Below are 72089 nucleotides of genomic sequence, written 5' to 3' on the forward strand. Positions count from 1 at the left end.
ACAAACTGCAGAACAAACTACATGAGGGGCTTGGGGGCCTTCTTTTTTCCATAGGAACAGTAACTTTACAAGAAATTATTAAAAACTCCACCATTCTCAGTGGTATATGTCTTAGGAGATATCTTCCAAACGCAACCTTTTTAGAAAACAGATGCTGAGAGATGAATACAGACTTGAAGTGGGGTTTATCTGTCTCATAATGTTTCCTGAGGACTGAGCTGCTCAAACCATGTTTCCCTTTAGGATCGTCACAGAGAAAGAGGCACTCCAGATTCAGTTCATCCTACAGCACCCATCTAGGCTGGGTCACATAAACCATTCCTATTGCTCCCCCATGCAGAGCCTCTGGAAAAAAGTTTCAGCTTAGACTTTCATGTACCCAAGGAATGCTACAAGAATAATTTTCTAAAGTGGCCATTTTATTCCTCCAGCAGTTGAGCTATGCTGAGAGTTTATACTGGAAAAATATAAAATAGGTCAGTGGGGGTGGTAGTCCTGAATTACCAGAAATGGACATCAGGAGCTCTGGCACTCCAGCCATGACTCCCAGATTTTGGCTCGCCAGTCATGGAGAGCATCCAGCACCTGGACCAGGGCACCACCACTACCACTCTGCCTTCAGTGGAAATTCTGTCTACCAGGACACATGGAGATTAAGAAAAAATGTTGAGGGTTGGCAGCAGGCCTGGGTCTAAAATCTGAGTGTGCTGAAGAAAAAGGCAGCTGTCTGTAACAGCCAGCTGTAGGGATCTCTTTGATGGGTCAGGTTGGCATCTCTGAATAAAACAAAAGATGGAAGAAAGCTGTTTGTGTCTCCTCCAAGGAAGCCTTTATAAAAGTGACTTCTTCATAAACACAGACCAAGCTGGTGGATAATATCAATTTTATGTTAAGGTTCAAAAATAAAAGCTGGGCCATCAGAAACATCCTGAAACTTCAGCCTACCACTGAATGACAACTGCATGAAACAGACTCAGAGCAGTGGAAAATTTTAAGCTGTAAATTAGCCTTGAAACTAGTAGGCCATGTTGTTTTTATTCTGGGGGAGGTTCTTTATTAACTCATCTGTCTAAACATATGGATCTTGACAAATGAAAGCTGCAGGGAGGATCTGCTCCTGTCCTGCAATTGAAAACACTTAAAATTAAATTACGGTAAATATTCCTGTTACCCTCTCTTAAATGGCAAAGTACCACAGGAGCTGTTGCTCTCTATCAGTTCAGCTCACAAGGGGCCTATTTCCTGAAGCTAAAATGGAAAGAATTTTTTAGTCTGAAACTTTTTCTTCAGTTAGTTACTGCCCACTTTTACTGAAAGGAGATAAATAAGTTCAGTTTTTGTTCTCTGTCATGTATCCTAACTCTCCCATGTGCTGGACACCTGCAAAAGCCAGCAAAGCCAGCTTGTTTACTTAGTGCAATTTATTTGACCTTTTAATATATTTGAGTAAGGATTTTATATCTAAGGCAACTTTGCAGAACAGATTTGAAAGGTGACCTTCAAAGGAAACATCAAAATCTTTCTGAAAAAGGAAACTTTGGAAATATATGTGAAAAAGGCTGCTTTTCAGCTAAGCTCCTGACTCAGGAGTCCCTGGCTTTTCGGCACAGGGACATACCAGAGCAGTGAGTTCACCTTGCCTACAGCAGACCTACAAGTGCTACCATACAATACCAAAGGGCCCAAGAAAGGCTTTGGATGGCCAGCTCCAGGGCTGCCATAACAAATGCCTTCTATCTGCTGGCTTGGGCAGTCACTCAGCACTGGTTTTGATGTTAAATTGCATTGTACTGCAAATTGCACTTAACTGCAAATCCTCTTTGCTTTTATGAACCTGGGATTGTCTAGGTCAAATGGAGCTCTTTTAGGGAGGGATGGGAGCAGACAGAGGCAAAAGGGAATGTTTTCCTTTAGTCATTGTACAAATGAGCACTGCCTTACAGTACTCACAAACCTATGGTGGCTGAGGTCAGTGGCGGGGAGAAGGCTGCCCGTGCCACAGGCAAGGTCCTACACCCAGCAGCACTACGCATCCTTAGGGAAAAACTGGCTCCACCTGGCTTTTATTTCTGAACACAGAGGTCAAGGGGTTCCATGAGCTTCAACATACAATGTTAGTTTGACTGCGTTAAGGAACACATTTATCCTATGCAGAGCACTTCCCCATGACAGGCAGCTTTTAGGGCAGTGCTTTCCATGCTTCAGGCCATGCCACCTCTGGGGGACTGGAAAACCTTCAGAATTAGTTCTGGTGTGCAATGGGCAGAGCTGTTGAGTTCCCCTGCCTCACTGGTGATCCCATTCACATCACAGATGAGGAACTCTACATGGAATTGATGCTTCAGCAAGAGCTGCTGTCATAAAGTCCCCTCAGGAACCATTGAGACACCTCTGGATATAACATTCCCCTGAGGTCCTACCTGATAGTGTAGAGGGAATTAAATTGCTTGAGGGCAGATGCAAAAGGTCTGTCTGGCAGAAATAATTTTTTTTAAAAAGTAATTGTTGAGGCCTGGAAAAGTAGGTGCCTATTGATACTGAGAAGGTGCAATTGCTATCTAGGACTTCTTGCCAAGACATCTTGCAGTGGTTATTTAATGGTTACATACATTTATCTCAAACCTGAAGATCTTTCACACTAAATTAGAAAACATGTATAATTAGGAAATTTCTGCTTAGAAAATCATGCCTAGAATGCTTGTGGAGCAGTATTTTCCCCTCATTTCTTTTTGCTAGTTCTTTTAGGATAGCATTGAGTTAAGAAACATCTGTAGTCATATGGCTTCACAAAGACAGGGACAACAATTTCAGAAAGACTTACTTGAAGCTCACCAATGTTTGAAGACCATCATTGAGAAACTCATTTGTTCATTGGCAGTTTTTCCCCCAGATTCTTATATTCCAGTCCGATCTGCTCTGAGACAAATCCTGCAAAATCCCCTGGCAATGTGAGGGAGCAGGCTGCTTGCCCAAGAAACAAGCAAAGCTTATGAGCTGTAACGCTCCTATAAAAATCACAGATACCTTGAAAGGTGAATCCTGGAGATTTCACTGTAGTGAGAGCTCCTGCTGACTTTACATCAGTGAAGATTTCCCAGAGGAAATGGTGTTCCTGCAAAGTAGTGAATAGCCTTCTCATATCAAACTCATACCAAAATCATGTTATTAGGAGCTGGGAATGTCTCCAGAAGTTGCTCTGGAGGAGCAAGAATTCATTCTTAAATAATAAGGTCTTGAAACGAATACAGAAATGTCGAGGCTGAGAAGACAACCATCAGAAATCTCTCTGTTTTCATCACAGCTCAGGAAAATGTGTTTTCAAGTAATTCTTTATTGAGTGAACACTTGAGAGAGACAGAGAAAACAGTGCTTAAGTATGGACTCTTTCATGAGAAGGTATACAGCCTGATTATGTTGCAAATAAGGACAGTCTGCTAGACTTTTACTGAATTTTACCGTAATAAGCCAACTAAGCAATGGAGAGGTGCAAGTACAGTATCTTCTGTTGAGAAAACTAAAAAAAAGACAAAGAAAAAGAAGAAGAAAAATATGTGGGCCCAGTGGGATCAATCACTTTAAAGCAATAAAAGGTTTTGGTAGATGATCCAGTGGTGGTGACTGGAAAGCAAAGCAGAAGAGGCATTAACACGGTGAAGCGAAGGTATTTATAAACTGAGGTGAAACATTTGTGAAGATTGCTTTGCAGAGCTTTCTCAGCCTCGTGACTGCACAGCAGACAGCATAAAACTCTGCTCTTCTACTGCCAAATCAGGATGGTTTATGAAGTCACTTACTTCTGTCAAACATCTGCAGCTGTAATGCTGAGAATGGACATTCTCCCCTCCTTTCCCTTTCTGCAATAAGATTTAATGTCTGTGTGATTGCTGAGCAGGAATAAGGGCTTGTAAAATTTTTTTTTTAAGGGATAAATTAGGCTCCTTTTAACTGTGATTTGGGTAGTAGGTGGGGAATTTTGTTGACTATGAGATAGAAAAGTATCTCTTTCCATTGGCTGGAGGAGTAAATTTCCACGTGAATTTTAATTTTTTTTTTAATTTGTTAACATGTCATCAGGAACATCATCAGCTGAATACTTTCCAAATGTGGTTCCATACTCTGATCGATTTGCCATATTTCATGTTCACACTTTAAATGTTACACTGGTTTCATTCTCTCAACTACAATTACGGCTACCTCAAAAAAAACTTACTCATTGGTTCTTGGTGTGAACGCAGACAGCTGCCCTGGGTTGAAATTTTGTATGGGATGTCTTAGCTTAGGAGTTATTTGGAAATAGTAAAAAAGTGCCATGAAGGTCCAGCCAGCACTAGATACCTGCTTTCTTTTTTCAAGTGTGACTCTGTCCCTGAAGGGAAGAGGGAAAAGGGCTCTGCTGGGAGCACAACACGGTGGTGTTTGCTGAAATGTTGTGATCTCCAGGGCAACGCTGAGCATAACAGCAGGCAGCGAATAAACAGAGGGAATGCACACAAAGGTGTTATACACGTTCCTACCCCGGTCTCTAGCGAGCGTGCACCCACTGTTGGTGGCACCACCCATCAAAGGGAAGGACAGAAAGCTGAAGAATTCCTCTGAAAGGAGAATTTTGGCTCTTTTTCTAATGGTATCCTCTTGGAGGGGAGACATGAAGGCAGCAGAGAGGCCGGGGGAGGAAACCTGTGAGGAGGCAGCTGCAGCTGCAGCCCTGAGATTGCCCCACTTTGCAGAGCACAAAGTGGTGCCACCAGACCTACACACTTTCGTGTGACAGCCACCCGCTGGAGCCCTGGCCCCTGCTGCCCCAGCTGCAAAAGACTGCTTTGTTATTTCCCGCCACTTAGACTTTTTACAGTTGTTTCTATTAGTTCACTCCATCTGCTCTCACACACAAAAAATACCCCATTATAAGGCCTGATTTCCAGTTCCTTCAGCAATGCATTAGCCTCAAGCACAAATGGTTTTATCTCCAGTTTAATTAAAAAGCCATTTAAAAGAAAAGCTTCCCCAAATAATCTCTATACCCTCACTTGTAGGCAGCTCAGTGTGTTGAAATCCTGGCCTGAAGATCAATAGGAAGATCCCATTGACATCACCAGGGCCAGAATCTCAGCTATGCTGTCCAGGTCAAAGCTCACTTCATCAGTGTTGCTAACAGGGTTGGCATCAGGAAAATTCTGAAAATAAACAAACAAACTAACCCCTGGCTGATTTGAACTCTGTCAGGTCACATTCATGTGTACAGAAAACTAATGAGGAAATTGCAGAGGAGTGAAAGTATTTGGCAGATAATTTTCTCCTCAAGCTTCCTAGAAACTAGCAAGTCCAGCCACAGTTCCACCACATTGGACAGGTTCCCTTCTGGATGGCTCAAGGCTTCCAGAGATTTCTAGCTGAAGAAACACAAGGCCCAGAGACTTGGGGGAAATTTAGGCCTTCTGAATATCACTCTTCACATCTTCGTACAAGAACTAGTGTTTATGCTGAAAATTTCCAGAACTCTTTCTTTCCCAAACATTCCCACTTAAAATGAATATTTTGATTCATGGTCATTTAAAAAGAAAACATTGTTAAATTCTTTGAAATTCTGGCTAGAAATCCAAGAATCCCTTGGGAATTCATCTTGCATCAGAATATACAGCACAGGTTTTCAATTCCTCTCCCTGTCCTCAAGATGACGGTGCAAGGGAATGGGAGGGCAATGGGTTCTGAGGCCCTGAGTCTGCAAACACTTTGGGTATGGTTTCATGCCTCAAAGTGCTCACATTACTGTGGTTTAATAAGTTACCACCCATCAGCTGAGCTGTGGCAACTGCCTGTGCACATACAATTAGCTCACCCTAATTGCAAAATGTGCAACTCACCCGCTTTCAGGAGATGTGTGCAGCTGCACATTTATCTCAAATTACCCCTTGGCACGTTTGCTGTGCAAGGTCCCGTTTCATTGTGCCTTAATTGAGATGAGGAGTGCTAGAAGAGAGGAGCATCCAACATGTCCCTGGGATGGGCATTCACAGCTCTCCTGGCCTTGGACATGCCCCTGGGGTGGGCATTCACAGCTCTCCTGGTCTGGGATGTGCCCCTGGGGTGGGCATTCACAGCTCTCCTGGCCTCGTGGCCTCGGCAGGCTGGCAGTGCCCTGCCAGGGTGAGCAGCCCTTGAGCCAGGGTGCAAGCTGCTCTCTGCAGTGCTTTGTGTTTGCTATGCAGCTGGTGAAATTTAGAGCATCAGAGAGAAGAGCCTACATTCTGCCTCCCTGCCCTCGACACATGCAAAGGGCCCTGCTGTCACCAGCTCAAGTGCCACACACACAGTGCTGCCTCACCTAAAAAAGCTCAGATTTTAATGCTAGGATATTCCACTTTGGGTTCAGAAGGAGAACAAACACTGCTTGCACTTCTGTTATTCCATATACCCACCCCAACATCCTACACCGAAGCACTTTTGATTCAGAGCTCTCTGTGACACCACCCAGTTCAGCACCCAGTTCAGCACAACTGCTTGTGCCTATGATCCACAAAATCAGCCTCTTTGCCTGGTTATGTATTTACATCTCCTGCTACCAGGTTTTTGATGAAACAGCTTCCTCCTCCTTATCAGTCCTTTTGGGCTTGGATGACTCAAATCCTTGCCCACGTGAGCAGCCCTTGCTCGAGCACACACACTGTTGTTTCAGCTGGATCTTCCTACAGCAGCATCTAAAGGATCAGGATGTTTCCCACCAGCACGCAAGGTTTCAAACATGAGATACCCCTGCAACAGCAGGGAACTAGCGAATAAGAAACTGAACCAGCAAGGAAACTCTGAGCATGAATGTATCAACAATTCCATCTGATAAAAGTATCCCTCTATTGTATTCTGCACATGAGGCTCAGCTTAATAAATGAGGCAAAGTAGTCCAGGAAAATAGAAAACTTAAATAGTAATGCAACAAAAATGTACATATACACCTTTTCATGGCATATGGAGAACTACTTGGATTTTGTTTCCAAAATCTAGGATGAAATTTGAAAACTGAAAAAAAGAAAGTAGAAAAAAATTTTTATGAGTTTTCACATGGATATTTTTTCTTAAATAAATCTCATGCCAACTGCCCTGCATTTTTTTTTAGCTGCTTGAAACAGTTTGAGATTTATACCAGAAAAGAAGACTGGAACCCTTTTTTCCAGAAGGTGTTGGTTTTACTCTTACCAGTCTTAACATTTAGGTAACCTTTCCATACCTCTGTAGCACGTTTCATCTGTCATTCACCTTTGAGCAGCACACCTGAGCTCATGAATCCCTGCTCTGAGATTGCTTTAGCCTTCCAAATTCCTGACCAGGTTCAAAGAAGCAGAGCTCCTTGTTTGTCAAACATTAAAGTATATTTCCTTCATCGTCAACTTCAAATACTCAGTGCCAGACTAAATGTGCAATATCTGACAGGTGCCCACAGCTAGAAATAGAAGGTTTTTTATAAATTTTAAGCTGAATATTGCATGCTTAAGGGTGACTGTCACTTTGAAGCTCTCCAGACAGTTCAGAGGTTGCTAAATCTGTGTTATGTGCAGACTTGCAGATGCTAAGAAAATGTCACATAAAGAATCTAAAACTTCCCTAGGAAAACTTCTTTAGGAAAACTGATTTTATAATTGCATCACACCACAGAATGTTCTGGTTTCTTCTTTAGCCAGGTTTGTGGTCATTAGAGAAGGTCAGTGTGCAACAAGCGCTGTAAAAGGCAGTGCCATCAAACCAGCAAAGGAAGGAAAGAGTTGTCAAAGTTTGGGTTTTTGCCAGTCCATCAATACCTCCCTTTTGGACAGGCATAATGTGAAAGTTTTTAATTCCGACCCTTTGTCTGGAGGCTCCTGCTGAGTGTCCACCCCAGACAGAGAGCATACCCAGGACAGAGAACGTTTCCCGAAGGAGCATCCCTGTGACCTTTAGTGCCTGCCGCACGGCGGCTCTGCGGAGGAGGAGCTGTGGCACACAGAGACAGCAGCTGAGAGATGCTGCCCTCGCTGGGCACAGCCGCAGGGCACCCCGGCTGCCACAGGCCTTTGCCATCCCTCCCACGGGCAGGACAAGGCCAGGCCTGGACTCAGCCTCCAGATGGGAATGGACAACCCAGGAAAGGTAGAGACAGCAATACTCGGGCTCTAACCAGCTTTGCACGTTGCTGCCCAGCTCTGCGTATGGTGCTACGTAACTTCAATGCCTGGTGCAACCTTGTTTGCCCAGGATAAAACCAGCAGGAACTGGTGTGGGATCCGGGCCAGTGCCCTCCGGGGTGCCTCTGGCACCGGGATGCGCAGGCGGGCGCGGCTCCCGGGGTGACAGATTAGGGCTGCATCGATGTCCATCAGCGATCGCCATGCCGGCCCTGCTCCGGCCGGGCCCCGCAGCGCCGCGTCCCGCCCGCCCTCAGCGCCCCCGAGTTGCCCTTCCTGCGGCCGCCAGCGGGTGGCGCTGCCGAGTCACCGACGGGGCGCGGCGGGGGCTGCGCGGGAGCGGAGCGGGAACGCACCGGGAGCGGGAACGGAGCCGGGAATGCACCGGGAGCGGAGCGGGAGCGGAGCGGGAGCCGGGTCTGGCTCGGCGGCCCCGTCGTGGGTGGCGGGAGGCGGCGGAGAAGGTGAGAAACTGGGCGCGGAGCGGGCGCGGGGAGGGAGGAAGGCGAAGGTGGGAGGAATTAAAAGCGGAAAAAGTGATGCTGCCGCGGGGGCTGCGGAGGGCTGAGCGAGTGGTGGGAGGCGGGGCTGGGCCGCGGAGGTATGGGATGGGATGGGGTGGGATGGGGTGGTGGAGGAGAGGAGGGGAAGGGAGAGTGGAGACAGGGAAAGGAGGGAAAGGAAGGAAAATAAATAAATAAACAAAAGGAAGAAACTTCTCCGTGCGTTTTCCCCTCAGTTTTTTCAGAAGGTCAAAGCAATTAAGCAAACTATCCCTATTTCTTATTACTATTAAATTTCCACCCACTTCCCCGCTATCTGCAGGGATTGAAAGTGCAGGAACTCAAACGCCGCAGGAAGGCTCTTTTCCAATGCAATGTTTGCTACACTCCCCAGAGCGCTGGAAATCTACACCAAGCGACAGGTTTCTTTTTTTTTTTTTTTAATCACACGGTTACTGTGGTGATACCTCAAGCACAACTCTGCCCTCGCTAGTGGCAGCATGTACCAATATAGTACCTACATCCTCTGAGGAGTCAAAAATGACACCAGTGAAGAGGAGCCTGAACTAGACTTACCCAGTAGGACTGTGCAGCTTGCACTGTGCCATGGCATCCAACAGGTACGTTCTGTCTTCAGAGTCACACTCAGGGGCTCAACCCTTGCCAGCAGCTTGAGACTACACAAAATGGAGTATCACTGGGCATTCCTCATTTTAGTGGTAGTTCTGGAAATGCTGAAAACTTTCTGCATACAACCAGGTGAGGGAAAGGTCCTTAGGGCTGCAATAATAGTCTTTAACCCAAAGACTTTACTTCCTTGGCTGATTTTTTTGTTTTGTTTTTTTTTTTTGGGGGGGGGGGGGGTTAGGTTTTTTTTTTTTAGGAAATCATATTATCCACCTTTTCTTCTGTTCCCTTGCACTGTCCCTTGGAAGGCTGTTAATATTGCAATGTCCAAGCCCTGAGTTATGTTTGGCCCCTGCCATTGCGCACATTGTGGAGATGGCCACAGTACTGCCAGGAGACACAGCAACACCCACGTGCAGCTGAAGGAAAATTACAATAACCACTTTCCAAAGGAATCTGCTAATCATTTTTGTTTCACCTTTTCAAATAACTGCTGGTGACTCAGGCTTGACATGGCCCCCATTATCTTCACACATAATTAAGCAATTTATACCTTGTATCTGTGGGTAGACGCTGCTGTCAACACTCAGGCCGGTTCTGGAAATGGCTGAATTGCTTTCCTGGGGAAAAAAGAACTAATAAACAACAACCACCTCTTGCTTTCTGCCACCTTTGATTAAATAATCTTAAATAAGAAGGCTGTACAGTAGGGAAATTTGCTTGTGTGGGCCATTGCTTTTGAAGCTGATGTGACAGCTTGCTGCACGACTCTGTACGCGTTCTTCCATTTCATGGTGATGAATGCAAGAGATGAGTGGAGCGAGAAGTTCTTCACTTTTGTTACTCTAAATTGATAAAATAAGCTTTTTTGGCTCTGATGTTACACTGATACCAGTGTTTCACACCTTGGCAGTCTGAAAGTGGCCATAGTGTCTACAGCATGGACTGAGGAGCCCCAGAGTGGACTCCTACAAACGCAGAGTCTTGCTGCCACCGCTCCCACTGCAGCATCAGTGTCAGAGGGAGCAGGGAGAAAGTCCTGCTGCCCTCATAGGTTACCATTTGTCTGTGTTAATAGGACATTCTGAGTAATACACGTGTTATCTTCAGTTTTCTGAACTTTTCTTGCATGGTCAAGGTTGTCCCAAATATATCTATTGTCAAGGAGCCCTGCAAGAGCCCAGGACATCTTGACTCTGAGAGGGAAACTTGTGCTGGGGGTTAAACAGGCTGCAGTGTCCAACCAGACATTTAGAAGAGATCCAGACTATGTAACACATGGACATAAATTAAACTGGGGAAAAAAAAAGAAGTCAGACTTGTGGAATTCTCAGTTAGAGGTGAAAAACAATCTTTGTTCTTCTCTTCCCCACAGTGAAATAGGATGGTTTCTTTCATAACTGCACCATCCAAACCACTTTTTAGACTCATGGCTTACTTCCATTATTTTAGTAAAGGTGTGTCTCCTTCTGCATGTAATATTTGAAATAGGGGAGACTAGGTAGCACTTTCCAGGCTAGCTAGTCCATAACCACACAGAATGCTGTAATGAAAGAGTGACTTCTCAGTCTCATGCAAAGGGAAAAATTTAACACAGTTAAGAAAATGCAGATGCAACCCACTTATTGGGGGGATTTTTCCAGTTGTTGGATGCTGCAGATGGTGGAAGGGTCCCTCCAGAAAATATTGGTTTGCTCTTCATCCTGGCACATGCTGAACTCATCTGCACAAAGCAAAAGGAGACACTAGAATTAAGTCAAGGAATCAAACAGTTTTTCATAGAAAAGCTCATAGACCATTTCTCCCCCATTTTTCCCACTTTTTTTTCTTTTTTTCAAATGAGAAAAGCAGTTATGTTAAAAACATCATGGGGAGTAATTCTGAACTGGCAGAGAGATGGGATAGATGATTGAATAGATTCTTTCCATCTCCGCATTTTGTGATCTATGAACTCACCTTTGGGAAACTTTTCTCATTTCAGACTTGAGTTTCACTCCCCCAGGGTTGTCTGAAGAAGGTGAGATATTTAACCTAAGCAGCATTAACACTACCACTGTGTTTTGGCTTTAAAAGCTAGCAAGATGTCTCAGCCTGAAGAAGCCATCACAGCGTGACTCCTCTCTCTTTGCGTTCTTCCTGGAGGCCTCTCCACAATAATTTCTGCTGGTGCTTCACACTGCAAGCCAGAGGTGCAGTCAGCTGGATGTGCTGTGGGGCACATGCATCCTAAGGTGTGCTGCACCATGTCCCTTGGGACTTCCTTTTGCTTCCTGGCTTGTTCCTCACAGGCTGAAAGCTCGCATGAGGGACACCAGTTAAATATGGTATTCAGTTTTTAAGAAAAAGCCCATCTGCCTTCCCTGCAGTGGATGGTCCTCTTGCCAGGGACTGTCCAGAGAAACCATGCAGCTCAGTGCTGCTTCCAACACTAGGTTGGTGCTTAGTGAGCATGGCAGTGTCCTCAGCCAGTAATCCCTTTTAATGGGGCTCATTGTAATGCAGGGGAACTGGGTGACACGCATCCAAGTAATTGTTTTAAAATGAGGAATCTGCAGAGAAGTCCACTTGGGACCTAATGGCTCATAGTATAGCATTTTTTTTTTGGAGAGCAAACAGCAAATTAGGGGAGAGCCTTCAAAAATGAAAGGTGTGGAGGAAAGGACTGGAGTCGCTAAAAGCAGTCCAAAGCATTTGACCAAGCACCTGGGAATGAAGAGTGAGAATAGTTTGTAGGAGTGACAGTCTGTGCACATGTGGTGATGTGCTGATGATATTGTGAGGCTTGCAGAAGGATCAGGGAGATCCTCAGCTATAGAGCAACTGATTTTCCTCTGGCTTCATTCCCATAAAAATCACTTCTGTCACAGTACCCAGGCATTGCTTCTCCTAGGTTGGGTTCTTCTGGGTGGTTGATTTTACTCCAAGCAGCTGCATTTATAGCCAAAAGCCCACGATCCAGAGTAATGTTTAATTAAGTTTACAGCTCAGAGGATGTAAGGAGGAAGTAATATGGATATCAGTTCAGGAAAAAAAAAAACCAGTAACCTGGAAACAGAGACATAAGAGGACATTCACCCATTTCTGCTAGAACAGTTTACCATCACATGGTGCTAAGAGGACAGCATCAGGCTGATATCCAGTGGTCTACAGGTTTTCCTTATATTCTTATTAAACTTTCCAAATTAGAGACAGTGCAAACTTATGTAAATAACAGTATGTAACACATAACTATTTTTGATGTAAAAAAGGCTCTTGGTGCCAAGAAACAATTAATATTTGAAAAAGAAAAACCTCAGAAAAATCTCATTGCATTTATATTTCTTTTCAGGCTGGAACTTTATGGCTTGGAGAATGGATACACTGACCTTTTGCTGGTGTATGCTTCAGCTCTTGCCACAGGCATCTGAGTGCAAGGGAGCTCAGCTGTCCTCCCCAAACCCCTCCACATGCAGACTCCTGTGATCAGGAGCCTGTGCTGGTCTTGCCACAGATTTCCTGTGCGGTCTTGGATAGGAAGGTGTCTGTGTGCCTCAGTTTTTCCATCTGTAAAATAAGAACGATGTTACACTGCTTCACCAGTGCAGCTAAATTTCTGCTTTAAAAGCACTCTGTGACCTTTGGGTGAATGGTGGTAATGAGCTGTTTGCCTTATTTATAAGTATCATTTGCTGTGATATAAATATTTTTTTGTATTGTTCATACTGTGTTTATTTTGTGCAAGTGAATACAGTCCCAATGAAAGCAGGAGACCAAGTGTTTTGCTTTCCCACGTAATTCAACCAGCATTCCCAAATTCTGATCTCTAACACCTCTGCTATTGCAGTCCTGGGCCTCTCTTGAGCAGAAACTGCTGATCATGCCAAATTCTCTGGTGTTTTGTAATGTGGGCTAACATGGGCTGAGGTTTGGATGAGACCAATAGACTCATTTTCACTTAGGGCCTGCAGCAGCACTGAAGCTGGAGAGAACAGAAGTGAAAGGTCAGTGTTTCCCTTCCCGGAGCCACACAGCTCCTGTTTGAAAGCAAATAAAAATATAATATGACTCCTAATATTTATAAATATTTTTGATAGCTTTAGTGCCTTTCTCCCAACTTTACACCAAGAGGACATCTAGATGTTATTACTTTTATACATTTGCATTGTTTCTTGGAAGGTTTGCTTGAAATAAAAACAACTGTAGACCTATTACTTCTCTCATTTTTCTGATTTTGTGTGTCTCGGGTTATGTGTAAAGTGTTAGCCAATATTTAGTTGGCTTTCTGAACAAAGTGGGTGAATATGACCATGCACTTTGAGAAAATAAGGTCTGAATAGACCTGGATAAGCAATTAAGTTGCCACAACTTAAGGCGTGTCTTTAGAGAATGATTAAAGTGAGCACTTAGCTTGGGTGAGCTGGGATCATGTGCACAATAAAATACTATGGCTTGGTAGATGAAGAATAAATTGAAGAATAAATTTGAATTTTCCATGTCCATGTCCTGAAGGACATGACAGTATCCGCTTTCCACTTCCAAAGGGTAGTTTCAGCTGCTTTTCCAGATTTCCTCTGGAGTCGATCAGAGAGGCACACACAAGCAAAGAGCTGATCCCACTTATTTTGTGCATTCTGTTTTGGAATGGTGGAAATCAAACACTTTGTCAAACTTTGTTTGGCTAAAGTTGGTCAGATGGATCTTACATGAAATACATACAATGGCATTATTATCAGAACTTCTTTTCTTGAAGGGGTGTAGCCATTGAAGGATAGAATCCTAGAACGATTTGGGTTGGAAGGGACTTTAAGGATCATCTAGTTCCAAACTCCTTGCCATGGATAGGGACACCTTCCACTAGACTGATTTGCTCAGTGTTCCATCCATCCAACCTGGCCTTGAACACTTCCAGGAATGGGGCATCCAACAGCTTCCCTGGTAAACCTATTCCAGTGTTTCACCACCCTCACATTAAAAAATATCTTTATTATTAATAATAATAATATGGGCACATATAAAACCTTGAGACAAGCTTAGCAACTCAATATACACATCAAATATCAGAAAGCCGGTGATGCAGCCAAGCCCTCAAATGCCATTACCACTACCCCATTTGTTTTGAGAGGAATTCTGCTGTGGACAACCCAATGGTCTAAGAAGGACTGTTTCTCAACAGGTATACTACTTGAGACAGTCATGTCATGTTTCTGAAGGAGCCATCCAGGCAGCACATAAGGAATTACTTATGAATTACTTCAGTACAGAAAGACAATCCGCAGGAATGTTCTATCTCCAGTTACTACATTGCATCGCACACTGGAACCTACACAGAAAATCACTGAGCGATTGCTGCTTAAGCTCATATCTAGGTGTAAACTCAGTGCTGCCTTCCAAACCTTTCTCCAAGACCTGATATCCAGGTCACTGTTAAAAAAGACACTCAATGGAATGTATTGCATGGCAGTGCCCCATCACAAACAGCACAGTATAAAAAGTCTGTGGCAAGGTATACAGATCAAATCCCAGAAACAGTGACTAGCAAATAAGGGTGAATCTCCAGAAGTCTGAATCAAGCAGTCACTATAAGCATTGAATATTGCTGAGAATTTATGAAAAACATGAAAGTATACTCTGATGAGATTGCTCACCATTTGCATCTCTAATTTCATGAGAAAGACTACCAAAAAAACAAAAGTGTTTTTCATTGGATCTTCTGCTACAAGTATTCATTACCGTGAGAAATGTGAAGCTGCAGAAGAAGCAGAAGAAGGAAAACAAGCTGTTGTGGAACTTCTGTGAAACTTTGGATTTTTTTGACTGAGGTCAGGACTGCAAGTCAACCCTTGTATCAGAAACCAACCTACCTATGTTATAGTCTGCCTGCCTGACATTGCTCTTATTGGTGGTCAGGGTCTTTCATTGAAACAGAAATATAGAAGTTATTGTTACCCTGGGTGTAACATCTCACCCTACAATAGTTGCTTTGTGATTGAAATGAGTTTTTGACCTGGCAGAGTTTATAACGAGCCAAATTTGAGCAGTTACAGCCCCAGGTCACTTGAGCACATTACAGGGACAGAGCAGAAGAACATGATGGTGATCAAGCAGCTGGCTGGGGAAGCCCTGCTGGTGGAGTCCTCTGCACTTGCTCCTCATCAAACCTCAACAAAAGTTTACAGAGAACAAACAAGCAGTCCCTTCCTGACTGAGAATAGTATACTTTAATGTGGTAAAGAATTAGGTGGATTCATTTTCTGCTGTAATTGAAGAAAAACAGGATACCAGGGTGGCACTTTGACAGCCATGGCCATGGAGGGAACCTGGAACAAGCAGTCCTGAACGGAGCTCAGATCCGTGACTTATGTGATCAGGCCATGTATCACAAGCTAAAGTGAATCCACTAACAAAACCTTGTGACTTGTTTGCTGAAATTTTGCTGAAGGCATTTTAAAATTTGGCTAGTGAAAAAGCTACATGCTGCTTTCCAGTCTTGCTTAGGGAGGAAGTTTCTCTGCCCTAGAGCTCTCTTCAGAGATACTGGGGGTAACTCAAAGTATGACTACAGAACTGTTTGTCATATATGGGGCACTTCAGTTTTTTGTCCACTTTGATAGGTCTGTTCAAAATTCAGTGTGGTGCTCTCACTGAAACTACCTTTTCCTCATTTTTTCCCTACAAGAACTGCTACTTGTGTGCCAAGTCAGTTAAGGGAATATGACAGTTCTCAACTATGACTAGAAATCACTTATTGGACATGAACGGTAGTTTGGGTTAAGTTTACTTGGAACAAGATATTTACAAAAATGTTTATCATCAATACAAAAAGAAGGCTGAAGAATTCTAATACAATGACCACCTTAATTATTTCAAAGCTTCTAGCATATATTTTAATTTGTTATCTCTTCTGGTTTATATCCTCATGTTGGTTGATGGACCTATATCTAATATTTAAATCTTCTATCCATATAGTTCCTCATATTTGTTGTTATTTTTATTATAGTCTTCAAAATTACCTTTAATAAAGCCCCACATTTGGTACACTGAAATTACCAAGTATATGTTCATGAGCTCTATCTCTTTAAGAGCAAATATAAAATCAAACTGGATTTTTTTTAGTGTTAGCTGTTTTCAACTTCTGAAATGAACAAGGAAAGCTTTGAAGAAATTTTTGAAGTGTTCTCTGAAATATCTCCTTACTTAAAACAAAGCCATATCACATTAGCCATTACAAAAATATTCTCCTTTGCCAAGAGACCACACGTGAAGCTTCAGGTGGGAAAAAATTAGGCTTACAAAAGAAGAAGAAAAAACTATTGGGTCTTCCAATAAAAATCAACATGGAACTGCTACTGTAGTTCCATTATAGAGACTCATAAAAACATTTCTAGTTGCTCCCTAGTAGGTCTCATTTCCATAAGCAAAACCCCTCTTTATTTCTTCCACAGTTTCTTATAGGTCTTTAAGGAGCTATGAAAAGTCTCTTGCCAACAGGGAATTTCTTGCAGAAATAAAGTGTCTTAGGAAACATTTTTTTATAGATCTATATTAATGATTAAAGGCCTGATCCTTCAGAGCTGAGTGTTTGCAGTTTCCATTGGCTTCTGTGTGAATTACAGATGCTGGGCATCTTTTCATATCAGCTACAATATCTGAATACCTCAAGTGTTAGATGATTGTACCAGGCTTGAAGGAAACCTTAGTACTTTGCCTTCTGAACCACACAACAGAACACAGGTTCTCATATTGAAACCCATGAGTTTCAAATTCAGGATTAAGGTCCTTAAAATCATGAGACAGGCTTAAAATTCATGAGCTTTTTCAGTTTTTATGTGATATTCATTACGTTGAATCTTTTTTCAAAGTCAGCTTCTTGTCTTTTAGGTTTTCTCTGCAGAAATCCAGGCTGGAAATGCACTTTTCTGTGGAATAGAATGGTTTACTTATCTGTCTCCTGCACCTGGGGCTAAATAAAGATGCCAAACATTTAGTGTTGCACTACAGGCTTTGATGTGGCAAAGTCATTGTCCCTCTTGCAGGTCTGGTGCTGTGCTCCTGCTTGTCTGTCCCGGCACAGCCCTGTGCTTTCTCAAAACTTAGCTGGGGACACAGAACCAGAAAAAAAAATCTGTGGGAGGCAGAGCTGCAGCTGCTGGAGGAGCTTATTTTATCTGTCAGCAACTGTACATGAACCCTCTCTACTGCAGGATAAAATCTGACAGAGAGGCATAAGTCCTGACAGAGAAAGTTTTATGTACATTAAAGTCCCCATCAACCTGTCAATGCATAAATGGCCATGTGCAATGTAAGTGATGATTAAAAGTGATCCAAAAGAAAGCATTTTAAAACCAAATGAACCAACCCACTACACCAGATCTACACCAAAGCTTCTTGATAAGTTAAACTGTTTTTAACTTGGAGATCAGCAACAAAAGGCCTGACTGCCAAAAGGCATTTTAGACATTCAGCAGATTTCCTTTTAAAACATGAGATAAGAAACCATCAAAATATAAATGATAAAGACCCCAGTCAATGGTATAAAATTTCTTGAGGAATCAAGGACAGCGTGTCCCATTTGTGGTCTGCTTTCAGGGTCTTTTTCCTCTCTGGCAAAACCAGTTTAGAGTTGGAATGGCCACATTCAGCCTGCAGGCCAATAGCAGCTCCCCTTGGAAGGATATTTATTGTTCCTGCTGCCTTTAATTGCCTGGTTAATCTGTGTAACCAAGTACTGTAATCCATGTAATCCTATGGCTTTTTCACTTGTCCTTTATTGACCAGATAGGTATTTGTTATGCTGCTGCTTGTGCTCTTCCCTCCACACAGGCTGTCAGCTCTTCACACATGAGGATTTCCCATCTCACTCAGTGTTTGTACAGAGCTGGCACAACCAGCCTGAAGCTTCCAAGGGCTACCAGATAAAAAAAAACAAATACTCCTGAAGCTACCCTAGTGATTTGCTGAGGTTTATTTGTCTCTTTATACCGTTGAAGCTGGCAGAGGGCAAGAGAATGAGAAGAAAAATTACATTTTCCTTAAAAAAAAAAGAAAAATAATAGAGAATCAGGTATTGTGGGGAACCAAGCTCCATCCATAGTGTTCTCAGACCTCTGGGTAATCACCTTCTGGGGAGGTACCAGAAAGAAACTCTGATTTTTCAAAGATGAAAGTCAGCTCAATGCGTTCTGTAAGGCAATGACAATTAAGTCAGTAATATTTTCTCAGAACCTTTCCATCAACATAAGGTACTCCTTTAATTGTGTCACTCAAATAACATTGCAGTTGTAGGTCAAAAATGTAATTCTTCATTTTCCTGCATTTCCATGCCACTGAGGTTAACAGATGTACCTACTCCAGTGATATGTCCATATGAATGTCTGCTCTAGACCTACACACTGAATAAATGACTGAGGATATTTGTCAAGCTGCCCCTGGGAGTGGCCTCATATTTTTTGTATAAGCTTCAGATAAAAGTCTAAACATCTGGATACTTATAAAAATCATCTAGAGCTCCTGGATGTTGAGTCTTTTCTCTCATTCATTTGGACTGAAATTGTCAGTGGGCACAGAAGTGTTGTAATGTGAGGCATAATCAGCCAGTGGACAGAAATAGGAATCAGATGTCTTTCAAATAAAACTCGCCTCTCCACCAGCAATCCTCCAGCGAATCTCCCACACCTGTGGATGAGGGTTACACTGCTGTTACTGCCATTTAGAACTCTTTTAATGCTGGATGTGTTTTTTAAAAGACAGCTCTCACAGCTTATAAAGCAAGGTTTTGGCTTTGGCTAATGAAAAGCATTAGCGTACTGTGGGAGGTGCAGGGAGAGAAAGATTATAATTAAATCTCTCCACTCCTCTCCTGTCTCTAAGGGCTTGGATAAGAAACAGTTCTGCCGGGCAGCTGAATTTTAGCTAAATAAGATAGCTGGGGGAGGGAGCCTTCTTGGTGGTTTCATATATGCTTGCACATGTGGTAGGGCCAGGGAACATTTCTGATGAAAATAAAATTGTTCTGGGCTCAATCCAGCTGAAAATACCGGCAGCTTGCCGGGCCCTGCAACTTTCATAAGGTTGCAGATCCTGGCTCCTAGCAGGAAGTTTGGCCCAGCCACTGTAGAGGGCCCAGCAAGCAAAACAATAGCTTTATGCCTGACAAGTGCTCATCAAGTTGGGAGAGCAGCAGGGCGTGCACCAACACGCTCCCTCTGTCCCAATGCTGCCGAGGCTGGGCTCCTTCTTGTGCCAGCAATCCCCCTTGCCCCACAGCCTGTGAGCACAGCCAAGAAGTTTCACAGGAGCCCAAAGCTGGAGGCTGTGGCTCCTCTGCTCACAAAAAAGGGCTGGTGGGCCTTGGCATCTCGTAGGCTGTTGGTGATGACCAGTAATGGTCTGCTGCAGGGTGAACATGGCTCTCCTCTGATCCTCCTGTGTGTTCCTTTTACTATCAGCCTCTCCTGAGTTTGATTTGGTCTTGAAGAGCAAGTGTTTGTTGAAATGATTTACGATTTACATGAATTTATATAGCACCCTTTAAGTACATCACAAGCGGGTCTTTATAAGAACTAAGTTTGAAACAATGTAGGTGCAACATGCCAAAAAAATACAGCTATTGAAAACAGAACACTAAAAGACTCCAAACAACATTTTAAAACTTCTGAAGGAATTTGATGTAAAACCTTTTCTTGGAGTGTAGGGGAATGATGGATTCGTGGCTTTGTATTGCTGGGAGGTGTGTTCAGTACACTCTTAGGTTGAGAATGGAGGCTGAGCCTATGTTGGGCAAAAAAACCCCAAAAAATCCGAGTTCCTAACCTAAGTCAGATATTAGAGACATGGGCAACAAAAATATTTTAAACGTAATGCTACAGAAGTAATTCCTGCAGCTGTTTGGAGCAGACTCAGCTCTGCATCATCTCAGTGTTTGCATCTCATTACCCTAAAATCTCTGGTGGTCCAGAACTTCTCACAACATGACAAGATGGCCTGTTCCAGGACCAGAAACAGGCGCCACATGAGCAGGGTCAGTTCACCTTTCTGACATACAATCAAATGCAGCTGCAAAATTTTAAGTTTCTTTTCAAAGGGAAAAAGAAAAGTTTCTACCAAAACACAACCCTGATCCTGGCAAATCTGCACCTTTCTCAGGATTATACTGCTCTGGAGGAGTGGAAAGGCCCATAGCCACACTGATTTCCACCAATAGAAAGGGTTTTGTTTTTTTTCAAAAAGTTGTTGGTTTTTTCCAAAAACATTCCTTACTAGAAATATTCACAAGCACAGAAAACATGGAATATAGTGAAAAATAATGTTGAAGTAAAGCCGAGCTACTAGTGCTCCTTGTCATCTCTTTAATCACTGATAAACCCTTGCACCCACAGACGATTAATGTAATTTAAACCAGCAGTAATTAGTCCCCATCCAAAAGAGAACTTTTAAATAAACATCAACCCACCATGAGGACTGACACCCTAAGATGCTGCACACACACTTGCATGCTGTACTGACTGAAGCCTTCATTTCCCTTTCCTGTAGGGGAACAGCTCTTTTTCCTGTAGCCATGGAGTTAAACTGAAAATTTCCTGCCACTCATGTTTTTTCTGGTCCAGAAATCCTTCTCAAATATTTCAGCTGTGGTTGGATAGCAGGCCTGATTCTGTACTTGGGAAGTGACTGAAAATTTTGGACTTTATTTCAGTGTATTCAGGATTAGATCTTGCCAAGCAGCAGAAATCTAGTAAGTATATGTGTGTGACCTTTGCTTTCAGAGTTTCTCAGCATCTTGGACTACCAGGTCAGTCTCTTTTTAGAAGCACATATTTTAAGAGAATGTAAATACCCTTTATATAGGCACGTGTATACACACACTCCATGCATGCATATATATATATATATATATATATATATATATATATAATAATATTACTTTATTACCAGAATTGTGCAAACCTGTTACCTGATCTAAATACAAGCCAATATTAATGATGGAAATCTTTGCTTTTCACAGCAGTTGTCTTTGTTGAATTAAACAAAGACAACACTTTCATCAGAAATATACCTAGACATGTAATCCGAATGACAAAGAGCCCTATGAAGCACAGAGAGATATTTTACTTTCAGTTATACCAATGTAACTGCTGCTCAAGATGAAAGACATCCCTCTGATCTTACAGCAGGAAGATGTACTTCTTCTAAGCAAAAGACCTAAAAGACCTGTCAGACTTGTGCTCCTCAGTGGGATTTATATCTCTGTAAGTGGGCCTGTTTGAGTTGAAGATGTTTGTATATTCGTTACGGGAGCTTTTATTCTTCCCCTAAGTGCAACATATGCATACAGACACAACTGCATTAGGTATAAAAACATAATAAATAAAATGCTTTCCTTGTGAACGTGCAGTAGAACTCTAACACGTAATTTTATGAGAGAGTATTTTTGCATAATCTGATTCTTACATTATAACATGTTTCAAATATAGTATAATGCTGTCTCACTTTGAAGTGGTAGCCTGCATAGAACAATGTCTCATGGGATAAGCCAAGAGCCCCTTGCTCTTGCAAACACGCTAAAAACAGGCTAGAGCTCTCAGAAGAAATGCACTGAATGGGTTTTGACCAGGGGCTCACTGGTCTGGATAGCATTCCATAGGACCTTGGGAGAATTGACTGGGAACGACTCAGGACCAAGGTCCCGGCCGTCCATAGATCCCTGGAAGAGCCATCTTCTCTGAAAGCCACATTGCAGCTTGGCCCATAATGGATAGGAGTTATGTACAATGAGCTCCTCTTGTATAAAATGACACCTCCACACCAAATCTTTGATGTGCTTTCCAGGGCAGTGATGATTAATTTTAAACAAATACTGTGGGAAGGCCACATCTCGCTCCATGTCCCGTTCAGCTGCTGCTTTCTGCTGAAGTGCCAGTCTTTGTGCATCGTGCTGAGAAGCAGCATGTTATTCCAGATAGTCCTGTGAGTCACTCTGCCTTGGACCAGGGCAGCTGGCAGTATTTCAGACCACCTAAAAGCTGCCACATGATGGAGTCAGGACCATTTGCAAAAAGCTGTGGGCGCAATTCCTTGAGACAAGGGAACAATATGAGCAGGGAGGGATAACGTGACAAGGGAGGGGGGCAGCAAGACAGTGGGGACACCACGTGCTTGGTGTAAGTCCGGGATAGAAGGGACACATCTGCACACAGAAATGAAGTCAATAAAATTGTAGTGTCTCAGGAAGCCTCTTGGAATAGGCACAGTAATCCTTGCTGTATGTATGTCTAGAAATGCGTGTCACAGCATCAGTGACAGACTTCCACAGAGAAGAAAAAGGGATTGCTTCTTCCATCTTAAAAATAATTTCCTTGTTGTAATGATGGTACACAATGACACTGTTCTCTCAGTATTTAGGTACTGAATTCCCCTTTTTTAGAAGGGACTTAAACTTGAATGATCTGTGGACCTACCATCCGTGTACTGAGCCCTCTTTGTTATTTGTGCTTTTCGGAGAGATTATGCTCTCATGATTTATATAAAGAGTCTGCCGTCTTAGAGAGGATTTCATATGACCCCATGATCCCATTATTTAAGCACTAAGATCCTTCTTGTTAGAGGTTACTTTAACCACCATTTAAACACTCAGCTCCCCAGAATAGGGCTTTCCCCACCAGTGTCAATAAAGTTAGCTTTTGTTCAAGTGCTCTTCCTCTGCAATTAAATCACTCTTGAATGGCAACAATCCTATTTTTTATAGCATGCCCTCAGTCTGGCTGCATCCACCCATGCCAGTGGCACGTTAAGCAAAATCCAAACCCAAGAGTGGATGTGGATGTGGACTATGGGTTGTGCAGCCGTGACTGTGGCTCTGAGCCCCACCAGTCAGCACAAGAGTGCAAGGACTGAGCATGGAATGGTGATGGCATCCTACAGGACTGTGATAAACTCCTTAAATAACACATGCTCAGCCAAACCCCCAAATCATTGCCACAGCAAACTGACATGATGAAAAGAACTAACTTTCAAACTACTACCATGTCCTTGCCTTTTTGTCTCAAGCACTTCACCTTTGTGAACTGCTTTGTGGGCAGTTATGCTTCTAGCATAAGATTAAAAGATTTGTTTTAGCATGTTTAGGTAAAGAATGCTTAATAGGACTCACAGAGAATAAATACTAGGAGAGTTGTAATAATAAGTAGAGATGGACTCTTGCAAATTTTTGGATCTGAAAGAAAAGCCAGGCAAAAGCATAGTGAGGAATAATGCTTTTTAGAAGACAAGCACTGAATGGACCAGAGCATTTCAATTCCACAAACAAGAGACAGAAGGAGAAAGGTAGCTAGGTATAAAAGAACTACAGTGACAGTATATAAGATGTGGCAGGAAAAAGATGATGCAGACACAAATATGGCAATGTGGAAAAGTAATACAGAAAGTTAAGGCACAGGGAAATAAATGAGTCCATTAAATACCTGTCTTTCCGTTGTAGAACTGTAGGTGGATCATGAAAGGAGAAGAGGACAATGGGGAATTCCTATAGGAATTTTATAGTGTAGAGATGGCAAAAATTCTTTTAAAGATGCAGCCAGTGATGTTTGAAATAAACTACTCCATGAGACACTTCACAAGCAGCTGAAGGAGCTAGGTGCTGCTCACAGGAGTATTACAGAGCAACACACCTACAGAGGCTGTTAAAAATCACCTGTTCCAGAGGAATATATATCTGAGGTGACCTTTGGCTTAGTGGTCTGATATTTAGGAGATGCTTAATAGATTTTAGTCTATCAGGATAATTTCAGATAACTGAGATGTTGACTTTGTGCCAGGATTCATGAAGGCAAATGGGTAGCTCTAAACAAAAGTAATGAGAGGTTCTCTTATCAGACAGAAATTTTAAGGAAAAGAAAAATAGAGTAAACTAAATGTAAATGATCAATATAGGAGGCAGAATAGAAGTCTTTCCTAGTTAGCTTGCTATTCTGTTCTTCAAATTGCTCTTGATCGATGACTTAAAAAACCCACAATAGATTGAGGAAATTACTTTATTTGACCCCACAGAAATATTTTATTTGGTATTCAAGTATAAAATGTTCTTACAATAAAGCTGAAGCAAATTTTGAAATGAAACATTTCAGACTAAAACATTCAAATACTTAGTTTTTAAAATGTCAACTCAATACTTTTCAGCTGTTTTTTAGGTTCTCCTTGTACCCCTACATATATGAAAACACATGTTTTCAGCTGCAATAAATTTCAGAGATGTAACAGTATTTCAGAAAATTTATTGTTCTGTTTCAATTTGCATTTTTCAATCAGTAAAAGGAAATTTAAAAAAACTTTTCACTCAAATGTAACAAGGAAATTATAGGTGAGAAAATATTGCCGATCAATATGGTTGGAAATACAGATATAATTTTACATTTGTACATAGCTGCAGGAACACAGATGTTGGAACCTTATGTACAGTTCTGGTCATCCCATTGTTATAAAAATATGTTGAAAAACTGAAGAAGATATTAAAAAAATGAGCCAGGAAAAATATTTCAGTGCAGGGAAAAAAATTCTGCACAGTGCAAGACCTCAGAATCTGTTCAAAAAAGAGGATGAATAAGTAACTTGAATGTGCCACATACTCTTTCATCACAGGATATTCTGGGACTAAAGTGAAGAAAAGTACAACTGAAGATAATGTTTTGGAAAGCCAAAGCAATTTATTGTCCCAAAAGTCTTCACTTCAAGGTTAGATGTACATATGGAAGACTGTGATTCAGAGAAACTCAAGGTAGAAAACTTGATATGGAACAAATTTAATTTAAAACAAACAAACAAACACAAAAAAACGCCAAACACAAACAAATCTGAACAAAATTATGGCCTATTCTTTCCTGGGAAATCAATCCTGATGATCTAATAGCCTTTCTGGGCACATCTGTTTGACTTTCTGACTCTGCTTCTATGGATAACACTTTGTGGAGCAGACCCAAGTCTTCCTGTACATCCAATTCACCTTTCTTGGCAGACCACTGAGAGGAGAGAGAGTTGTGCAGCTATTGCCAAAGCTAACAAGAAGCGTACCAGAGACAAGACAAAGCCCTGCTTGCAGAGAGGTTTAAGCTGAAGTGATGTCTATCTTCAAGCAAACAGTGAAGTCATGAAGCCCATTCTGCCTTAGGTTCCTCACTGCTCTTGCATGGTGTTAAATGCTGGGTGAATTCAGGGCTGCTCTTGCCCTCCCTGTGCACATCTGTGCCTTCTCATTTCCAATGCTTCATGGCATTGAGGAGACAGAAGTTCTGTAACACTCCTGTTCCCCCTTCTATAACAAAGCCATTAAGACCTCATTTAAATCTCTATCTCTCCATTGATTCTTAAAGGTGTTAGTCAGCGTGTTTGAAATTCATCCACAGTGGTTTGCTGTACCCAGAGCTCCCAGCCCAACTTGAGTTACTGTCTTCAGAGAGCCCTGAGCCCTCAAAATGTTTTATTTCATACCCCTATGCTTCTTAACTTGGAGCCTTCAACATCTCTTCTACAAACTGACAATGCAAAAAAGGATTTGAGGGTCATGTCTAAAATGATTTGGAATTTTACTCTCAGAAATCCTTATCTGTTGCAGGACTGGAATTTTCCTTTTCCTAAGAAAGTAAACAAACCTCATTTCTTTTTAGAAGTCCAAATATCCCAGAAAGCTAATTGCAAAATAATACTGACTGTACTACCTGTGCAAAGTGCTCCTGACTGTCAGCTAACATGAAAATTCAGATAATCAACACCATTAAAATCAATAGGAAAATTTGCTTTCTGAGAAAGTGAAGTTTGTAGGACCCAATCCACTGCAAAATTTCTTTGTTCCCAGAGACATTTTGTGCTTCATCAAGTAAAAAAGTCATCATCTTTCAAGGTGAAATTTTGCAGGCCATTGATCTAGAATGTGAGCTAGTTCCTTTGGGTATTTTGGAAAATCAGAAACAACATATTTATTTAATTTAGAAAAATTACTTCTGTCCAAGGCTGTTTTTCAAGAAATATTCATGACAGCCAAGCTTGCAAACTTGCTACACATACGGGCCAGGCATAGCATAAAGAAAAATAGCTCAACACTTTGTGAAATCTCGCTGAAAAAGAATTGCATATTGGATTGTAACAGATCTTAAAAGAGCTTCCAATGTTCTGGAAAAATAATCATAGTTTTAAAGGGCTAGTAAATCTTCATATGGTAGTTAGCAAATGTTTCAATAAACTGTAAAGATTCCTTCTAATGATTTTCATACTTAGTCACTGAATGATTAACCATGTTGCTTTTCCTAAAGTTTACATGAAATAATAAGAAATAGACTTTCCAAAATAGTAAGGCATTGTGATTCTTATGCCGATAGGAAAAGCCAAGGGCATTAAAAATTAAAGATGACATCTTAAATCTGGATTTTGACCCTAGCGATGTAATTTTCATGCTTCTGGAATGTCTTGATCCCCTGAGCAAAATGGACAAGACCATTCTCCAAAAGCTGAGGGTACACCTGACCTAAATTCTTTCAGACTACAAATTTAGGGAACAGAAACTAAAGTTGGCTTAGTTATTGAATTTGTTCATGTTGTTACATAAGGCATGGTACACTTTGCAGAAATAACTGCTGAAATAACTAAGTGAATTGTGAGCAAAATGTAGTCCAAAAGAAAGAGTGTTTGGCTGTGTTACCTGGTTTAAAGGAGCTTAAAATTTCTCTTCCATGCTTTATTATTTTCTCCTTTATGTTTTCTAAGTATATAACAAACTTAGAAAAGTATATAAAATTTCATAAAGATTGGGTTTTTTTGTCTAAAAAAGTAAATCTTTTGTAATAAAAGCCTCTGAATGTTGGTGTGTGTGTGAGAGAGGTTGTGTGCTGTATTTGTTTTGTGGTTTTTTTGTCCTGAAAAACATAAAGATAGAACACGCAGAAAATACTCAGATGGAAACCAAACTTTGCTACCAGTCAGAAAGCTCACTTCTACTTCCCTGGAAACAGAAGATTAAGGGTTCATTTTGCCCTGAACCAGGCATCCTGTACCAAATGTCAAAGAGCAAACAAATAGCAATTCTTCACTAGAATACTGTCTAGTAGTCGTGGCTCAGAGACTTTCTCTGTCGGGGTTGGTGTCTTTGTATGTAGTAGCACACACAGGATTCGTCCCGCAAAGCTTTATTGTCATCTTGTTTGAAGGACATCCTCAGCATAAACACACATGCAAGAGCTTCCTTTTACTCACTCGCAACCTGACATCTGCTAGATGTTCTTGTCCTGTGTGAAAGTGAGAAGGTTTTATTCACCTTCCCACCTCTGTCACTCAGCATTTCAATTCAAAACTCTGAGGTCTTCTTGGTGTAGACCAGAACGGAATAATTTTTGGACAGTTCAATAAAGCTAAAATTAAATGTTGTATTTACATTTAAGTGCCAAACTTTGAATAAGATTCTTGTGAAACATTTCCATTTTGTAAAATCAGGGAAACCTTTTTTGACAAAAAAACCTGTCTTCTGGAAAATATTCAAGCTTCTCTGAGTGTTATGCTACATTTTTGGCTAAAGAACCTCAGTAAGGGTTCTTTATTTTTATTTTAATACAAGGTGTCAAAATTAATTATCAGAAATTTCTCTGACATAAAGGAAAATATTTGGGCCAGGGCACTCATTGTTATAAAGACTATTACCAGAATTTTCATGCTGCAGCCATAACCACATATTCATGTAGACTAACTAAATAAAATACAGATTTCAAGCAAGCAAGGGTAGAATTTTTGGCTAATACACACAAGGCAATATCTTTCGTGAAGTTTGACTTTTATCAGTTCATGTTGTTCAGCTTTGACTACAGATATTTTGGACTCTTAACAATCTGCTCATTTAAAGAAGTTGACTCAGAAATGAGGGAGGCCAGAGGCCTGCCAGAGATTATGCCATCCCTCTTATGGAGCAGTCTCAAGAAACAAATGGCAAAAAGGCAATTCTGTGTTTGGTGTCTATATCATGCCTATGCCCTAGTTCAGCTGCCTAGCTCCTGCAGAAGACTCTGTTGCTCAGACATATTTTCCCCTTTATAAATCCATGCTGACTTCTCCCAGTCACCGACTTGTCCTTAATATGTTTGGAAATGGTTTTGTTCTATCACTTTCCTAGTGACTGTGTTGAGGCTGAGTGGCTTTTAGTTCCCTGGATAATCCTTCATGTCATTCTGGAAGACAAGAGTGAAATTTGCTTTTCTCCAGTCCTGAGGAGTCTCCTGAGACACGCATGACTTTTTCAAGACCACTAGGAGCGAACTCACAATGGCAACTGCAGTTCCCCCCATGGTGTAGGTTGCCAGGTCCATGGGCATGGGTACATTTGGTTTGTTTAAATATTCCCTAACCTGGTCCTTTTCCACTAAGGGAAGTTCTGCCCTGTTCCCACCTTTTCCACCACTTTCAGGAAATTGAAATTGAGACTGGGATTCCTGACGGTATATCTTATCAGTAAAGGCAAGGAGGAGAGATTGAAGTACCTTGGTCTTTTTCCATGTCCTTTGTCACCAGGTCTCCTGCCTTACTCTTCAGGAGGCCCACATTTTCCCTGGACTTCCTTTTGCTTTTGCTGCTGGGAAGCTTTTCCTCATCACCTTTCAGGTAGGCTCTGGCTTTCCCAACCGTGGTGCTGCATGCTTAGGCAGTATCACTGTGGTCCTCCTAGGTCGTCTCTCTCTGCTTCTGCTTCTTTAATTGAAGTTTAAAATGTTGAGCTTTTTAGAAAAGATAGCAGAAAACATTCCAGAGAGGGAAGAAAAAGCCTGAAAAACTTATGGTAACTCACATTGCTGAAGAGGCACATGGACCACATTTCCTGAGTGTTGATGGCTCCTGTCATGTACCATGTTGTCCAGCTGAGGAGTGACAAAGATAGAAAAAACCAAAGCCTGATTTTAGCCCAGAAACATAATTCAAAGATGTCTCTGTATGCAGGCTTGGAGACTGCAAAGGCTCCAAGGCTTCACTAAAACAATGGCCTGAGCTGAAATAATACATGTGTGATATGTCAAACACAAGATCATGAAACCTTATGATCTTTTAGAGGGATATGGGCTGGGAAATGTGGAATATTCCTGAAAGGATTGACATTAAAAGTGACACCCATTATTGTGACTTTTGCTCATGAATATGGCAAGAATTTATCATAACATGTATTGTTAGGCATGTAAGCTATTTAGCAGGAAAATTTAAGTTTTTGTTTTTCTTCTTGGAAGAAGGAAATTCCACATGTGAATACTGAATATTGGGTTGTTCTCCTTCAAGATGCTGGATAAAGAAAGGATATAAAGAGGATAAATTGAGAAATTTTTTTCCCACTTTTTTTTTAATAAATCCTTGTTTCAATGGATTCCAACTTAATTATTTTTCAGAATTATTCAAGAGGGACATACAGTATGCTTAACTGTCTAAAATAGTTGATGATTTCTTGGAGCACAAACCTTGGAGGGTGTAGACGCTGCTTAAATCTTTCTCAAGGTCTGGGACCAGGGCTTGAGCCAGGTGTCTGAACCCCTGGCTAAGCAGCTGCACCAAGATGTGCTTCTACAGGAGTTCTCCTCTTTCTCTTTGGAGGGAAGTTTGGTCTGGAGCTTCTGAACAGGAGTTTTTCAGGAAAGGTCTAGTTGTTGCAAAGATTTTCTTGTTTCAGCAAATAGTAATTTTTCAATTTAAAACATGTGCTGTGGACTAAGTTTCCTGCCTTGCTCCAAGGCTGGGTGTCTTCAGAGTGTGGGGATGTTCAGGAAGGTGGAAAGTGCTTCACACAAGGGGCAGAGGGTTCATCGTCTCACGTGGCTACACAGCAAACACAGGAGATGCAACAACAGGAATGAGCCTATGCCAGGGCTGTTTTATAGTCCTCCAGAACTGACCACAGCTTGTTGCTTAATGCAGCAGTTTAGTTTGGGGAAGACTGTTGGTCTCTTTAGGTTGTTGTCCTGTCCTGAAGGACACAGCATTTTCCAGCTCAGGAGAGATTGATAAGAGTCTGAGCGAGCCAAGCTACGACCCCGCGAAGAGGACTTTCTGAATTTGCCATCTTTTCAGAACAGAGAGAAGTTTTATTGTTTAATATTCATTTTCTTGGCTTGTGAATGCTTTATTTCTTAAATAAACAGGCTTTTTCCACTTTTCTCCAAGGAAATCTTGTCCCCAAACCAGCTGGGGGAGGGGTCACTTGAATCTGCTTTCTAGAGGGACTCCTTTGGAAGTTGCCTCCCAAATTTGCCCTAAACCAGGACAGAAGGCTTGGGGAAACTAAGGATGGGAATATGGGAGTCTGGTGAAACTTCTCCAGAAAAATAGTTGTCTATTCAAAGGATTAAGTGAAAGTTGGCTTTTCTACAAAAGCCCAGGTCTGGACATGTGCATGCTGATGGAATAGCAAATTCCTGTTTTGCAAGTACAGCCAGAAAGAGAAATGTTTTCCATTTGCTGCCTCTCCTCCCACTTGCCCAGTGTTGGATAAGGGTGTTAGTCAGTTCAGCCAGAGAGATGGAAGGTTGAGGGATAATAGGAGTTTCAGGGACAAAGAGGCAGGAGTATGAGGAGAAGAGGGGAAAGACGGGGAGGAGGAGGTAAGAGTCCTGGCACAAATATATATATGCATTCAAACTGTTGCAAAACTAGATCTTGTGAGAATATAAACCTTGTGCGATGGAAATGCAGGTTCTGGTACGATTATTTCTCCTGCCTGTGAAGCTAGGAGGTCAAAACAGGGAAAGGATAATTCTGAGCAGCAGATGTGGAGGCTGGCCAGGCACTGGTACACCCACACACACTGGGTAGGAGGCCTGGGCCTGTGGCAGAATCAGAACCCTGGCCAACTTTCCTTTTTTTTTCCCTTCTCACAAGAAAAAGCATGAGGTTAAGCTGACCAGAGAAAGCAAAGCTACCACAGCCTTTTGTGGCCAGTAAAGCCAAGTACAGACTGTCATTGTCAGGCTCTGTAACACAGTCCACTTTTGTTGTTTACTTGCAGCAGCGGGTGAAAGGAACTGCTCTAAGTTATGTTTGGTGATGAGGAGCCAGGAGAAGGGTTGTCGTGGGAGGAGGTTCTGCTGTCTTCCTGAACTTTCACTTTTGATTTTCAGCTGAGCTGGAAACGTGATTCAATTTTGTTATTTTCTTTCAGTGCCTGGACCCGAGGCGAGATCCTCAGCTGGGATAAATCAGCTCCGCTTCCCTGTGGCCGAGGGAGGTAGGAAGATGCACAGTGGTTGTGGACACAACCTGCCTTGTTTGGAGACTGGACCTCTTCTTTTCCCTGGTGAAATTGAGACCACCATTTTTATGTGCTCAATCACGAAGTAGGGAACATTTTTCAAAAGCACAACTTCCCAATGACCCAGAGTGCCTTTAAATAAAGAAGTGCTATTGGGCTTCAGCAGTGTGAAAGGAGCAGTTGAAATCCCTGTCTTGCCCAGCTGTTAAACCTGTGTTTGATTTCTGAAAAACCTATAGAGAAAAAGGGTTAAAGGAGACCATACAAGAAGTAGAAGAAATAAATTGAATGCACATGTGCAATCATTATTCATACTAACGTTCCTTGTATTACTTCATAACACAGCTGTATACACAAAAAAAACCCAGTCCAGTTTGGTTTCTTCCTATTTGAATCTTATTAATTTCTGTTTAATGGAACACAAATGTTTGTGCTCTTCATTTTGACGAATGCAGCCTCGTGGTGTATTTGTTAGGCATTAGCTAGCACGGTTGTGACCATCTAATACAAATGTCTCTGGGCCTTTCATGCCTCCTGACAGGACATCTTTTGAGCATGACAGTTGCCATGGGGACGGGTGCAATGCCTATTTGGAAGGAAAATTGGGAGCAATGCTCGTTACGTCAAAAACTACATTAGGGAGGGAGGGAAGGAGAATGTTTGCTTCTTGTGCTGACACTTAGCTGCTTGTTTTACCCGCCACCCACACACTTCCATCAAACAATATCTCTTTCAAACGCAGAAGTCAAAGTTTGCATCTCCTATCGTTCCAGCTGGAACAGGCAAGGGCTATGTGAAATGAATATCATCGTGCTCAGGGCCGGGGCACTGCCTGGCTGGCTCTATCTCTCACTCCATAACGCAGCAACACTGAGCTCTCTCAGCTTTCCCCTCCTCCCAGCCTCGGCCAAAGGCTTTTCTGAGCTCCCTGGGGCACGGCGGGGACACCAGGGGGGCGTGGGGAGGGGGCAGCTGGGGAAGTGTAACCAGTTTACTCAAAAACATCAGATTTATTGTGGGTTTACTCTGGTGAGAGAAGGGTCAGTGTCTGTGTGTATCATAATTTCCAGAGATAGGGAAGGTGGCAATAAGAAATACAAAGATCATCGTATCCTCCACATCCCCCCAGGACGCCGTGAGAAGTCAAGGGAAAAATACCCCTTTTTGTACCAGAGCTTGCTCTTTCCATGTATTCCTTAAGTCTGCAAATTTCTTTCATTGGAAATTAGCCATTGTTACATTTTTCACGGACTTGTTCTGTTGACTTAGACTTTCAAAAAACCCCTAAACCCACACTGAGAAAACCCCCAAACCCCACAAAAACTGGATACCAGCCAAACAGTTGAAGGTAGAGATGGGACAGACTCACCATGAGGCCCAGGTTTGAACAGGAGGTGTTTTCAAAGTGCTCAAATGTCTGATTTTGGGTGCTGGTGTAATATAAAAAAATCATCTTGGTGAAATACAGGATTCAGTGCAGCAGCACCTTGCTGATGCCTGTGGTGTGAATTGTCAGGATGGGAGGGATGCTTAGTCCCTGAAATACCTGCATCTTGAAGGATTTGCCTTAAGGTCCTGCTTGGATTTCTGTGTTTTACAGGGGCCAGGTGTTCATGGCAGCACCAGGGGGTTGCATTTCTCCCACCCCCAGGATCATACAGGCAATCCAGAACCTATTTAGTCCATGCTCTAGACTTCTTAGGATTACAACTTTCATAGCATCTGGGCAAATACAAATTATCTCCCACATGGAGCAGGGACAGGATGGTGGAGTTGGAGTTGGCCTCTACTTTAGAGTTGGCCACTGCTTTGTAGATTCACTCTGTGTATGTGTGTGTCTGACCTTGGAGTTTATTTCATGCTGTCAGAGCACTTCTCTATTCTCTTCACCATAAGATTGCAAGCATGAAACATGATGTAGAGAAAGAGGCACCTTTGACACACTTGCAAGTTTCCTGGCCATCATCAGTCTGTAGGAATTCTTGCTAGGTACTCCACACCAGAGAGGCTCCTCGACCAGCTCCCTAACTGAAGGCAGCAATTAATTTCTAAGGTCCTATTTACATTTTAAAAAGTCCCAAACTACCAAACCTCAACCCTCCCCTCCTAGAAATTAATGCCATTCTGTGCAGCTGTAACAATTCTCTCTTCCACCCCCTCCCTGCTCAGTTGTGCATTGACAGCTGCCTTTACACTTGAACTTTCTCTACTCCTGCACAGCCTCTATCATTTAAACTGCTTGACTGATATCACATCACCTTGTAATTGCAGCAGGAGCAGCAGCAGCAGCAGCAGCAGATGTTATCTTGTCTGGGGAGAGAGGTTTCCAGGTCTGAATGCCAGAGTTGCAGTGGGATCTCACGCATTTCCCATGGAGTCATAAAGGTGATTTTGCATAGGGGTGGCAGCGAGAGTCCCAGGTAGTGCCCGGACCTTGGCACTCTCCTCTCTTCCCTCTGTATCTTTTTGTGGCATTCACTAAAGCCAGGAGGCCATGCCTGAAAGGAGCAGGAGGTTGCCTCTCCCACATCATGCCCACCATTTGATGACCACTTGTGGAAGGCTCATTTAGCCCCATTGGAGGACACTTATTGTTCATTAGGGTGACATGTGTGAAAGTCCAGTTTCTCCTAGCTTTCCTGCACAGCCAGCTGCTGGCCTGCAGATTAAGAAATGACAAATTTTTTAGAATATTATTTTGTCTAAATACTGATGTCTTTTACATAGGTTCATTGTCTGCTACACCAAAATCTGGAATCAATTCCATATTTACTCTCATAAAAATTATATAAATGCATATTTTCTCTCTAAAACAGTTTTCCTCTCAGCAGACACAGCTAAAAAGAATTAAAACATATAAAAACTAGCATTGCAGCAAGTTTCAGAGTTAACCTGTGGTATCAGTTTGCCTATGGCAAACATGAAGCAATTGAATTAATTTAACTGTCCCTGCCTAGTCATATCCTCCAGCACCATAATTTATCTGGCCATCTGATAATTTTGTTTTGTTCGAACTTTAGGCCCAGTTCTTTCTGCAGATTTAAGCATGCAATGACATGCACAAGTCTCTTAGGTTTAGTGGGAACTATGTTTCTGAAGAAAGAGCTCTAGATCAAAAGTCTATATGTTTTCACAAACTTGCATGAAAACTACTCTGCAGAAGAGTAGTCTATAATAGACCAGTGTGAATTTATTCCCAGTCTTGCTTTTTGTACTGTCTGAAGGTATAATTTTCATAAAAATTTAAACTTAGTTGTAAAAACCTAGATTTTTATAATATCTGATATAAGTTACCAGTTTATCACTTTTACAATGAAAATAATATTTTCAGAGCTTCTAGAACTTCTTTATTCCGTTTTAAAGGGACTTAAACTTTAAGTTTTAATTTCTTTTTATTTTTATGCAATGTTCTGGCATTTATGCCAGTGTCAAAATTAAAGCAGGAGACACTTTGAAATAAAAAAGAAAATAAAAATTTAAACTTGCTAAATGACACTTACCTCTCTTGCCTCTGTGATTTTTAAATGTAATTTAAATAAGAGTACTTAAGAGAAGCAGTTGCATGCTGTCATTAATTACACATTGTATAATACTGTGAAAAAGTAGAATAAAAGTTAAAACCACATTACATTAACTAAAAGAAAATAAATTTAAAAAAATTCTGAAATGAACTTTTAAAAATCACTAGATATTTCTAGTTTCCACTACACGGAAATTTTCATCTGTGTATATAGTGATGTTCTAATTCTCTGATAATCTCAATAGATGTTAAGAATCTCAAAGCAGGAAAATATGTCTTTTCAAAAGACTACTATTACAATTAATTCTGCTCTTTTACAGTGACTTTATTATGCAAGGAACAAACACTGGCCTAAGTATTTACTAGGAAGAAACTCCCATTTCCAAACACTTGAAGAAACTGCTTTTTGTTCTGTGGCAACCAGGTTTTGAAATTAAGAATTTTCATTCTTCTCTGGTACAAACTTCCCACACACCTTGCTTTCTGCTGCTTGCAGTGGCTCTCAGAGCTGCACTTTGCAGGCAGGGACCCAAAATCAGCCCTGGTGCAAACAACCCCTGACTCCCAGGCTGGCCTACAGCTGTCTTTGGACTTGTGTCTGCTTTTCTGCCCAGGGTTCAGCCTTCCATGGAGCTGCAATGCTTAGGAGTCATTTGATTTAACAGAGGGGATGAGTGAACAAGTCCCTTGGCCTTCACTGGAAAATGAAAACTATGTCTCTGGCAAAAAAGTCTTCTTAGACCTTACACAGTCTTTAATGGTGCTGTGCCATGAGGTGCTCACTGAAGCATCCTGTCTCCCGGGCTGTATTGTGTTTTACACACTCTGAACATGCTCTGAGTGCAACATTTCCCTTGGCACTCTGAGCACAAGGATATCTCCACAGCCTCACCATGATACTCTGGGGACAAATTGCTCCCATCTATTGAAAACGGCACTATTTCTACCATTAGAATGAAAAAAAATATTTGTAGGAAGTTGGATATCCTTTTTTTTTTCAGTCAGTCAGGGAATTATTCCCTTTTTGAACTTGCTTAGCAATACTATAATTGCTCAGAGAAACAGCTTCCCTTGAGCCAACAGTATCAAGAAAGCAGACAGGCTTAGTTTGTTCCAGTCACCTCTGTCTTTCTTTCCAAACTCAGTGAGCAGTCCTTGTGGCCAGGCAGAGGGATGGAAAATCCTGCTCTGAGTCTTGATCTCTCAAGAAAAAACCAATAATTTAGGGAAAGGTAGGAGAGATTCAGATCCAAGAAATACTAGAAGATAAGAAATGTTTGCTTTTCCAGAGTTTTCTGGTCTTGCTGAAGGCAGCAGTTCCATAAAAACTAGTCACCTGAAAGGCTTGCTAATTAAGTACAGGGGTTACATTTAGATATCCTCTCCTTGCTGGTGTAGGAATAGCTAGGATTACAAAGAACATGAATATCTGGTACAGCTCAAATGGGTTTGTGCCAGAACTCCTACAATGTGCTCCTGCTGTCATGGCCCCTTGCTTTGTCATGCTCATTTAAAATAAAATCACTTGCTGGTGATTAACATACACGCACACACACAACCCCACCCCCCCCCCAAAAAAACACCAAAAAAACCAACCAAACAAACAAATAAAAAAACCCAGTTATGGTTTGATGTATTTGCTGGGTCTGCATCACTGGTACATGTAAAAGACCATTGTTTTAGCTGGGAAGATTGCTATCAGCCACTGATAGCTAGGGTTGCATCCAGACAACACAGCACAGGTTGTCCAGCTAACCACAAGACACCATTATCCAGACATCCTCGAGGAAAGAACTAGGAGAAGATGTGTCTGGAGATAATACATCTGTGAAGTTTCCACTTCCTGAGTCAAATGACTGAATCATTTAAGCAGGATGATGTTCTCAACATGTCCTTGGAATAGCCTCTCCCTGGACTGGTGACTTTCCCTTCTCCTTCTGCAGTTCTCTCTTCCAACACCAGCATTATTAAGTGTAATTAGCTTCCTTTTCCATAACTGAAGCCTAGATTTATGCAGCTTTGTGCTACTTCAGTCTGTGTTCTGGCCCATATGCCACTTATACCAAAGTTGTCATTCTCAGTTAAAGCTGTTCAATCCCTCAATGCCTTTCAAGCCTGAGGCTGGTGTCCCTGTTTCCCACTACTGAGGTAATTCAGTGTAATCAGTTCTTCTGTCCCTTCTAGGAAATGGAAGTTCAAAATCAAATGAGAACAACTATGTTATCATATTTCTTATCATTCCCTTTTTTCCTATTGCACTATCCAGGTCCTTGCTTTTCTAAACTGTTCTCTTCTCTCCCCCTCCTCCTTCCCATGTGTCCTTCATGAATCCAAAACCCTCTCTCTTGCCCAAGGTGAGGTTCTTATGCATTTTCTTACAGTCATATGGGAATTCAATTTGGTCCTCTTTGACAAATTCAGGTCCTAAATGCTGAAACCACTCACAACAGCAGAAAACAATTCCTGCCTTATGTTTCTTGTGGCTACATCCCGGGCTTTGCAACCCCAGTATTCCAGCAAACCTCACATTGTATCTTCACAGGGTTTCACATTGCTCATACTTCTTGGCAAGGACCATCTGTGTTGCCTCACTCAACATGCACACCCGTCCTAGGTTTTCTTCCATCCTCTCTGTTGTGACTGAATGTCTCAGGAATTCTCCACAAATGAAATGGCATGGAATTTCTATCTTTCTGACAAAGAAGGAAGAAAAGAAATCAATTTTTGCACAATTTCTCCTCCAAAAAGTGATGCTATGTTTAGTGAAAACAATAAAGACAAAAAGCAGGTTTTATTCCCAACCTTAGGAATAAAACTTCATCCAACCACAGGATGAATTCCCTTTGCATTTGTTGTAGTCAGGCACATAAGCATAATTCCTGTGTTTGTCACTGATTTTGCGTCTCTGCTAGTGCTCCTCAATCCACGTGGCCCAAAAACCCCCAGCAAAGATACAGATCCTAGCAGGAGCCTCAAGTTTGATTCCCTCCATGTTCTATTATAAGTAAGTATTTTGCATGGGAAAACACTTCTATATCAAGCTCTTATTTCTTCATTCTCTGAAGAGGAGTTTTCTATAGCTACTGAAGAAGCTTGTGCCATATGGTCCCACCTACATGCTCTTCCTTCCTGTTTTCACAGTATATTTTGCACTATTTAGCCACTTTTTTTTGTTTTGCTGTTGATGTACCCACAGTGATCCAGCAACAACTCGTTTCTTGCCGTTCAACTGTAGAATTGTGACACCAACCATTCTGTGCCTGTATGTGATTGAATCTAATAGAGGAATGGTCATTTTTTCCATAAACTGCTCCTTCCAGTTACATCCTCTCTCTGATCTCCCATTATTAGTAGTGGTAACAGTGTCCTTGCAACAACAAGCCAGAGGCTTTGGCCTCTAGCTACAAGAAGCACTGAAATACATTTCTTTTCTTTTTCACAATCTATTAAGGTCACAGCAAGATCTGCTTTACTTTCTCATCTGGTTTCCCCTTTATTAAATGCAAATATGTTTTTGTGTTGCTAAGTGGGAATGTTGTTAAGTAGAAAAGACAAGTCTGCAAAATTAAAAGAGTGCCGAATGCCCTGTGCAGAATTAATTTGCCTGTCCCTGCCCCCATCTCCTAGTGCCCACAATAGCTCAATGCTTTTTCCTATCATAGTCAGAGAAGGTAGAAACTAAAAAACAGCACAAAGCAATGACAGGAAAATTGAATTTAAAAAATTACAAATGGGAAAAAATAATAGAAGTCATTATCAACAGCTAGACAAGAAACTCAATGAGCTACAACTCTGTTATCCAACTGAGGGTCATGTCCTGAAATGTCTATGGAACATCCTGAAAATTTCCTGAGCTATTAGAAACTTAAACTTTTTAGTCTTCAGTCCTTATTAAAGAAAAGATTAATCATGGCAGAATGTTTTATATTATACCTGCTGTGTGAGGATCACTCCACAATTTATAAGGTCCAGTGTGATGGCTTTTCTGAAAGAAAAATTATTCCTATTGTATGGAAAAATACATTTAGATGTGCAGAAATTCAGGCTATTCTAAAATAATTTTATGCTGTAAGTTATACAATAATTATAAATGGAAATAAATTTAATTAAAAGGATATAAAAGATTTTCTACAGTTTCCCATGTTAGTCCTCAATTTCTCTTAATTTCTGTTCTTTTTTAAAAAATGTGTTAGGGATACAAATTAAAAATACATAAAAAGTATGTCACTCCACAGTATATATATTCACCATCTTTGGGTACACATTAAGGAGGTTGACTGTGAATTTATCTCTTTTTTGTTTCATTATCTTGGGAAATCATCTACTGTTCTTGGTTTAGAGGAAAAAAAGCAATTAACCAACAAACAGAAAAAAAACCTCATCACCAACAAAAATTTCATTTCTTTTGCTTTTTAAGAGATAAAGTATTTAAGATTTATGCATCATTAATATGAGATACAGACAATCTTCATCAGACTTTTGCAAGACTGTTTCCAAAGTGAAACACATTGTTTATACTGGCATGACTATGATTAAATAATTAGGCAAAACTTGGTCAGAAAAGTAACAGAGGATTCCTTGGCCTTATTTGGTGATTTATTTTTTTCATATGGGCAAAAATTAGGTTAACCTGGGTCACTTAAAGTATGGGTTCAGTCCTTAGAATATTGTGAGAAAATCCAGCTTTTACATCTGAGCAGCCTCCACCAAGTCTAGAGGAAATATTCCCATGTGTAAAATTTACTCAGATTTGTAGCACCAGGACTTAAATTAGGAAACAGTGCTGCAGGCCTGCTTGGGGGGAGAAAATAGAACAGCTGCACCTAATATGTGTCGTTATTATTACTGGTTTAATCTGTCCCCTGTGTAAATAAAATTATGCTAAAATGGCATTTGCCTAAACTGAACTTGAGAAACAATTAACAAACGTAGTTCCAAAGCATAACAGAGGCTGGAGGATCCTCTGCCACTGGTGACACACATGGCTGTGTGCAGGGAATGTGGAGATGTGCAGAGCCAGCGGCCGGGGTGTCCACCTGGTATCTCCTCCTTCACCCCTGGCTATGCAGTGGGGCAGGCTCCTGAACAAGGATAGGCTTTTTTGGTGGTGGACTCCTTGTCCCTGTATGCTCTCTCAAAGCCCAGGAATCTGGCACTGAGTACACGTGGCTCCTTTTAGGCACCTTCCTCTCTAAGCACATAGGATTTAAGGATATTTCCAGGAGATCTGTGTGGGTCAGTGGTCACTCAGATCATGGTCCACATGAAGCTGGAGGGAATGAGGGAATATTACAGACTATACAGGCTGAGTGCAGGAAAAGACAGGCTGTAAAATGAGACATTGAGAAATATTCCCCAGGAGCCTGCTGAATGAGTGAAGCCTACTCAAGGGCTGCTTTGACTTGCACTCAGTCCAGCAGAGGTTTTATGTGAGCACTTACCACAGCAGCTGCAGCAACCCACTGCAATCCAGAGAGCACCTTGGAGATGCAGGGAACCAAAGGTACTCACAGGCTGAGGGTGGGGGCTCTCAACATCCTGAAAAGGGGAAGCTCTTAGCAAAATAATAAATGGGACATGTCAGCCTCTCAGCATATCCTGTACAGCATCACTTTGTTGTGACTCTTACACCATTTAAAAAGTTGCAAAGTATCATTTAGAAAGTTGCATGTGGAGAAAGCCTTCCCCTGTGCAGCTGGACCACCAGGACTGCAGTCAGGTCTTGTTGGTGTACTCTGTGAGACTTCAATGGTGCTTGGCTTTTGGGAAAAAAAGATAACACGGGTCCATGCCAAGTGGGAGATGTAGAGGGAGGAATTTAGAACTCAGAAAGGATCCCCAACAGTAGATTCTTCATTTTAAAGGAGGAAACATAAATTATCAAAAGACACTATAATCTTTTATTTTCAGATGCAACCAATCAGACACCTTTAAAAAGCAGAGATGAAAGTACAGCATGTTGCTTGTATTGAGAAAATATCTCAGCAAGCCAGAAAGGAGCAAATGCAAATTAATTCTGGAATAGAGTACTGTGGTGGCAGGTGTAAGCCCCTCTTCTCCATCCCAGCGCTGTCCAGTGCAGTGTTGTATGCTGGGCACTGCACAATCTTCTCTGCTCAGAGCTCTGCATGACCATGGGGGGCATCAGGGTCTCTGGTGGCATCAGTTGTAAGAGGTAGGCATCATTTCCAGCCTTACTTTTCTTGGACTTTGCACAGGTGTGAGTTGGGGAATGGGGAATGTTCTGAGGGGTTATAAGAAGGAAATCATCCTGGGTGTTTCTGACTAAACTGGGCGGTGTGCTGCACTCAGCTGCAGCGATGTTGACAATCCAGATGGCCCCATCTCATCCCATGTTCTCCAAAATACTTGTGTAAAGATTCAAGTGAAGGACACAAGAAGATGGCACTGGCCATCTGGAGAGCTCTGGATTTCCCCAGAACTTTGGCTTGGACAGCTCTGGTGTTGTAAGGATATCTGGATGGTGGTATGCCATGGTGCAATGTCTACATTCATGATGTAAAAACATCCACATGAGAGAGCTTGTGGTGATGAGCATGTCCAGTGCAGCATCTGGGATGGTCAGCAAAGATTAGATTCATCTTTTCTGGCATTTCTGCTGCTGAGCTTGTTTGGAAGCACAGCAGCTTTGCTGTACAGGTGGTGTCAGAGCTGTAGGGAGCCTGGGCAAAGGGCTCAGGCCCTTTGCTGGATGCCCCTCGGATAAATTGGACCAAGCAGGGCCCTGATGTCTTGGAGTCTTGGACAACTGCTTGGAGTTCTAACCTATTAAGCCAGCTCTGTCTATAACTTTTTTCTTGTCTGCACCCCAGGACTCTGAAAGAAAAGCTCCTAAGACCTTGTTTTGGAGCAGCAGACCTTGTGACCAGATTCAGCCAGCTTTCTACAGGCTGCCAGTGGGTGTTATGCAGCTCAGTTATTTCACCAGCTACCTTGGTGGGAAAGAGGGTCATTTCCCCCCTCACTGATTGGGGCTGCTGGGACATGGCTACCTTTCTAGACAAAGGAGGGCTGTAGCCATGATGGCAAATTTTTTTAGGAAGTTTTCATGCAACTGTTATGTAAGCACGGGTTGATTATTCTTTCCAACTTGTTAAATTTATGCATGATATTCACTGCTGTCATCTTTATGGCACAGAGCTTTAAGGCTGTGATTTTGAATAGTGTTACACATTGTGCATTTGTTTTGTTTTTCAGAATGACTGGAATGACTTGGAGTGTGTTTTTATGCAGTTCATAGATGCAGATAGGTCTGTATGGCTCTTCTACTCTAGCCAGTGTGCTCTACCAGCATTTCAATGCCTGCTAGTCAATAACATTTATTACAGTAGAAGGGAAACCTGTGATGATCTTCCTAAGTGCTGTGCCGGGTGAATGGCAAACACAAGAAGTGTCTTGACTAGATAGAGGATCTTCACACCTTTTGACAGATGCACTATATACACAGGAAATGTAGCAATATTTTTCCAGCCATGAGTCTCAGCCTCTGTATGAACATCAAAGGAAACATACCCAGAATATTCAGCTAGATGAAGAGTGTGAATTCATCACAGATTCCTCCTCAGCATCTGCCTAGACTTAAAATAAGCAGATCCAGAAAGATTACTGCGTCAGAAGCGGGGAGAATCCTGCCAAAGGTGAACTATCTCTTTCCTGAATGCTGCCAAGAGGTGGGTAAGGCAACTCTACATGACTTCTGTGATGTTTCTGCTCGGCCTTTCAGCTAGTCATAGACTGGGATGACCTTGAAAGGCTGATAACTCCCTCTCTGGTGACACTGGAAGCCATTGGCATAAGGCTACTGACTTTTGTATAGCTGTCCCTGCTTTTTGTACAATTGATGGAGGTGAGCACTCAGCACTCAAATCTGGTGCCTGCAGGGCATTTGTTTTTCACTCATGTGAAATCTATATGTAATTATCAGCTGTTACTAGCTCTTAGTTATGGCATATGTACAAGTAAAATAAGCTATATTGTAAGTAGCATATTTGTGATGCACGGCACTTTTTCAGTACAGGAGACAGTCAGGACCTGGCTGCAGGCTTAAAGTCAGAGCATGAACAGACCAAACTGAGCTGTGACTGTCAGAAAGCGAAGAGTGTTAAAAGGACCAATCAAATTTTCCTATTCTACAAAAGCACAGCATCTCACAAAACAACACAGGGAAAAGCCTCAAGGCCATACTGTACTCACCTGCCTTGCAAGAAAAGTCCCTGAGTAGTGCTGCCTGTCATTTATTCATATGGGTCTTGACATATTAATAATGCTATGTAGCGGTGAAAGTCCAATATTCTGCATGGGGAAGACAGATGTGTAGAAGTTTTTATAGCTTTTTAACAAGTGCAGTGTGGAGAAGGAAATGTATTGCCCAGGAAGAGTGCTTCAGCACAGCTGAGACCTGGACACAGCCTTGCTACATCCAGGTTTCAAAAACCTGTGGCTTCCTTTTCACCCCATCGTTATCCCTAGGGGTCCTTGCCTGCAGTTAAAGACCTAAGCCTTCTGTTTTCTGGTCAGAAAAAGATTATTTTGCTCTGTCCTAGTTTCAGTCAAGGATGTGAGTGGCAGAGGGTGAAGCTGTGTGGCTGTGTCTAGTTTGTTATACTATACCACCCAATCCTTGTTGGGGCAGAAGTAAGGGATTCTCACCCCTCCTTCCCATGCAGATGCCCAGGAGTCTTCGGTACCCCAAGGTGTTTGCAGTCAGACTGTGGAAGTCTTATGTGGCAGCTGCCTTGCCTTGCCTTGCCTTGCCTTGCCTTGCCTTGCCTTGCCTTGCCTTCCCTTCCCTTCCCTTCCCTTCCCTTCCCTTCTCTTTGAGCTGTTTCTGTTTTGACCCCTAAGGAGATATACCAAATGAAAGCAACTTTAATTTCTACTACAAGCTGAAAGCATCAGTTCCAGTAAGCAGTCCTCGGATGTAAGCCAATACAACACTAATGAAGAAATTACCAGCAGTGAAACCTGATATTAAGTTTTGACTGCCTCAAGAACTTGAAAATTGCCCCAAGTGAGACTGGATGAAAAAACAAGCCATTTTCTTCTGAAGCGTGATTCAGGCTGCTTCTATGGAAAGTCTAAAGTCAGAGTGTACTTTCCAGGTCCTATGTTTACCTGCAATTTTTTTCTCTTTAAATGCAAGCCTTTAAATGCCAATGCATGCCCTGCAATGGCATGACGATATAAACCGAGGCATTATTAAAAGAAAAGAATCATTGCCATAAAAATTCAAAACCTGATCACATTTTGACCCCTATGAGAAAAGCAAGTTTTCTACAAGAAAAAAACATCTGGGTCGGTAAGGCTTCTTTTTGCTGGGTTTCAGTATCACAAAGATAGGCATGCAGAGCAATATATCAGGCCATTTGAAAAAATAAACAAGAAGCTATAAAAAAAATGTATCTTTTATTTAAGCTTTCTCAGAACTTAGCTCTAGATATCACCAATACCAGTAGTAGAAAAATTAAGCCCTTCTCCAGAGAAATAGCATTAGTGAATTAAACCTTTCTCCAGAGAAATAGCTTTAATGAATATCAATAAAAGGAAAATGGGAACAAAGAAGGTTAGTTAAAACTACTAGATTTTTATTATTATTATATATTTACAAATCTTCTATATTTTGAAAGGAAAATATTTTTTATTTCTAGTGCTAATAAATAGATATTTCAAATGGAAAATACCTGAGTTATCTCACGTAAACATATACACGGCTTTGACCTTTGGAACTTCTGAGAAACAGTCCTGGTTTATAAATACAGTGAGTTGGAATAAGTAGCTGTGTAGTGAGTAATACCATTATCTCATCAAGAAAACACCTCACGTAGAAAGATTAAGGACATACAGAAGTGTTTATAGGGTCAGGATTTAAGATCAAGTGATGAATGCAATGGAAATCCCTAAACCAAAGGGAAAAGGGTCCAAATCTTTGATCCAGGAATTACACAGCCTTTTGCATTCACTGACTAATGATCAGGCATCAGCCTGGTGTAACAACCATCACAAGTAATTTCATAATCCTTATTTTACATGTGGTAAGATCCAGTGGAGAAGGCACTAATTGTTCTGGTTTATGTCTGGCTCAGAGAAGTGGAGTGGCTGTGTGTGCTCCAAGGTAAGGAAAGGGTTTTGAAAAAAAACATAAACAAACAAAAACAAATAAACAAAACCTGAACAAACCTTCCATCAGTCTTTGCTTCTCAATTAGCTGGCTGGCGGTGCTCCAGCCTACAGGGAAACTATCTAAATGCTAGCTATCTAGTCAAGGCTGTTATTTGGGTTCTCCTTGTAGGTGATGAGCAGACATGCAGCAGCCTTCCTGCTGGACTGGAATACCTAATCTTGGGGCAAGAGACAGCCTTACAGGTGTTGTCTCTCTCTGCACTGATTATAACTGGGTGAGTGACTCACAAAGGACACTACAGGGCAGCTAAAACCAAGCTGAAGGAGTTTCTGCTCTTACTAAACAAGTTTTGACCTTGGATTCTTCACAGTTGACAGCAGCCATGGAGCCCTTCAGAGCCTTTGGAGGCAGCTCCTGATCAATGGGGCACAATGAGCTCAAAGCTTCTGCCCAAAGGCACACAGTGTCTTCAAGTGTTCTGTTTTCAGGAGCATCCAGAGCTTAAGAACAACCTCTTTAAACATGGGTTGTATGTCAAAAATATGATATGATCTTGGACATCTGGCAAGTGTATGTATATGTTTAATTGAGAGAATAAACATTCCTCAAAAATCAGAGTCCTGAGACTCCAACCTTGACTTTAACCTTTTGGCTTTCCTCATATACTAGTAAATGCAACATATCACACATACCACATCAGAGTCTACTCCAAAAAAACTGGAACAGATCACAGTTCTATGAATCTAAAAAAAAATATTTGTGATAGGATTTAGAAATGTAAGATTACATCGTAATCCTCTCTTCAAAAAGAAAAATGAAAAGCTGAGGAAAAAAAAAAGAGAAGCAAATTATTCCTGCTGCGGCATATGAAAACTAGAAGAATTTAATTTTCTGGTCTGTTTGTCCTAGCATGCTTCTCTAGGCTTGTCATCAGTTCCACTGGAACACAGGGAATGTAAAAGATATTTTAATACAAATTACTGAATTTGATTCATTCCATTCTCCTTATAAAATTGTCTGCTGTAAAATTATGTCTAATGTGAAACAGTTATAATTTGCTTGCTACTCACTGTATTAATACCTATTAAAACTGACCACAGTAGCACGCACCCAGTTGTTGCAACATGCAATAACCCACAAGATTTATTTCAATGTGTCTGGGGAGTGCCAAAGCATGAAAATATATTGAAATTTAAAAGGTCTAATGTAATTATTATATAGATCCTTGAGAAAACTGCAAGTCAACTTGGAATAGTACAGTCAGCTATTTCTAAATATCACAGACCTCTTAAAAATCTATTTTTGCGATGTTTCTTACATGAGTTGCACCTGTCACAGGATTTTTAAAGCTCAATTCAAGACATACAGTGTCCATAGACCTCTTTAGGCACTGGAAGTTTCACAACATGAAACAAATTAATTTCAGAAAACACATCTATAAGCTGCACTAAAGTCACCTTACATAAAGCCCTTACAAGCAGTGTGTTTATCATCAGTATTAATTAAAGCCTGGAATCTGACCCCAGAGTTAGAGACTATCCCAATGCTGGCTGCAGATCAGTCCATCTAGCAAAACAAACCCTCTAAGCAATACCACATGGAAGACCAATGGTCTCCAGTAGGATTGGCCTTTGGTGAGAAGATCAGTGGGGAGGCAAACATCACGAACAATATTTCAGTGCTTTGATACTCTGGTGATAGGCACTATAAAAAACCTCAGACAGTTTGTACCAACCTACACTCACCACATATGGCAAAGTGCCAGCTCAGCCCTTTCTCTTGATGGACAGAAGCAATGCCGGGGATGGTTTTTCTTTCCACAAAATAGCAAGTGGTGGACAGAGGTTCATGACAGTGAGGTGACAAAGTGATAAGAGCATTTTCTTCCTAAAGGAGTCGCAGCATCTGCTCATAGGAGGATGAAAATGGCAACCACAAAGTGAGCAAACCAGTCAATAAAGATTATTGTCGGCCTGCTAGCATGCAGAGTGCTAAAAATTTTCAAACTTCAATCCTTCCAGTGTATAATGTGTAGATCAAACTACCTCTTACTGCTTCCAGCTGTGGGAGGCTGAACATATGCAGCAGGAAACCTGCAGCTGCATGGAAACGGAAGAAGGCACCCAGATGGTGTGTGCACAGATGGAGCAAGCCTGTGCTGACAGCTCTGCCCCTCATCCAGCGCCAGATGACACACGGGAGCTGTTGGGGAGAGAGGGACAGCTGTGAGGGGACACTACAGTGCCCCCATGTTGTGTGGGGTTCATATAGGCCTCATTTTGTTGAATTTGGAGGTATCCTGACCTTGGTCTGGCCTTCTGTCCTGGGGGCCTCATGGAGCACTTGCTCAGGGGAGCTGTGGTGAGGCATACGGGGCGGATGAGGCTTAGCCAGAGGAAACCACGTAAATCTCAGGAGTGGCTAATTTGTGGCTTCATCCACAAATCATCTAGGCAGACGAGGGCAACCTACTTCCAATGCAAGGTTGTAAACACATATATGTTTCCTAATCCCCCTGTTCTGTCTGAACCCAGAAAGCATTTACTAGCCTGCCTGGAAAGTCTCCTCTGCACATAGTAGCTCCTAAAAAAGGTCTGGTTTGAGACTGTAATTCCAGAACATCACAGAATCATCTATTTGCACTGGAGGGAGCACCTGTAGAGACGCAGGTCTGGCTCTCTGAAGGAGGATCACCCTGCTCTTCTCTAGGACTTTCCCCATTGGCTTTCTTCAGTACCAGTCAGCTTACTGGCCACTGAAGATCCCACTCTTTACTCAGCAGATGTAGGGCCTTGTCTGAGTGAAGGAGACCCTAAACATGACAAAATGCAGCACCCAGGACCTTCTGCCAGCACTTCAGCCCTAAAAACCTTGCCTGTGGGAGCACATAATAATGAGTGTCCTTCCCCGACTTGTTGGCAACATGCTATGTTAATGTGATAGAGCAGAATAGAGGACTGACAAGAATAGGAAATGCAGGAATACAGGGAATGAAAATAAGAGCATGAGGTGGGAGAAATTCTGCTATCAACACTAATAAATTGTGTCCATTGCTGTCATCAAAATGAGGACAGTGGGCAAAGGATGGGCTTCACTTCACTTACACAGCACAGATCTTCAGAGTAGGGTGACCACACCCAAACAGTTTGAGGAGAGTGGTCAGTATTCCATGCGAACCCCCAAAATAGGGAGTGTTTGAGATACTGGTGTTTGGGCTGCACTGAAAGTCTGTCAGGAAAAGCAATGACACATTAGCAATATACGCGGCTGAGTCTCAGGGCCCAGATACATGCCCCGGCATTGTTCAGTTTGTTGTCACGTGCTTTGCCTTTGAGATCTGGTCACCCTGTGGATTAGGTGATGTTTGTACCACTGCAATGTGTTAAATGCTACATTTGAAAATACAGTCTTCTGAATATTGTTGCAGGAGGCAAAGCAAAAGGACCAGTGGCTTCCTAAACTATATCAAACACAAAAGCACTTGTAAAATCTCTGGCAGTAAGACATCATCATTTCTTCACATAGAGTCACAGAGAAGTCACTCTGATTAAGTAAGCATTAAAAGAGCAATTTAATTACCTGGCAAACCTAACAGTGGATGGAACATATTCCCTTTGAGCAACATTCTTGACACTTTCTCTTAGCAAGGACATAAGTACTCCTTGATTTTGTTGTGAAAAAAACCCCAAAACTGTAAGGGGAAGAGAATATAACCTGTAGTGAGATAGAAATTGCGATTCAGATCAGTCAAATGCCTTCTGCAATCTTTTTTTCTGCCTGACTGCTTTTAGCACAGGTGCTTTGAAGAAAGGTGCAAACACAATGTACCACCATGCAATGACTTGCCCATGGAACAGTTTCTGCTCAGCTCTAAGACATGCATTATGTCCCAGAGCATGACAGTTTATTGCAGATTGTGTGACTGCTACATTTTTATCCTAGCTTGTATAAGAGTAGATGGGATGATTCATACACGTCATTTGGTGCTGCTTTTAGCATTTGTGAGGAGATGCTAACTGTTCCCTCTTACTCCTTTGGCTGATTTTTACCACTCCAGTTACCACGGGGCTAGTGACAAAAGAGACAGAAGCAGGTGCTCTGGCTTCAGCTTATAATCACAACTACATTCAGGTAATTTCTTCCAGACTTAAAATATCAGGAGCTGCAAAGGGAGCCACATGGCATTAGCAAGGCCAGCCTTGTTTTCCAAATATCTGTCTTGCAGGTTGAGCCAGACTTTATTTCTGTTTGTGTTGTGGCATGACACCTTGTGACTTTGATTTAAGTGGGGGAGCAGGTGAGGGCTTTGGTGACTTTCCACTGGCTGGAGATTTCCCATCAGGAAGCCAAGTTCACCTGCTGGCTTTAGCTGTGAGTCTCCAGGCACCTCCAGGCTGTTGCTTATTGACTTTGAGGCCTTTCTTGCCTCATGTGTGGGTTAAGTAATGACATTCCTCTGTTCCTGCCACCTCCTCTTACCCAGAGAGGCACACAGCTCTCAGGGCCCATTGATGTGGTCCCATCAATCCATCATCATGTAATGTGGTGTGGGCCCTGACACCTCCTCCCACCCCTCATGCCAGCCTCCTCACTGGAATTGCAGACCTTATTTCCATTTGCAAGCTTGGATCTCTGAGGAAGGAAGAAATGGTTTATGAGTCATCACCCTCAAGAGCTTTACACTTTGAGATGTAAATGTAGGAGGATATTGTTCAGAGGTCTCTCAGTTTGCTCTAAAAGCCTGCAAAATCTAGTGTAGAAACCAAAATTATGAATTTCTCTATTTGGCTATGTGGAAATGATTATCGCAAAATGCTGATACCTGCAGAACTTTCCATGCAATTTCCACAGTTAGGAAACAGCAAACACAAAGTCCCTCAGCCCTAAGCTGACTCAAGAAATGAGTTTCCATTTACCATTGTATGCTCTGCTCTTGCTGGTGCCAGGTAACTCTAAGCAAGTTGTCTACAATAGCAAATACTTACATAAGTATAAATGACATGTTTTCACAAAGGGTTCCAACATATTGGCTACGTCAGAAGGGGAAAGAAGTGAAAAAGATGACAAGAATATAGTTCTTAAATGGCTTGTAGCAAAGGGAAAGTTCAGCTTCTAATCTATAGTGGAACTATCTTGTAAAATTATGCTCTTGGGTCCTATTTCACCTACAGATTAGGAGCACTAAAGATGCCATACAAGGAGCCAAGAGCATTACCAAACAAGCACAAACACTCCACCCTTGGAAGATGTGTAAATACAGTACTCCAAACCCATCTGACAGCCCTCCAAAACCACTACAGGAAAGGAGGTATTAATAACTGCTGCTAACATCCAGAAAGAGTAAACTGGGATTTCTTCTGGGTGATGGCTGGTGTCTAAGACCATCTCAACAATTCCTACTGTGACCAAAGTTGGAAAGAATTGGAGGCTTAGTTTTCTTCATTTCCTAGGAAATGAAGAAAACTAAGCCAATTCCAAACACTGAATTTAATCCCTGAAATATTAGGAGTTTAAACAAAACAATAGTTGTTTGTCTTTTGATCTGGACTTGTAGACATTGCTTGGTTGACTTGTTGGACAATGCTACTTCAGCTAAGAATATCCATTCCTTTTTCTTTTTGGGAATTGTTAGCCACTGAGAATTTGAATGCCAAGGAAATTGCTAAATACTGTATCTATGACTGATATGGAAAAGGGGAGGAGGGAAATGCCTCTGATTAATCAGCCCCATGAAACCTTTCTTGCTCTCTTTTAGTCCTGCCCTTTTGCTTGAGAAAGCAGTTGTTGAGGGTGCCAAAATGTTAAGATCAGTAGGGTTCCATATGACCTCTTTCAGCACTGTATGTTTATGGTGGAGATTTATGGGGCTGTATCAAAGGCTGGCGCAGGGACCATCTCAGTGAAGGGCACACACATTTTTGGGGTGCTTGCTATGGTCAGAATGAGTTAAAGTCAGGTCTCTGACCTTTCTGCACAGTTCTAGTGTTGAAGCCTGAAGCATTTCTGCTAGTTTATCAAAAATCAAAGCAGGAGTGCTCAGATCAGTCTCAGCTAGACTCACAGAAGGGCTGGAGCCCAGCCTGCCCTAAAGTAAGAGGGGCCAGTACTGAGGGGAAGCCCATTTGTGCAGATAAGGTTCTCATGGCATCACCTTTCATCATCATTTGTGGTAACAAGGGACTACAGGGGACAGTAGCAAGTTAGCAGAGTCCTTACAGGGCTTTATGCACAACATGTGCTGCAGGGAGATGGATGCTAAATCAATTTCTCAAGCCAAACATGGCACTCAAGCTTTCAACAAAAGGCCTTAAAGTCCCCTTTGACCTTAGCACGGCCAGAGATTTTACTGCTGCTTCTGTCAGATATGATCTAATTTTTGATGGAATTTTGATTTTCAAAATGCCTCAGTCTTGATCATAGATAGAATGATAGAATTTTTTTTTAATTGAAGGGATCTTTACAGGTCATCTAATCCAACCCACCCACCTGCAATGAACGGGGCATCTTCAACTAGAGGATGATGCTCAGAGCCCCATCAAGCCTGGTTTTGAACGTCTACATCCTCTGCATCTCTGGGCAGCCTGTTCTAGCATTTCAACAACCTCACTGTAAAAAAAAATCTTCCTTGTATCAAGTCTAAATGTACCTTCCTTTAGTTTAAAACCATTGTCCTTCATCCTGTCGCAAAAGGCCTTGCTAAAACTTTTTTTCTCGCCTTTTTATAAGCCCTCTCTAAGTACTGAAAGGCTGCAAAAATGTTTCTCTGGAGCCTTCTCTTCTCCAGACTGATCAAGGGGGCTTGTACCTAAGGGACCAGGAGTGGGACCACAGCCACAGGACTTTGCATGCCCAGATGTCAGTGCTTGCAGAGACTGGGGTGCAGGGGCAGCTGCTAGACAGGCTGACAATCAACCCCCCTGGATGGAGGCACCCAACATTATATGGATGTGTACATTTCCCACTCCCAGAACTTCCTAGAACTGCCAGAGACAGGACAGGACAGGCCCATTTGAGCCACCTGTGTATGTGTATTTCTGCCAGCAATGTGTGTATGTGCATCTTGTGAGAGTGTGGATGTGCTCCTGTGGTGGTTGTGTGCTCAGATCCTCTGTGGGACAGTCCTGGGAGCACAAAGATGTGGCCACCCTGCCTCGATCAGGCTGCTGGGTTTGGCAGCCCCTACAATGGATTACTTTGCAGAGGCGAGGCTTGATTTCAATTAATGTCCATTAATCAGTTTTGCTGAGAGTACATGGAATAAAGTACTAGCAAAAAAGGGCATTTGTGCTGATTGGGTTTCCCTAAAAACAAAAGGTGTGTCTGGACTGTAGAGCTAAGTTTAAGATCCCAGATCAGCTGTTTATTAGTCTTGCTGGTGTAGCTTGGACTTGAGTGTTCTTTAAACACCCAAACAGTTACCCAAGCTTCCTGGCCTCCTCTCTCAGACACCTGACACAGAGAGGATCACTCAGCATGCAGCACTGCTTTTATTTCTCTGCAGGTCATAGGTTTTAAGGACAAGCATCACCAAGAAACTTTAAAGGTTCTTAAAATCTGCAGTGATGTTGTCCTAAAATCCTGCAGCCCACCGAGGTCTGGCCCCATCTTCAGTCATATCTCTGCATGACAGATAATGAGAGGGAAGAAAGAGCCACTGACAGAAAGCTGTGAGAGAAGAGCCTGAGATGAGAGAGGCACCTCACTTGCCTTCATGCAAGACAGACTCTGCCCCAACAGCTCTTTAAGCCTGTTTCCCCACTTGAATCTGCAAAAGAAATAAGATAAAATAACCCAACAATAGAGCTCTGTGTGATTCAAGCCACAATACCATGTCTGTCACAAAAGAAAAAAGCTTTTGTTTGTATTTGGCTGGTATCTATGAATCAGAGAGGCCACAAAGATTTTCACCAACCTTTGCACCATCTTTGATGGTTTGCAGATGTTCCCCATTGCTGCTTAATTTCAAGTTTGAGCTGCTTTAGCAAAGACACATTGGAATCAGCAGCTCTGATGGCCTTTTTCTGAACTGGTTTTTACCTTACATACTGCTTCTTCCTTTTTAAAGCTTTAAATTTTTTTTATTTTTTCATTTTATATTTGAGCAAAAATGGGTATAATAGTGCTGTTGGGAATTAGTGATACTGCCAATTTGATCAGTGGTATTTTCACATACAGATATAATAGCTTGAAAATGAACAAAGCAAAAACACTGTAAGATTTCCTCCTCCACCCCATTTTCCCAAAAGGACAAATCTAATCTCTGTAATAAAGAGTATCTCTTCCAGTCCAAGGAAATATTTGAATGTGATGTGCTAAAGGAGACATTGAAGATAGTGAATAGCCACCCTTCTCCCACTGCTCTGTTTTGTTGGTTTTATCATTAGATAACTGCACTGTGGTTTTTTGAATGGCCAAGCTATTACATTCACCCTAAATGACTACACTCTTCTGAATGAAGCATGGCCTTGATTCAGAAATCATTTATTTCCCAAGGAGTGGGGCCTCCTCTGTCAGACACCTGACTCAGAATAGATTGTTCAGCATGCAGCATTACTTTTATTTCTCTGCAGGTCATAGACTTTAAGGACAGGACTCACCAAGGACCCTCAAACCAATGTTCTTTTTCCGTGGACCACAGGACTCACTGAGATCAGTTCAAGCTTCAGATCCAAAGACAATGGTTGGAATAAAACAGATTTTTCTGGAAAAACTTCCAGTATAAACATTTTTTTTATCCATTGTGAGTTGTTCTGATGATGAAGTACTTCTCTACAGAAAATTACTTTTAATTAAAAATGTATTTCCAACCCCAGCCACTGGATCTTGTTTTGTATCTTTGTCTGCCAGACTAAAACAGTCTCTTGAGTTGTCTGTTAATATATAGCTATCTCTAGGTTGTAATCAGACCACCTTCTGGTTTGCTGGTCCCTTTAGACCTCTCCCAGGTATGTTTTTCAGTCCAGCATATTTTTGTGCTTTGTTTGAGAAGAGCCTAAAGAACATCAACACCAGTGTGAGATCTCTAACTCCCACCTGCTTCCTTTCTCCCACGATTCTGTCTCCCATGATTCACAGAAACACATGTATACAGAAACATCTTTAGGTGATGAACATACCCCTGCAGAAGAGTATTTTGAGACCAGAAGTTGACCTATTTTTGGTGTATCTGGCACATTTCCCATTGATTCTACATCACCATTGCTGCCTGATAAAAACCATTATATGCTGTGCCAACTCCACTTTCCAGGATCCCCATCAGGCTGACAGGTCTACAAATTATCTGGTTCATGCCCTTTATCGTCCTAGCTTTCTCTCAGGCATCTGGAACTTCCCCACTTTGTTAAGATTTATTTTCTTTGGCTTGCTCTTTTTTTTAGACTGTGGATACAGGTTACTGGGATCCTTGCCTGACTTTATCATCTGCTGTTTAACCTCCTCTTTAGTTACGACTAGAACAAAAACAATGTAATTACTGTTGGCTGGCATGAGTAAATGATTAGGGTTTGGGGTTTTATTCCCTGGACAGAAGACAAAAATACAACAGAATAAGCCTCTTTTTAGCATCTTTTCCTATTGGCAGTTTTACTGTTTTCATCTCATAATGGACACATGTCATTTTTAGTGTTCTTTATTCTGGAAATACTAAGATGAGATCCCCAAAATACAAGAAAATACTCCTCAATAGGCAATTTTCCTCAGTTGTGCTTGTCATGGTTTTCCTTGTTACCTGTTTCCCCTTATATCAATTTTCTCCAAAATCTACCTGCTAGTTTACATGTATTGACATTGAGAGCGTTTTGCATTTTCTCCTGGGGTCCAAGTACACATATGCATAAGTTTTACTTCCCTTCAGCAGCAAACCCTTTAATGAAGGCAGATTCTTTTGCTGAGTGGGGCTTTTTTTTGGGCATCTCCTTAAGTATTATCCAATGATTCTCAATCATCATTCAGATTTTTCTGTTAATAAACTCTTTCTCCCAGTTGAATTCCTCCCAGCATTGTTTTTAGCTAAAATGATTTTTTTTTCTTTAAAGCACAATTAATATCCTTTATTGACTTGGACTTCATTCTGTTTGGAGATAACAATAAATGTAATCCCAGTGTCATCGGTTATACACAAGCCATTGTGTTCATTTTTTATTTAGTTATTCTGCTGTAGTAAAAACAAGATCTAATGCAGGAGTTTTACTAGTTGAACATAGCACTGAATCTGTTGTCTGTAACATTTGCAAGATAGCCTCTCTTTTATTTAGTAGAGAAAATTCAGGCTATTTCAGAAGGTCATGCAACACAAAAGATAAAAACCCTGGCAAAAGAAGAGGTCAAGAAAACAGCCCAGCTTCTTTGCACCACTGGCTATATTCTGAGGAAACATCCTGCTGGTCCCTCTGGACGCCAGTCCTCTAATATTTTATGGACATTAATAGAAGTAGCACCTTCAGCAGCCCATGACGTTACCAGCACACAGTACCTTCCTTCAGCAGGGATTCAGAAGAAGCACAGGCTCCCTGTTTGCATGAAGGGATCTTTGCCGGTGCCAAAACCAAAACAGTCTGGCGGCAGGGACATCACAGGGCTTCTGGGAAACATGGAGGTCAATGCACAGTGCATCCAGTTTGCCCTTTATTGTTACCCAAATAACAAAAAGGATTTAAAAGGAAGATGCACTTGAGAAAAAGGTTTGTAAACACAGCACCTGGAAAAATGTCCCCTGGGTGTCTTTATCTGCGCAGCACAGAGAGATGAGGCAAATACAACTGTTACAGATAAATGTAGGAATAGGAAGTCCTGAAGCTCCCTTCGTGTCAAAGGTATTCACTGTTAGCTTTCTCTGGTCCACCAATATGGCATTCTCTCAGTTCCATTTCAGATGTCCAGTTACTCAGTGCTGCACAAATTGGTACTATTTTTTGCCTCAAATTTCCCAATAATCCATGTTGCATTCTTTGTGCTGTGATGAGGATACATGGTTTAAAAACTACACTGATTTAAATCTGCTTCTGATAGGGAGAACATATTATTGCAAAAGATTTACATGAAACACTGGGTTTTAAAATTGCCATTTCTCACACCTACTTTTAGCACACTACCAGCATCTGCAATGGTCACCTATTCCACAAAGCCTGAAAAAGCAGCAAACAGGTCTTGCATGACGATTTCATTTTTTAAAAGAACGGCATTTTAAAACATCAATCTGATTTCTGCAAACAGACAAGTGTGCACTTACACAGAGAACCAGATAGTTTTCTAATTTTGAGTTTAGCTTGAAGCAAGACCTTTTTCCCCTTGGAACACTTTTCCAGACAACTCAGGAGAATTCCGATTTTGTTGTGAGAGGATTTTTCCCTTTTAACTATCTAATCTTTTCTTTCTTTCTTTCTTTCTTTCTTTCTTTCTTTCTTTCTTTCTTTCTTTCTTTCTTTCTTTCTTTCTTTCTTTCTCTTTTTCCCTTTCTTTCTCTCTCTCTTTCTCTCTTTCTCTCTTTCTTTCTTTCCTTCTTTCTTTCTTCCTTCCTTTCTTTCTTTCCTTTCTTCCTTTCTCTCGCGGGAGCAGGCTGTGTTTGCAGTAGGCCACCAGTTGCTGATTCAACAACGCAGGAGTACAAACACACAGGCTCACTCTCACACACACACATGCACACACAGAGCTCCACAGGAAAGTGATTGATGACCAGTTTTCATGTCAGAACTGTGATATTTCTGGCTGAACAACTTTCTACCTTTTTTCTTCTTCTTTTTTTTTTGGTACAAAAGCCACGGCACAAAGATAAGAGGCAGAGCACTTAAGATGTGTTTACAAAGATTAAACCACTGACTTGGCTTTAGTTAAAGTAAATTCTCCTGCTTCCCACTGTGCAATGTAGGTTTACAAAGGGAGGACTGGCAAATGTTGCTTCGTCTTCTTTTCTGGCACTGTCTGTTGGCTCCAAAATAAATGCACAAATTAAACCACATAAAAGCGCAGCAAGGTATTAGCGCTTTTGAGGACTTCAGCGTCTGACACATTCCTAATCTGCCTGGGTAGGTTTTTGATCTGAGCTGCTGCTCTGCCTTTATAATGACAGGGCAATTTAACAAGCCCAAAATTCAAGATTCTCTCTGCAGCCAAGGAGTTACCAAGCCCAGCAGTGAGCCCCTCTCAGGTGCCCCTGTCGCTGGGAGGACTGCCTGCTCCCCGCCTCTCCCCTGAGGCCAGGAGGGGCAGGGAACCCCAAGCCCCCTGTATTATAGCCCAAAATGCTCTCATTTTCCCCAAGGCTGAGACTGCAGTAGATCAACCTGAGGAAGAATTTTAGGAAGTTATAAAAGGGTAAAATTGCACAACTGAAAACCTCCAGCATGGAGGACAAGGTTTTACTGAAGGGAAGGTGCTGTCTGCTCAGAGTCCCTGGAAGCAAGGGCAGCAGAACAAACATGGCACAGCAGAGAGGAGGAAAAACTGTAGAAAATAATAGAGAATGGCAGAAACACAAATCTCAAGAGAAAAGATAAAAAATAACTAGGTAATGCTCACAGAATTTTTTTTAAAATATCTCAAGTACATCTGGAAATTTTGTATTAGCGTACTTGCATTAGTGTTAGTGTGATACATTATTATGCTCTGCTTGCAGATGGAATTGTCTTGGCTATGGTGAGAGAACAAGAAAGGATGAATGTCATGTCTACCGCCAAATAAATTATGTGCCTAAAGATTATTTATCTCAGAATTCATTATTACAGCAAATAATTATTAAATAATATTATTATTTATAATAATAAATAATATTATTAAATAATGAGCACAGAGAAAGGAAGTGAACATAAGCCTTTCACTTTAGTTTTTGTCCCTGATCAGGAAAAGAGTTATTGAAGTCAGCTTCGGTGTGATGTAATCCAGAAGAAGACATGGTGGGGCGGCAAGTTTGTTCTGAAAGGATATTTGACTCTATTGCCAGTCAAAGTGGGAGGACATATGGGATAGGTGGGGCACAGCCCTCCCAGACTTAGTCATATTCAATATTTTAATTCATGCCTCAGACGATGGAACAGAGAGGATATACAGATGGCAGCCAGCAGGGAAGGACTGTCAGGAGTTTGGGAGACAAGATTAGAATTCAAAATGATCTTGGAAAACCAGTATTTTTAAGGTCTAACTGGAAAGCATGCTACTCTGGAAACAAGCTTGCAGATTCTTCCTCACACGGGCAATAACTGGCTGTGTACTGCAGGATGGAACAGCTGCCTGGCCAGCAGCTCTGCAGAAAACCATCCAGAGGCTGTAGAGGATCACAAGCTGAGCAGCAACTTTGTGTTGTTGTGGAAGAGGGTAGCCCCAGACTCGCAATGCATTAACAGAACTACACCCTGTGAAACACATAACCAATTTTCATCTCTGCAAAGTGACTGTGAGGATCCGTGTGCAGTCTGGTAAACTGCTCTCCCAGAAAGACGTGATTCAGCTGTGCTAAGCTGGAAGAACTGCAAAAGGGCTAATTAAAGGTCGAGAAACATAATGCAGGAGAAAATTTAAATTATAGAGTTGCAAGAGTAGAGAGGACTTTCTGCTGTGACACACAGGGTGACAAAAGACAGACATAAAGGGAGGTAGACTGAACTTAGAGATCAGGAGGCACTTTTCTAATGCTGAAGGGAGATTGTAGTGGAGCGACTGGTCCATGCCATGTCCATCAGGGGAGGGTTTTGAAATGCTTGCTGACTATCTGAGGTGTAGCTGATCCTGGCTGACAGTGGAGGGATGGTCCTACAAGCCTGTGAATGAAATTGAATGGATCCCAGCCCACTTCCTCAGGGTACACCCAAACCACAGTTTCTAGTTCACAAAATAGAATTGCCTCTCAGCACTTACCCCAGGGCAGGAGAACACTTCAGTGGAAGGACCCAAAACACAATCATGGCTTGAAGTGTCTCATGATCTACCATCTCCTTCATCGTACTGGCTTCTGGGAGACCCATCCTTTAACCCTCAGCTCCCCATCTTTGGGACACAGGGAGCTGGGGTCAGTACCAGAGAGTCTGAGGGTCTGCACAAGGCCACTGCAAGCCTGGGAGCATATTTAATGGTCTGGTGGGTCAAGCTACAGTCATAATCACTGGGCTAAGCTCGTTTCATCAGGAATAGAGGGAAATAAGTTTAAGCAAAAAACCACACGTACTCTAAATCAACAAGTGAGTCAGAACCAGAACAAAAGGAAGATAACTAATAAGATTTCTCTTCTAACCCCATACATTGTGGCCTCTGCTACAATTCATATACCAGGCAAACAGTCTCTGAGAACCCCTTTTCTTTAGAGACAAATAAATTTTGAGTCAAAAGAAATTAAAAGCAGGCTTAGGGTACAAATCTAGCAGCAATCTCCAAAGAAACAAACCAAAGAGAAATTTGTTATTTTTAAAGGATTTCTCCCTCTGTTTCAAAACAAAACAATGTTTTAACATCAATTTTCAGCCAATACTGTTAGTGCATACTGGCAACAATAAACATTTATGCCACTCAAAAAAAAAATTCACAAAAAAAATTACAGAAAATCAGTGGGTTTGAGTGTCAGTGGATTTAAAAGTAATAGCATGGAACCCATTTATCAAAATGCATGACGGAGTAAGCATTCTGTAAGAGTTTTCAGGGGAGGTACAATGCATCCTGCTCACACTCAGGAGTGCGAGTGTGGCACAGCCAGCTGGGTTTTAAAATGCCTACCATTGTGGTTTGCTCCATCCATCAGGCAGTCAAGTCCCAGATAAAGTTTCTTGCAGCATTAATTTCTGGTCCTTAGTGCTCTGAAGAACCAATGAACTGTTGATTATGAGGGTGCCTCAGACTGTCAGAGGGTTTCTTTTGCCCTTGTTACATGGCTTAGATGTTGGTGGGAAATAAGCAGATAGAACAAACTGAGAAAACATCTAAAGACCGTGAAAGGGCGTATTTTCAACACAGACTCCTACATGACCCTTTTGCAGAACTAGCAGACATGTCTATTTGCATTTGGCAAGTGGGTGAATGAACAGACATGACATTTTATACCGGCATTTGCAATTATTTCTTTGTTGTACACAAAGAGGTTGCACAACCATGCAATTTTCCACACACAAAATGGATGCATTTTTAAATTTTTCAGGTGCACTTTAAAATGCTGTTAAAAACCTTCATATGACTCTTTCAACATGGAATTCACTGTTCTCACTTCCACTTCTTCCTTACCTCACATCTTTAGCCAGAACCATTGAAAATACACAGAGCTCACAGAGAAGCAGCAGTGTCAGCTCCGAATCTCCATGTTTTACTGTGTTTGAATAAAACGTTTAATGTTACTTGAGCTGGCGAGAAAGGTGGGGGGTTCTGTGTGTCTTAGTAGAAATTAATGTTTTGGTTGGCTGGACAAGCTCAGGAAATTTCTGTAGTGAGCATGACGAGAGAGGATGCCTGGCAAGATGTTTTCCAACAGCTGGTGCAGGTGGAGGATTAGGGGGAAAAAAAATCCTTAAGAGCTTTTTCCCTAAATTTTCTGCTTTGTACCCCTCTTAGATGTACAATATATTTTAAAGTCTCATACAGATCTTGTTGAAATCCATGGGTCTCTTTCCACTGGCTCAGTAAGACCTGAAATAATGCTCCCAGTGCTGTGTTGGTTTTTAAAAACATTTTGACATTCCTCCCTGCCCTCTTAAACACAGCTATTTTGGGAAGAAGCAGCAGATACTGGCCTCTCTATGCAGTCTGAACTCAGAGAAACCACCCAGGTGACTCCGGCCTTGGCCAGGACTGGATGATCGGTCAGGGTTCCAACACGGTAGGTGATGGGGTGACTTCTCCCACTGTTCCCCCCTTTCTGCATGGGCGAGGGGTGGGGAAAGAGAGGCCATGGAGGGCACAGGCCTTCAGACTGCCTGAGGGCAAAGGAGGTGTTGAGAAAGAGCCAGGTTTGGATGTGGTGCGTTGTGCCTTGTGGGACGCGAAGGGTGGGGATGGTCCTTAGCTGGTGCCTTCACCTTAGGCTGTTTGCTGAAGAGTGCTGTAAAGTGAGATGTAAGAAAAAGTGATGTAAAGAGAGAGCAGGATTGGCCTTTAAAATTCAACATAATTTGTATGTATTAGAGAGTTTCCAGCAACTGTTTTCATCCCTTTCACTCAGCAATACAGCTCTGCAACACCGTAAGTGCATTCATACAGAATATTTGGCATTTATAATTTATAGGTACCTCTGAAATATGAACATTTACTGACTCCAGAATTGCTTTTGTTTGGTTCATTATGAAGGTCAGAATAATTGTAAATCTACACAAATTGAAACAGTATTTTAGCATGGCTCTGATGTTTGAACCAAGTCAATAAAAACAATGATATCTAGTATTTGGGTATCATTTAATCTTAGGAATCCATAGTGAGTACAAAGACCAAAATAAACTCTTGCAACACATGTCTATTCACATATTAAGATTCCCTGAGACTGTTCTACATTACTGACTTTCATATGCTTGGAAAATAAGAAGGCTTTTTCATATTCATGTTCAGTGAGTGAAAACACATCACTCAGCAGACCATCTGCTTCTCTCTGGAGTGTGGATCTTGACCTTAACACATTGGGCTGCATACAAACTCTGAGGGGGAAAGATGTGTTTGGGTGCTTCAGCACACTCTTAAGAGCATAGATATTTCAGTCAGTATTCAGAGGATTCAATGTTAGTTCAGCTACCACAGCAGCCAAAATTATGGGAGATTGTTCAAGTCTTCATCTATCTGCTGTGGCACAAATATTGTGCCACAACCCAAATATTGTGTCATTTTATCCCAATTCATTTACACACGGCCATACCTGGGTCCCCAATAAACAGATGACAGTTTTGCCACTGACTTCTCTGTGATCATGATTTAGCTCGTGGCAAGGAAAAGAAAAATAAAGGAAGAAAAAATTAAAAAATGAAAGAGAAAAAAAAAAGGAAAAAAGAAAAGAAGAAAAATAGAGGCAGCAGCAAGTCCATCTGGAGAGTGGCAAGCTGCCTGCCACCTCAGTGCCCACAGCCAACACAGCCAGAAAAAAGGCAGGAGAGGGGAGAAATGTGGTGTGGATATGCATGGCTTTCATCCTGAGGGTTCCCCAGGCTCGTGGAGTTTCACAGCACCTCCGTGGGGGTCTTCTCTGCAAGGAGCTGCTTTCTCTTCCATCAATATAAATGGAGAGCTGGAAGAGGCTGCCCCACAACTTCTGTGCTCTCCAAGTGGCTTCAGGATTAAGGTGGAGGTTTGATTAGGTTGGGGCGGAGGAAGAACTTGCCTTTAGCACATCTTGCAGCTTGGAGAGTCAAGGTGTTTTGGCTGGTGGGGCTGTGCATGGAGGGGGACCACAGGTGCTTTAAATGTTTTCAAAACCCTTATTACTTCCCAGGTTTGAGTCCTAGAAGGAAATTTGAAACAGGTTCCTGACAGCTGCCTCTGCTGAGGACATTGCCCTCTTCTTCCTGAGTTAATACAACTGCAAAAGAGCATTTTAAGAGGAACTGGACACAGCAGGAAGAAGAAAGTTGCTATGATGTGGTGCTCCCATGGAGGTTCAAGGGCATAGAAATCACAGTGTACAACACAAGCCCTGATGACCTGCAGCAAATTAATTCCTAACTCAGGGTTCGCAAGCTGAAGCTGAGCCAAAGCTGGGTTTTCCTACATGAGGTGGTTCTGGCACAGGAACCTACACTGTAGATAGGCCACGTAATAGCAGAAGGAGAAGTGGTAGCATCATTTGCAGAACCCTCCAGGAACTTGAACTATCCAGGTAGCAGTTCCCTGCTGCCACATCTGCCACTGTCTAGTTACCTTAATCAGGGTAAAATTTACTTGAGGAACTTGCACTTTGTCAGGGCAAAGTTATTGCTCATGACTGCTGTGTCAGCATTGCTTCAGGTCTAGGCTGTCATTAGACTGTCTCAGGGCAAAGATACAATTCATCTGCCTTGAAACCACTTCTCTGAGCTCACAGCAGCTTGATGTGAGCTATGCACACAGTGCAATGCAGAAGTAGAAGAGCTTTATGGGCAGGACAGCAAAAATGAGAAAATTGGTCATTTTATTCTGGCTCAGGGTGAGGGTCCAATCTAGTCCCAGGAGAAAAATTAGGTGAATACAGCTACTCAGTGCCAGTGAGAATACTGCTCATAGCAGCTACCTGCTTGTACTAAGGAAAGAAGAAAATTAGAGGTAGTAAATCCACCAAGCAATGGGGTTTCTCCCTTGTATCCATGCTCAAATGAGCCTTGACTCTTTCCCAGTGTCATGAAAAGTCCCAGAGTCCCACAGGTATTGAGAAGTGTGATCAAATCCCATACGTGCATGAAATGACCACACTTTCCAAGAGGCACAAGGAAAATGTTGGCAGGAAAAGCACCCTTCTCCAAGTGTCAGAAAAAAAGTCACAGATGCAGAGAGTGAATGTCTTCTTGTATGAGCATTCACAGTGGCGCATGGGAGTCTAGACGAGAAGCAGCTTCAGAAAGAGAACCTTAAAGATACAGATTAAGAACACAAAAATATCTTGCAGTCTATCAGGAGCCCACAGGGACCAAAGCATTATCTGGTAATAGGGTGAAAGGCAGCTTTCTCCTGATAAGAAACCAAAGGAAAAAGATGAGCTGCAATGACAACACACAGTCTTTAGAAAACAAAAGCTACAGACTGGAATATCAACCAACCAAAAAGACTGAGACTTCAGAAAACTCCTTTGTGAACGAGATGGGAGAGGTTAGTGTCCCAGTGGGAGACCGCTGGAAATTTTGTTATGAAAGCTGCCAGGCAGTAGAGCAAGACTTGGAAGAAATCCAGTCACAAAGAACAAGGGATGGTTTGATAAAGATCCTGAAAAGTCTTGAAAAGAGCATGTGGCAAGGGTCACATGCTGCTAGGCTCACAAGATGATATTTGTGGGGTGACGGAGACAGAGCAGGAGATACTCCTAAAAGCGTCTGACCAAGGGGAAGGCAAAGAGGGTGTCAGCCTCAAGGAGCTTGGACACGTGGGGGAAAAAGGAGTTTCTCCACATTTCAAGGCACCTCCTTGACATGGAAAGAGAAGAGACTTTGGCTTTGCAAAACACCAGTACACAACCTGCCACCCCCATGCTCATAGCCAAGGCCTGAGGTGGTGCAGGAGGTGCCTGTGAAGCTGCTCGGCCATAAACGAGCACAGTGGCACCACCATAGCAGCATGGAGCACCTTGCTGTCACCCCCCAAAGGGACAGCGTCAAAGAGGAAGATTGATGACAACTTTCTAGCCAATTCCCAAAGCCATCCTAGTGGTAATCAGAATAAGGCCCCAGGAAGGGTCCAGAGTCAGGTTTGTATAATGTCCTGTTCCTGACACATTATCAAAACTAGGATAGGTAAATTCAGTCAAAGACTGTGTGAATTAGTTTTGTTGATTGGGTAGCTTGAATCGATTCCAGGGGAATGGCAGGTCTTTTGCTTGATTGTCCACAGGAGGGATTGAGAAGAGTCAGAACAGGCAGGAATATCTCCCTTCCCAGTGCAGTGTGCAGGGCAGAGCCTGTCCATCTGGAGACACTCTTTACTGAGCAAACGGTAGCAGAGCATTCACATTAAATCCGAGGGACAAATCTTGGCAAGGTTGGTCTGCTCCCTCTCTCTCTGAAGTTATGTGGGCACATTAAGACTTTCAGCGCTTAACTTGGGAACAGAACAGAGAACAAATATCCAGGGGCCACAAGGGTGTAGCCGTGGGATAGAACTGACCCAAATCTTGTTATTTTTGTTGCCATTGTTTTTCTATTAGTTCCTATTACAGCATGTGAAGAGTCTGCTCTCAACCCAACGGTGAAACTGGCCTCTTTTGAAAACCCAGTCCCCCATGGCTGTGCTGTCAGGATTGGAAAGTTATTGCATAAGTTAAAATTTGTCTTTTGAGTTTACAAGTTTGGAAAATTTTAGAGACGAAAAGAACCAGAGCTGTTAGGGTGCGGGAAGGAGAGAGGGGAAAGAGTTAAAAAGGTTACAAAAGTGTAGATATGAAACTAAGGAAAGTTAAATATCACAAATCACATTTGATAAAATGTAGAAAGCATTCTTGTTTTGTTTCTGATTTCATTTTCCATTTGAAATTGAATTGAACTACTAAATTTTTATTGCAGGAGGTAGGTCAGAGTGTGCAAAGGAACGTAGAAGGAAATAACCTTCAGATTACAAATACTGGCATCATCAGTCATTAGCCATAGTGAGGTCTTCTGATTGCCTAGTGTGCAAATTAATTCAGAGTAGATTTTGAACTTGAAAATCAGGGTGTGCTCTATTCTAAAATGACACACAGAAACATTAAAGAAAGTGACAAGACTAAAATGAGGTGCAGACAGCTCCCTGTGGCCAGACCAATAGGAACATTCCACACAGAATTAGCTTAAAATTATTCCTAGTTTTCATTCAGAGTTGGTACAGCTCAGAGTCATTAGCCACCATGCTCTGTGTCAGCTGCTGCAGGACCTGCTGAAACCTGGCTCTGGTATTTCAGCCTTCTGGCCTGCCAAGCTTCTTTCTACAGAACAGGGAAGTTTTGCAAGAAGTCTTTGCAAAATGTTGTAATAATGAAAACTTTAAAAATGCACAGCTGTTTTGCAAAACCCTTGTAACAAAGACTCCTTTGAGATCAGGTCCACACAGGCTCTGTAGTTGATGTGCTACCATCAGTGCTCTCAAGAGAGACATTATGCAGCCTGACTTTCCCTCCATGCCTCTCTCACCCCAGGGGTCCCCTGCCTGGACCTTGTTTCTTTCAGGCCATGCTGCCTGCTCACTTCCCCGCTTCAGTCCCTTTATTTGGGTGCCAGAAACTGCTTCCAGGGGTTAGGCACATTTGTCCTTTGGGGTGACCTCCTAATAGGGCTATTTGTCCTGCCTTGCTGCTGCTGTGGCTTAAACAGGGCAAGCTGGGGCATAATTTTGGGTGAAATTCAGCTGCAGCTGAACTGAGTAATACCGAGGAAAAGAAGTCCATGAGACCTACAAACATCTGAGCAGCTGCTGCATTGATTTAGTCTCCCTCCACATGTAACAACATGTTTGCATCTGTGAGCACTGTACAACTGCTGCTCTTCCTGAAACCTACCTATTGGTGTTTGGCATCAAGCTAGACTCCTAGATCATGATTACTGACGAGTGTTTAGGGGAATCCATTTTCCAAAGTGAGTAGTTTATTGGGATTCGAACAGCTGAAGGGAGTTCATTGTTGCAAATTAGGTAGTGCCTGACTAGGAAGTCTATTTAAGGTGCTTTTATTACCACAGGGAACACGGGGATTCAGTTTTTCAGTGTTACGAGTATTTTTCTGAAGTGATCATTGGAATAAATAACTCCTAGATTCTCAAATGCTGGTGACTCTACATAAGCTATATTTCCAGTCAATTTTAATGACAAAAGAAAGCTGGTCAAGGCAGTACATGATGGCTTTAAGTCTCCTGGGGAAGCCGGGAGGAACTTCCCACCAGTTTGAGCAGGACCTGGCTCCTCACACCCTATGCTGCTATATCTCTTTGCTTTAGTCTCAAAGGTGTGTGAGGTGAGAATCACAAACTTGTCAGAAAGGAACAGATAGGGAGGAACAAGCCTGTCTCAGACATCCACAGGATAAAACAATTGTATTGCCCTTCTGTGTTTCTTCTTCTTCAGGGTCCTGAACACAAACAAGGTAAGAATGAAGTGTGGTTTTACCTAAAAAAAAAAATGAAAGCCTTGTCTGGCTTAGTATCCCATCTCTAAAAGTGGTCAGATGCACTCTTCAGGAGAGAGAACAGTGGAAGCATATACCATTTTCCCTCTAAATGCCCTGCCAGACTCAGCATTCTACATCCCAGGGCCTCCTGGTGGCCCCCAGCCAGGAGACCAGAGGACATTGCTTTACTGAGCACCGTGGCTGACTTGAGGAGCTGTTGGACCAGGCTTTTGCGGGGGTACACACTCTGTGTAACACTGAGTCATCAGTGGTAACATTTCACTCATGGATCCTGGTTTTTTTTGTGGACAGAAGACTGGAAGAGGCTCAGCTTCATCTGATCCACCACACTGCAGCAGCAGTAAGGAATATATGAGCCCCAACAGATGTTATTCTCACCTGCTCTAGAGGCAAGCAGAGGGGAGAGCCACAGCCTCCCTAAGCAGACTGTGTTTCATCACTCTCAAAGTTGGTAATTTGCTTTGTAACATGGAACTTGAATATTCTTTGCTGCAAATTAAGCTAAATTCCTGTTGACCTTTTCCTGACAGCTACAGGGGACTATTTTGTTCACTGGTCTCTTTGTTGCAGTCTTTGCATTCTGGAAAATATAACACATCCCCCTTTGTCTCTTCTCCTCCAGAAAACAAACCCCATTCTTTCAACCTTTCTTTGTAGGTTATGTTTTTTAAACCTCTTGTTACTGGCTTTTGGGTTCCCATAAGGGTGTCTGCTTATTAAAATAGAAGCTTAATTTTACAAAGGTTGCTACGTTACTTGGCTCAGCAGAAAATAATAACAAAGGCTACACTGCCACTAGGAAATCCAAGATAAGATCAGAGTGGAGGGATAGGGTGGATCTCAAGAGATCATCCAGTCTGTTTCCTTGCACTAGGGCAAGTTCAAGTGAAACAAAAAAATCCCTTAAGATTTGTCAGGTCAATGATGACAACTTTCAGTGATGGCCCGTCTCCAGTTTCCTGGCAGTCTACCCCATGGATTTTACTGTCCTTGTATGAATCTGCTGTATGTTGTTACAACTGTGAGGATTAAGCTTCTTAAAGAAGATTTTAAAATCACATATGACTATTGAGCTCCAAACCAGAAAATAGTCTGAGTAAATAAAGGTAAAAAAAGGGATAGATTTACCAGCTGTGAAAATGAAGCCTTTTTTTCCCCCCTCGATTCCTGCAATTGATTGTTCATTTCATTTCCCTTTAAAGCATTCAACTAAAGTAAATGTATAAAATAGGGATGAGATAGATAGGCAACGTTTAAAGACCTGGCCTAGAAATCCCGATGCATAACTTGCACTTGGCATTTTCTTGGCAGTATGTCAGCCACAGAATAATTTTTCATGCTAAAGGTGGCAAAATGACAGAGTTCCCTGGCAAAGGCGAAATGAATTCTCCCCATCCTTTGGTTTTATTGGTTCTAGCCAGATCTCGCCCTAAATCAGGTAGAAAAAAATAAGCGCCTCTTCCTGTTGATTCCCTACCATAGATACATAGTCAAGACTGGCAGCTGTACTGAAGGTTTCCTTGGGCCTGGAGCTCATGGCAGGTTTCTGAAGGCTGCAGAGTCAGAAGATCTTTTGAAGGTTCCAACAGGAGCTTGCTGAAAGTTTCATATAGGCTCAGAATGCTCCCTTGAAAATGTGATTTTATACCACTCTTCTCCTTTCAAGGAACAACCCTTGAAGTTAGTATGTGCACAAGTTCACGTAAGTTAGACCCTCCATCCCAAAGAGGGTCCTGTCTAAACCTCTTCTCCTTCCCCTGTATTTATGGCAAGGTCTCAGGCCAGCAAATGCCACCTGTCCCAAGGTGGTCAGGGTGGAAGAGTACAGGCATTGATGCTGGAAGGTCTCGTGTAAGCCCTGAAAGCAGCAGTGCAGACTATGCATGTGTGGTTGCTCTGGCTCTTGCTCAACTATTTTGTTGTTATCACTGCTCATAAACAGAAATGTTTCACTCCACAGGGTTTCCTTGCATGAATCCTGATGTCATCTCTCTCCCCTGCGTATAGGCAAAAAGTTTCTACCAGGACAATCAACATGGGAGCATGGAAAAAGAGGAGTGATGTGTTTTTGCTTTAACTAAATGGGTCTTTCAAAAGCTGAAGTTAATGAAGATCCACTTAACAGCTCTTCATATAGCTCTGATAAACAAAATGTTTCCAACTGGAATTTCAAAAGCTGAACATAATAATATGAACAGGGAATAAGAGCTTCCCCCTGTCAACTGGCTACTAACAAAAGAAAAATATGAGGAGCGAATACTTGAAAAAAAAATACCAACAGTGCTGTAATATAATTAAAACCATTAAAAATGCTGTACTCTGGTTTTGCTCCCTGAAGCACTATGTTATTTTTCTTTTTAAAGCTGTCACCACATTTTGATACCATAAGGAATAAACTAAATCAAGACAAACCTCCATTTCAAAGTTGGAGGATTTACTAGAAATAGTAACTTAAACTTCAGTAACTAGCAGATGACGCTGAATCAACTGCAGCCATCAACATCTCACTCTTAATTTGTCGACAGTAGGTATTCCTCAGGTACATAAGCAGGACTGAAATGAAGGAAAGACAAATGCAGAGACAAGGCCAAGAGAAAGCACCCACAGAAAACTCCAATTTTGGAAGCTCAAAAAGGGCCCCATTCAGCAAAATACTGAACTAGAATGATTCCTATTATATGTGTAACTTAAGAATATGCAACATTGGGTTTTTTTCATTTGGCACCCCTTCAGACAGAGGTAAGACAACCTTCCTGTCCCTTGCTATCATATTCCAAAGTTTTCCTGATGCTATGGAGATGATGTAATTCTGACACTTGAGCAGAGATTCCAGTTGCCAGCAAACTGCATGGGGCCACTCTTCTGCTAGAGACATAAAAGTGTGAAACAGGGGTTGTAGGACTGAGCCATCTCATGCATTTGCCTCTTCTGCTTTTCTTCTTGAGGAAAAATTCAGTCTACTGGCATTGGGAATGGGACTAGAGGGCAATGCACAAAAATTCATAAAAATTATTTCAAGGAATGTACATTTATACAATTTTAAGTCATAAAAATAATTTAAAAAATAATAATAATACCACCATTAATGAAATATAAAATGTACAAGCTAAGTTCCTGGCTAGTCAAGCAAAACTGTCAGTTATCATTTTTGAACCTTGTGGAAAAACAGATTACTTAGGAAACTCAGTCAACCTCTACCCCATCAGCTTCTAAAAACTCAAAAAGCAAAGCTAGAAAGATGAGTATGCACTAAGAGCAGATTTCTTACTGGACTTGTGGCTCTACAGAGTAACCCAGACAAACAACACTGGACACCCCAGTTGTTATCTTCACAAGAGTGAACAGAACTGTTATTTGCACCACTCTGCAGGACCTTGGGGCATTGCAGGGCTGGGAACTGGAAACATCAGATCCTGCAGAAACTCTTTTTAAGATCTGAAGATGCAAACTTCTCCTTTCTCATCCTATACCCTCAGGAAAATGAAGATACAAAGAAGTGTAAGAAATATGCTGTGAAAACTATTTCAATGATAGGGGACATGGGACACAATATTGACAGGACTGTATAGTCACAATATATTCAGTGTATTGTTAGGGGATAGAAGAATAGTTGCAAAAATAATCTTTTCAGTGTGGTCAATTACCATAAATTGGCTATGTTTCAGTAAACTATGCTGCAGAATTGTGTTTTGCAGAGAGGCTTTATAATGTTGCTGGTAGTGTGCTAGAATAACAAATCAGAAATGAATGTTGCTGTTCAGGTGGAATATAGCTCATGAAATGTTGTCTTCATAATTTCTTTACCTTATGAACCAAAATCAAATTGTTTACCACAAGCTCTTGGTGTACTGCGCCCTAATTTTACTCAGTTTGTTCCAGCAAATCATTGGTAGAAGAGAGACATTGTTGATCCAAGGGCTTCATACCGATTCCAAGCTGACAATATGAAGACAAGTTTCTAAGTAATACAAATGATCCCTGGCACCAGCCTAGGAGTCAAACACACCATACTGTCTCAGCTGGAGATTTCCAAACCTGCCCACTGAATCCTCAGGGGGCACATTTGCTCTCTGCTATGTCATGTTGAACCTTTCAGCCGCATTCAAGTGCTTGCACATAAGATCTCCAGAAGGAAACATCTTCCTTTGCTTTTTTGTTTCCTACCACCCTGTTTTCAGTGACATCTGGACCTTTCAGATGAGGACAAGAATATTCCACCTTTAGGAGAAAATATCTTGTCTTGACATCACCAATTTTAACAGGAAAAGGCCTGGAAAAGGCACCCAACTGGATTTGAGGCCAAATCCTGAAAGTTGACTTTTCTGGCCTAGTGCTGGAGAGGAATTTCAGCCACTACTTCTTCCACAGGGATAAATCTCCAAACAGTGGTAGGAAAGGCAGGCCCAAGGATTTTTCTCAGGGGAATAAGGTACTAAAAAGAATTCATGGTGAAAGAGTCTAGCAGAGCACTTTGTGTCTCTTCTGACCACAGATGAAATGATGGGGCCAGATGTGTCTCATGGACCACTGACTAGAAAAACTGGTTGTGAACCTTTCTTGGATGAACATGAAAGAAACCTAAGGTTACCGAGTACCAAAACTGCCAATAGATGAGACCCTTTGATGTTTTTTATGAGCATAAAAATGGACAGAAACATTTTTAATTTTGCATTAGCATCTTCTGTTGTGTGGGTTTTTTTCCAACTGACTCTGTGATTGTTGATATTAATTAAAGTGAATGATAGATTATTTTCTAAAGGCTATAATTTAAACCAGTAGTTGAATATAGACTGGAGTGTAACATTCTTCAGCTCAAACCACAAGGTATGCAAGCTGGGAATGAACTCTATTTCTTTCCTATTGAAGGACAGATTAAATATTTTTTATTAATTCTTATGCTAGCAAAGAAAGTAAGATCCCCATTTTTCCTTCAATTTCTCTCTACACTTAATTGATGTATTCTACCAAGCTGTCAAGCTGCTTTTAAAACCCATTCTTTTTCATGGAAATATTATCCTCCTTTTATTAGTTTGAATTGATAAATGAATCAAGAGCCTTTGAGGTATTGTGCACTGTCAATGGAATACATCTTTCAGATGCATCCACTGCAACAGAGCTGAAAAAATATATATCATGAAACACTTAATAAAAAAGATACACAGATTTGTCTTTTACAAGATCATGGGACTTGAGTATATCTCCAGG

General features: G+C 41.8%; 1 protein-coding gene across 1 annotated transcript; it reads left to right on the forward strand.

Moving 5' to 3' along the window:
• Nucleotides 1-8334: 8334 nt before the first annotated feature.
• Nucleotides 8335-42326, forward strand: LOC128934330 (translation initiation factor IF-2-like). The gene is made up of 4 exons (XM_054271854.1): nt 8335-8614; nt 28793-28882; nt 31416-31550; nt 42244-42326. The coding sequence occupies exons 1-4, from the start codon at nt 8335-8337 to the stop codon at nt 42246-42248; spliced, it is 510 nt and encodes a 169-aa protein (XP_054127829.1). The 3' UTR covers nt 42249-42326.
• Nucleotides 42327-72089: the final 29763 nt, after the last annotated feature.

This window comes from Melozone crissalis, unplaced genomic scaffold (genome assembly GCF_028551555.1).
Source record: "Melozone crissalis strain CALT ecotype California unplaced genomic scaffold, PUWL_Pcris_2 ptg000013l_1, whole genome shotgun sequence".
Classification (NCBI taxonomy): domain Eukaryota; kingdom Metazoa; phylum Chordata; class Aves; order Passeriformes; family Passerellidae; genus Melozone; species Melozone crissalis.

What these genes read in the sequence shown, in the direction of transcription:
- LOC128934330 (XM_054271854.1), top strand. Translation starts at nt 8,335, where the DNA reads ATGTCCATCAGCGATCGCCATGCCGGCCCTGCTCCGGCCGGGCCCCGC. An exon ending in GGCGGGAGGCGGCGGAGAAG is followed by an intron (nt 8,615 to 28,792) that starts GTGAGAAACTGG and finishes CTTTGTCACCAG; the next exon opens with GTCTCCTGCCTTACTCTTCA. An exon ending in TTTTCCTCATCACCTTTCAG is followed by an intron (nt 28,883 to 31,415) that starts GTAGGCTCTGGC and finishes ATTTTCTTTCAG; the next exon opens with TGCCTGGACCCGAGGCGAGA.